Here is a 72,089-nt window from a genome sequence, read left to right as displayed (position 1 = left end):
AAACATGGTCAATTGTTATAATTTTAAGACATAACAAAAAGATAACAAACGTAGAAGAGTTTATCTTGATAAACGTAAAACTGATGTGGAACAGGAGACAAAACAAAACAAAAGAAAACAAAACAAAACAAACACTGATACAGACACTTAAAACATGTGTTGACAAATATAAAGCTAAACACATAATCTACAATCTAAATCTAAAACAAACATGGCACTAAGACAAATAACAACCCAAAACCAATGCGGATACCGTATCAAATAGTTATACCCGATACATAAACAAAATCAGATAGTGAACATGATCATAAGCAGATCTAGTAGTGATTGACAAAAGAAACGCCTTAATCAGATAGACACAAAGACGACAAACTAATGAGTAAGAAGATTGATTGAAAGTCGAAATCCTAACCCAACGTCTACCCATTAACTCACAGGTTGTTTTTAAGGTTTAACTTTTCTACAGGAAAGAGCCTTGGCTCTGATACCATAACTGTAACACCCCAACCCAGAACGGACTGGCATGTCACTATTACAGATATCAAAAACCAAAGAGTTTCAATGAACGATAGAAACCAAGAAACAAGAGTCTCGAATCCACCAGAAAACCTAAGTCTTATATTATTCAATTACTGAAATAAAAAGAAAACGAAAAACTTTAATAAGTTGAACTTCAAATTCCTCTCACTCATCCCTGTTTCCCCCGATTACCTGTAAACACATAAGACAAACACAAGAAAGAAAATACGGCTGAGCCAAAAAGTTGCCCAGTAACGGAGAAATCAACAGTAAAAGTAAGACAGACATGCGGACAGAAACATGAACGGTACTGACGTTAAACAAGTCTAGATTTAGGCACTGAATCAGATACTTATATAACTTGAATCCCAAAACTTATACTGAACAGATAACAGATACTGAACATAATCTGATGCATATAACATATCATAACATAACAGAGACAAGACATACGTGACAACATATAACAACATGTAATAATAAACAAGTCACGTAATATAGAAGCACCCACGAGCCTAAACAGAGGCATGCATGGCTATAGTCCATGCGCCGAGATGGTGCGTGTAGGCGCACACACATTATTCCATCTCAACAGGAGTCAGGAGTCAGGAGTCAGGAGTCAGAGCTAAGATCGATCTATTCGCCTCTAGGGGCCATGTGCTACACAAGCACAAACTAGAAACGCCGTGAACTTTAGTTACGCACCGTCACGATGAGTGCCATGTCGTTGACGCCCCAACGACAAGTAACTTATAATTGCTCGGGTGACAGAGTACAAAGCGTATCAGAAATAAAAGTATCTTGACATAAGTCTAAAAGGAACATGCAACAATGAGCACAAGGTCTAAGGTCTATTGCATGCTACAATATATACTAGTCTTATAACAATACGAAACAGAGACAAGTAGCGAAAACATCCGTACTACAAAGTAACGGACTTGAATAAAATACTATAATGAAAAGAAAACAGAATCCGTACCAACGGGTAACGAAAATATAAAAGTATACTACGATGAAAAGAAAACAGAATCCGTACCTTCTTAGCAAGCAAAGCAAAACCAATTAATCAAGTCAATCTCGAAAAATCAAGAACCTATAATCCCGTTACGTCGCAAATCAGTTTTATGAATATTTATTTACGTTAGATGATTCGTTCGCTAAGAGATTCCCGGCATAAAAAAAAACTTATTCGAATGTCAAAGATTAATATCTGTTCAAAATCTACAATACATGTATACTATCACCCAACCTTTATTAAATTTCTATCATGGATTTATATGTTTACCGAACAAAACTGTGTCGTCATCCAATTAAAATAATATGGTCTTAAATTTATAAAACATATTCATTAAATTTCTAAAATCAAGTTTGTAAAAATAATATATTAACATACCTAATTTATTAAGGTTCATATATATTTCCAAAGCCTTTAGTGACAAAGTATGACAACATAAAGAAACCCATGGATGTCATCTTTGAGGACCAGGCATGGTATGTAAAGCAAAATTCAAATTAAGAAAACCCATGCATGTCATCTTTGAAGGTCAAATACTGTAACCAAAATCAAACCCACTTCTTACCATTTTTTTTTTACAAAACTGAAACGTAAATATGTGCTTTTCTCTTGCAAATTCCTATATTATTCGGTTAAACCTTTGATTTGGAAGTTATAATTGCCGGAAAAATCAAAACGAAACTAAAACTCGTACGTATATATCTGAGTCCGAAGAGGGTCTGATTTAGTACCTTGATTGCCCAACGGAGATGAACGGAAGATGCGGTGCGGTTACAGAGATAACAAAGAAAACCCGACGAAACAGTTCAATGGCGGCTGAGTGGTAGAGTTAAACGGTGTGTCACGCTGGCTGTCAAAGTTACTGATCGCCGATTGGAGAACTTTGAGTGACCGAACTGGTAGTGTCGGACATATGAGTGGCGCGACAGAAACTCCAGCGAACAAAGGAGGCCATGGCAGAATGCGACGACGGACCGAATAGTCGTTGATGGTGATGGCGATTGCGATGCTTATCCCGGCTACCTGTGGTGGAGGTGTGGCGCAACGGAAAAACTCGAGACCCTCAATAGCGGTTTCAGTTAGGGGTTTGAAGGGTTTAAAAGGATTGATATGATCATTTAAACGAACGAGTGATCATCGGTTCGTTAGCGATAGATTTTTAAGATGCTAAAGTTTCGTTCAGGATTTATCAACTTGAACTAGATGAACAAGAAAGTCAAAACTTGTTTTATCAATTTCTTTTTTCTTTTCATCTATACCATGCACACATATATATAATTAAAAAGGTCAACACGTCATGTTAATTTATAAGTATATTTCAAAATAATTTAAGATAATTAAACATTATTTTTTTTTGTTATGATCGTATAAGAATTAAAAATGATAAAAACATATATACACACTTAATTATCAAAAGTTTTAGATAAATAATCTAAGAATTGATTATCAAATTCTATGTAGAATTTTAATTCGTTTTGTTATAAAAAAATAACTTTTATTTACGAATATTACAGTAAACCACAGGAAATTTATTTATGGTTTCATGAAAATTATGGGTGTTGTTCTTTTTGCATTAAAATGCATCGATAGTCCTTACTTTTGAAACTTGTTACACAAACAGTCCTTTATTTGTAGCTATATAATGACAATCCAAATAAAGGGCTGTTACTGTTACAAGTTTCAACAGTAAGTTGTTAAAGTAGAAAGGACGAACTCTGTAATTTTCATGAAACTAAAAGGACTATTCGGTATAATTTACCCTTTTGTTGATTGTTGTTATTTTTTATTTTGTGTGTATATTTCTAGTTTGTTTCTATAATCTGATTGCTTACCCTTTTTCGCTCAGGTTACTGCATTTATTCACAGGATGGTGGAGACTTTAGGATCATCCGTATTCCCTTATCTCCCAAAGGCTTTGGAACAGTTACTTGCTGAAAGTGAGGTATTAATATTTAATAATGTACCTGCCTTTAAAATTTTCATTCATGAACTATCAGTGTCAGAACTAGAAGGAAAGTTCAGGGGCATCCCTATTTTTTTACCTTACAGACATACAATGTGAATATATTTTTACCATACGTTCATACCATCAAATACACAGTAACAACTAACATTAGTAACTAAACCCTAACTACAATCCAGTTTCGTCCCTTTTGTGCTAGAATACATTTGCTGTGACGGAACTAGACTTTTTATGACTAGGGGGTCACAATGTAACCCTTATATAACACAAAATTATATTCATTTTTTTAAGATGTACTACAACCACTATAACCATATTAAGGTATTAAGTAGAAACTTTAATAAAGTAACTAAATAAGATAAAAACAATAACAAAACAAAATAAACTCATATGTTTTTAAGGTATTAAGTAGAAACTTTAATAAAGTAACTAAATAAGATAAAAACAATAACAAAACAAAATAAACTCATATGTTTTTTAAGAGGCCGGTTATTGTACAAACTGCCTTAACGTACGCTGCGTACGAGATGCAGTATCAACAGCGATTTTTTTTAAACATGCGATTTTGGTTTTTTCAGCAACGTGCGATCTTTGTTTTCTTTCAACATGCGAGATTTCCTTTCTGGGGTTATAACATGCGAACTTGCCATAGCGTACGCTTCGTACGATAAGGCATTTTGTACGATACACTTTTTCATGTTTTTAATACTAAATAAATCAGAGAAAATGCATATGTTCTAATACTAAATCAGAGAAAATTTATGCAATTTACACCTACAAAATGGATATTGATTACACCAACAAAATTGGATATGAATCCTCAAGTAAAGCTGACGGTGTTTCAACTTTTAAGTGCAGGCCCAAACACCATTTCAATAAATAGATATTATTTTATTATGGGCCACAAAATTAACTTTAAAAAGCCCGTATATTAACGAAATAGGGTGCACGGCTTGTTTTAAGTGTCATCATCTTCATCATTCGTCACTGCTGCTACGAAGCTGCCGTCACGCTCACAGTGTCACCCCATCAGAAGAAAATTATGGTCATCTACTCGCATTATCTTCTTCTCTCTTTGTAGTCTGGGGTATCCTAATGTTTGCTTAGGGGGTATCCAATACATAAAACGAAGATTTTTTTTTTTGCACTTCACCATGAAAGTTGAGGGGTATCCCGGGCAACCCCTGGGATACGCATAGATCCGCCCCTGTGAACTATTGTCCTTAATTTTTTATATTAACATATCCATTACGTGTATATCTTATATTGCAATGCTATTTTTTGTTCGTATTGTCACCCTTCATGTATGTTCAGTGTTGGGGATTTTGATTTCTAAAGATGATTTTTTTATGCAGCCAAAGGAACTGGTGGGATTTCTTGTACTATTAAATCAACTTATATGCAAATTCAATACTTCTGTCCAAGATATTTTGGAGAACGTATACCCTGTTATTGGCGGTAGGATATTTAGCATTCTACCAAGGGATACAATTCCATCTGGGCCTGGTAGCAACACCGAGGTATATAATATTCCAATGCGTACTTCCATTTAATCCCATGACACAACTTAATAAGGATTATACATTTGTTTTAGGAAATCCGTGAATTACAAGAGCTTCAACGAACATTCTATACTTTCCTTCATGTGATGGCAACACATGATTTGTCTTCAGTGTTTCTTTCTCCTAAAAGTCAAGGCTACTTGGATTCAATGATGCAGTTACTGCTCTTCACTTCTTGTAATCACAAGGATCTTGTTGTTAGAAAGGTAATCATTTTTATATATATTAGCAATAACCTTTTGTGGGGCGTGTATCCTTGGTTTAAAAAAGCGCGAGGCGCTCCGAAGCGTTTTGGTTCCAAAAGCTTTAAGCGAAGCTTCAAGCGCGAAGTGAGAGCTTCACGTATACGAAGCGCTCAAAATAAAAAAAAATATTGTCGAAATAGTCTTTAATCAATAATCATCATAATCAAGTAAAGATAGCGGCTGATTATTAGGGTAAAGAAGTAGGGCCTCATTTAAACCCTATTTAAAGACTATTGGGCCTAAAAAATGGCCCAAATGTGACCTGATTGGGCTGAAGCGTCGCCTCAAACCATGGTCGCTTCGCGCTTAAAGCTCGCCTCAAAACGCTTCACATGTTGTGACGCTTCAGACCAAAAAAAGCGCTATTCCAAACGCTTCATCGCTTCACGCTTAAAGCGCGCTTAAAGCTCGCTTTTTTAAGCCCAGCGTGTATCTCTCGTTTTGAACCTGACATTTGGATCTGATGAATTATTGTTCTGTGTTGTATGTAGGCTTGTGTACAAATATTTATTAGACTGATTAAAGATTGGTGCACTAGGCCAGAAAAGGTAATAATACATTATCTGTATTTGTTTTCGATGCTGGTGATTTATGGTTATATCATGTATCTAAGAATATCAAGCATATACAGGTGCCTGGGTTTCAAACTTTTGTCATCGAAGCCTTTGCGACAAACTGTTGTTTGTACAGTGTGCTTGACAAGTCCTTCGAGTTCCGTGATGCAAATACTGTAAGTTCTATTATTTTTTTTTTGGTTAATTTGTCTGGTTTGGTTGAATTTGTTTTTATTTTTTCTAATACTTTGCTGTGATTCGAGGAAAAAGGAAATTAGACTAAACTTGGTTAACCTTTGCTTCAGTACAATGAAAAAAAAACATGTTGGCCTCGATTGGTAATCAAACTAAAAATAGTATTGACAATACTTTGCACTTCAAAGAAATAGAATCAATACCAATATCCTTATATACGCCAATCCAAGAAGAGTATTACTTGTGTGAATTTTTAATTAATTAATTAATAATTAATATAACAAAAGAGGGTGTCTTAGAAATAGTAGCTAAGACACAACCTCCATTTTTTTGCCATATTTACAACAATGCCAGTCATGTTTTTTTTTTCTTTTTGTGTATTCAACCCTTCAACTTTTCGCGTTGCCATTTACACCCCTTGGGTTTCTAAAAACTTTGTAAAATGTTATTTTGACGCCCTTGAGTTTTACGTGCTTATTTATATGTATGTGGGTCAAATATAAAACGTTTTCGTGCTTATTTTTATGTACGTTTTTTATTGGTCTACGTTTTGTTCTTTTGTTGGTCTATGTTTTGTTCGGAAACGAGTCGGGTCAGATATAATACGTTTTCACTAGGCGGTATAAATTCGAGCTACTATACGTTTCGACTCCGCCGCAACGTGTGGTACCATTTGTTTAACGTATAAAAACACTTTTCTAACGTGCTTATTTTTACATATGTTTCGTTATAAATCCAAGTTGGTTTACGTATCGACGTAAATTTTCTCGATAATGAGTTGGGTCAAATATTTGACTGTATAAGTTTCGAGTTACTTTAAGTTTCGATGTCGCCAAGGGCACGGAATGTTATCACCGCGAACCACATGCAACAAAGCTAAATATCGATAACAGGACATTGCTGTATATGAAGTTTGGTTATCGGGGTTGCGTAAAATGCAAATCTCATGTAAACTAGCTCACCTTATTGGTGCCCAAGAAACATTGTAATTTTGTGAATGTTTGCAGGTTTCTTTGTTTGGAGAAATTGTGCTGGCTCAGAAGGTTATGTATGAGAAACTCGGAAATGATTTTCTCATTAATTTTGTATCAAAAGGTTTTCTTGCTGCACATTGCCCTCAAGAATTAGCAGAGGAATACTGTCAGAAACTGCAGGTACATCTAACATGTTCCTAGATTTGATTCTGAGGTTTAGGTTCTACTTATCTTACATTCCTTGATTGTTAATATGGTTTTGAATGTTGATTTTCAGGGAAACGATATGAAGTCACTGAAGTCATTCTACCAATCTCTTATCGAGAATTTAAGAACACAACAGAATGGTAGTCTTGTTTTCAGATAGCAGTACCTCCTCTGACATTTGAAATTGATTACCAATGCTTCATGTGTTTTTTCTATTTGTCGTGGTTTTGTTCTCAAGAGGTCGGTTTTCATATATTATTTTTATTTTTAAATTTTGTAAATACCCTTATCCATCAGACTGATGATTCCGTTGTTAATACTTGCAGCGTTTTGCCATGTACATAACAAATATCCGGCTCTTCCATTACAGCGAGGTAAGTATCAGGAGAACCATAAATTTGTTATTTATGCATATTCCATCTTATATAATAAAATGATAAATATCCAGCAAATTTAATAAACATGTTAGAACCATAAAATGTATATAATATGTATTAATTTTGGTTGACTAGGTGTAAATTTCCGAAGCAGTTTCTCCATCAACAAATCCGAGATCAGAAGTTTGTGCTATCAACGGTTACGGTGGTCATCTATATTTTCTAGATTAATCCGTTTTGTTAATTGCAAATTGTGTTATGTTCTCAAATCCTTTTTTATGGAGTTGAGGGTGATAAAAATTTTGGGAACAAAGCAATTTTTTTTACTGTTCTACCCCTCACCCATGTGCACAATGAGTAACTGTGCATAGGATCTTCTAGAATATTGTTTGTTGGTTATCAGATTCGGGTTTGCCAATGTGAATGTTTGGGTTATTTTTTCTTGGCATGAGCTTTCTTGTTGTATTCATGGGCCATGGGGAATAAGAACATATTCAAGGCTACTTTTTTAATGTTAAAAGTCACTATTTTTGGTCAAAAAACAATCTGTTCATAATGTGTGGTTTACTGTGTTAACATCATCAATAGTGGGACAAGGTTTACCATCACATCATCCTGTATTCGTGTGTAATGGCTGTCCATCTCTTTTCAAAATTCTTGGAACACCTTTTACATTCTCATATGTAGGCTAGAGAGAGAGAAAAGATTCATATTATCTAGTCTTAACTTGGAGGAGAAGAGATGGAGAGATTTCAATGTCTTAATTTGTTTTGGGTTTCACCGTTCCTTGTTGGTCTGTTTTCTATGTTCTTATATAGAAGTTTGCCGTTTGAAAAACTGAAAATAAAAAAACTCTAAAGAAACCGAAATACCGGACAAATCCTAGAAGTCGGTTCCATACCTGGCCTAGGAGTGGCATGGTTTTAATCTTGTTGACCATTCCGGAAACCGGGTTTGGCCCAATACCTGTTTTGTGCATCTCTAGATCAAGGCCTCTTTTTCTCATTTGCACTCTCACTCTTGACTTCATTGTCAGAGGTGCGGGAGTGCATACTTGTTTGAGTTATAATATACATTGAACAAGTTAGGAGGTGCGGGAGTGTACACTTGTTCGAGTTGTTATAAATCAAAGTGTTTGGGCAGGGGTTTCAAGGGGCAGTGCCTTTGGCAGCTGGGTCTAAGGGGTGGCAGCTATTGACGGGGTCTAAGGGGCAGAGCCTCTTGGCAGTTATAATTTTAAATAATTAAATGGCCTCCTAAATGCCTTTAATTTTTATCTAAAAAAGTATGACAATTTTTGGAAAAATAATTTTCTAAAGCAGTTACCAGGCCTTCATCCCCAAATTCGAAATTAGGGTTCTTGGTCACATTAACTAGTTCATATGAATTTTCAGACACACATACGATTGTTCAATTTCTTGAATTCATAGTTGTATCTGATTTAATTATTCGTGAGAACCATCAAAATAATTTGATCTGGGAGTAATTATCTGCGTTTACAAAATTCCCTAACATTTAAAAACCTTATATATGCACAGTCCTTGGCTTTAAAAAATCCCCCACTCATGAATCATATAAAACATCTGATAGAAACGTAAATTGGAGAAACATTTTATTTAACTCAGAAATACGTAGGAGGTTGTGTTTTGCACACAACCGTCCAAAGTTTTTTAGCATCAGACCATGCGTGTATTTAGAGTTGTAAACAAATTCAATGTATATAACAAACAACAAATTGTAAGAGTTGTATACGAATTCAATGTATATAACAAACAACAAATTATAAGAAAGAGGGTAAAGATAGTATGCGCACAAAATCTAATCATTAAAACATAAATACCGGGAGTTTATTTATTGTGGGAACATAAGCAGCCAAAATGTTGGGCGCCACACGACCGCGTCAACCACCGTGTTTGTTTGATTGAGAGGTATGCGTTGACCCCCTTTTGTTTTAATTAATCTCTCAATTTAATTATTAATTGTATTTCCTTATAACATTCATCAAGGTTTTTGTTTATCAGGATTCTAAACTACCTTTAATTAACCTTTATGAGATTGTATTTCCTTATAATATTCATCAAGGTTTTTGTTTATCTCAGGATTCTAAACTACCTTTAATAATTCATACTTTGGAACTCAATTATAATCTTGAATAGTATTCAAGATTTTAACACGATGAGAAGATGTATGTCTCTTTACGATCTTTATGTACGTTTCAATATCTGTTATTTAAAAATGCATTATCATAATTTTCGTTAACGACAAAAACATTTTTTTTGTAATTGTACTAATTTCTTTACTCGTGTGTCCACAAGTTAATTAAAAAAATGACGGAACACAGTTGACAATTTTATATAAAGATCAGTTAATTATTGTTTAGACATGAATTTAGTTCCTACTTATGAAAGTCGATTTGTATATTATTATGTAGGGTGGAGATATAATAGGAAGTTTGTTTGGCTAGGAAGGCTAGGAAGTGATCTTGACCATCCATTAAGTTCATCAACGGCTAAGATTAAATCAGGGAAATTGAAATGAATAAAAGAGGCACGTGAGTTTGTTCAAGGGCATTATAGTCAATCCAAGCCAATAGTTTCTCTCTCCTCCAATTCCCCTCCATTTTTTAAACGTTAATAACTCTTTCATACGGCATTATTTTTTTATAAAAGTTGCACCAAAAAACGAGCGTTTTTTTATCTTTAAAACGAGTATACTATTGCTATATTTTTAAAAAAATAAATTTAAACCCAGTTGTGTAAAACGCAATAGAAAAACCACCAGTTACGTAAAATGCAATGAAAAAAAAACCTAAAAAATGACATTTTTCTAAAACGCAATGAACAAAAAACACAAAGAAATGACTTATTTGTAAAACGCAATGGCCAGAAAACACAAAGAAATGTCTTATTTCTAAAACGCAATGGACTGAAAACACATAAAAAAGTGTTTTACCTAAAACGCAATGCACAAAAAACATAAAGAAATGTCTTATTTGTAAAACGCAATGGCCAGAAAACACAAAGAAATGTCTCATTTCTAAAACGCAATGACCTAAAAAAACAAAAGAAAGTGTTCTCTGTAAAACGCAATGGACTGAAAACACCTAAAAATGTGTTCTACCTAAAACGCAATGACTAAAAACACTTCAAAAATATGTTTTACCTAAAACGCAATGACTAAAGATACTTAAAAATGTGTTTTTTTCTAAAACGCAATAGCCAGAAAACACATAAAACTCTCTTATTTCTAAAACGCAATGGACACATAAAACTGTTTGTCAACTGTTTGTGAATTGTCTGAATTGTCTACGAATTAATGTCTTCGAAATGAGCCAATTTCTGGAAAATTAGTTTTTCTGATGCGTTTTTAGTACAGGGGCTCTGCCCCTTGGACCCTGCCAGGGGCTGCCGCCCCCGGACCCCCGCCAAGATCGTAAAACGCAATGACTAAATAAAAACCCAGATCGTGAAAATGAAATTAAAGAATTTCTTACATAGATCGAAGCCGGTTTCTTCATCAATTGACGAAATTTGAATGATAGAAACACTTATCAGCGATTGAATCGAACAAATCGAGTGATTATCTTCAAAATCACCAGAAAAAACGAGATTTTGAATGAAATTAAACTGGGTTTTCTTCGAAAAAAGCTGAAGAACACGTTGATCGGGTGGTTGAATCATTGATTGATGGCGAAAATCACACTATAATGTAGTGATTATTGAGATAGTAAGTGAAGAAAAGGTTGGAGATGGTGGGTTTTGAAAATGGTGGGTTTTGAAGTAACTAGGGAGAAGAAGGAAGAAAAAATGATGAGATTGACTATAATACCCTTTCTCTTTATTTTAAAATTTGCCATATGTCATAATCCTATAGATTCCTATCATTCCTAGCCAAAATTAACTTCCTATATTTGATCTTTTCCCTTATTATGTATGCTAAATGAACATTACAAAAAGCTATAAAGTAGAAGCACATAGCATTACATATATTAAACATTTGCAATTCAATGATTATGGAAGTGTGTGATATAAAACTTTGAGTGTAAAATGTCTGATGTAAGTTTTGTTATGTTATATAAAAAGCGTTTTTTATAGAGTTTGAGGCAATTTTTTATTACAATTATCATTAGGCATCATTACAAAGATAGTTTTAACCTATTATAAAGATGTGTCTTAACCCATTACACTAATGCAACCAACTTTCTAGTTTTGATTTGTTTTATTAAGAATTTTTATGTTTGGTGACTACAATTGCATATCCAATTTATTCCAACGGTGCACCCAAATTTCTAACGTTGATCCGTTGTTGTAATGAATTTTAAGTACGCAAGTATCATTCTCCCATTACAATGTCACGCCGAACCTATCACAATTTACAACGGTGCTCCAACTTGACGTATATTGCTAACAAAACGTGTGTAGATTATGGACACAATTGCCTTCCCCGCAAATTAACGCATAGTTTTTCTCAATTTTTAGAAAAACAATTTTTAAAGTATCCCCCTGTCAGTATATACATCTTTAGTTATTACTTTACCAAAAGTTCCAATTGAGATAAATCTTAAAATAGCGACTTTGCATATGAAAAATAAAGAACACAACCTAACCAGCACTCAATAATTTTAAATTTTGTATGAAAATTTTGCATTCTCACAAACTTGTTCTATACAAACAACATTTATTTTTGATAGGATAATGTGTTGTTGTAATTTGACTACCAATTATAGCAAGGAGTATCATGTAACGTAGTCTTAATATTTATTTATAAGTTGTCCTGAAAAGTAAACTCTAATTGTCTAAAGAGAGTAGAGATATGCAAAAATAGGATGTTGGTGGCTGCTATAACGCGTAGTATGACCTGAAGTGATCGATCGAGTTGTGAAAGGGAAACTTTGTCAATTCGTCATCAATAATAAAATCCAAATCCAAATCCCAAGAACAACGGCCAAAGGCCCAAGACTTGTATTATTCAAATAGTCTACACTCATAATTTAATGAGAAAAATGCCCGGATAGTCCCTGTGATTTCGCATTTTTTCACCTATAGTCCCCAACTTTCTAAAATTACCTAAATAGTCCCCAACTTTTCAGTTTTCGTTCCCGGGTAGTCCCTGTGCCTAACATCAGTTAGTTCTCTCAGTTAAAATGGTGTGAAATGACAAAAGTACCCTTTCCCTAAAAAGAGCATACCATAGGGACTATCCGGGCATTTAATAAATAAATAAAAAAACATAAAACCCCCACCACACCCACCCTTCTTCCCCACCTGTTGGATCTTCTCCATAGTTGTTTCATCTCCGGTGCCGGTGCCGACACCTTATCGGTATTCAGACGCCGTCTTTTCACCACCATCTTTTACCATTGTTCAGCGGGACACCAACACCATCTGTTTTTCAGTAGCACCTGCGACCCCCAACCACCCCTAGCATCCTCCCACCTTTATCCACCACAACCTCCATCCATCATCATCACCCATCTTCCCCGTCGAGTTGTAGGGGCTGGATTCAGTTCACCCATCTTCCCCAGTGTTTCTGTGGTGTGTGGGTGGTTATTCACTTATTCAATTGGATCTGAACCACCTTCGATTTCTAGAAAGTTGCAGGTCGGTATTTCGACTGAATGAGCAGAGAGATGTGGGTTTAGGACGGCGGTGGTTATTCGATTAGATCTGAATCACCGTCGCATCCCCTTCAAAACCTAGTGAAATAGACCATTATTTCTGCTCAACTTCTTAGAATGCTCATACAATGCCTCCACTTCCCTTACTGTATCTACAAAGACAAATAATTAAATGATGCGGTTGGTGGTCGCTGATGGAATTGGTCATATATTTAGAGTATAATTTATTATATTTGGCCTAAAAATTCATGTTCTTATACATAAAAAAAAAAGGATTGGGTGGTGATCGGAGGATGTTGAAGGTGGTGATACGGTGGCATGGGTTTGGGTGGAAGGAGGGGTTGGGTAATGGTGGGGGGTGGGGGTGGGGGTGGGGGTGGGGGTGGGGGTGGGGGTGAGACCCACTTAAATGATATACTTTAATTATATTTTTTTAATAAATGGTGGGAACTACTTGAATTTAATTGGGTAAGGGCAATTTAGTAATTTTACATCAATTTAGTCACTTTTAACTGAGAAAACTAACTGATGTTAGGCACAGGGACTATCCGGGAACGAAAACTGAAAAGTTAGGGACTATTTAGGTAGTTTTTGAAAGTTGGGGACTATAGGTGAAAAAAAGCGAAACCACAGGGACTATCCGGGCATTTTTCTCTAATTTAATATAACAATATAACAAAAAAAAAAAGAAAAAGACGCGCTTTATAAAAGTACCCAAGCACCTATAAACAATTAATATTATTATATATCCCTCAAGCAAGTATTTTTAATTATGCTTGTTTTTAAACTATATTCCACCAGTGGTATTTACATACGGTGGTTGTTTGTTTAATGGTGATGAAGTACAAAGGTGAGATGAGGTGAGGTGAGGGGACAAGGGATTGGTTTGAAACGATTTTCTGATTTTGAGTTATTATTATTATATAATATAAAGGAAACAATGATCAGTTCATATTAGTTTAACACTCATTACTAATGTTTGTTAGTGTTAAAAATCGAATACGTTGTTCGAAATTTCTTAAAAGTTGGGAGTACATCCCAAAAAAATCACAATCATATATGGACCGTTTGTGCAAATTTTTATGAAAAAATTCATTTGTAACTTTAAGGTAGCGTTCGTTTCATGGAATGGGATGGAATTGGGAAACTTTTCTTTGTAAAATTGATCTTGGTTTGGGGAGGGAGGAATTTGAAATCCAATAAATTTCTTTAATTAATGAAATTTGTGACTATTTCAACATTCCATTCCATTCCTTCATTAGAGTGAAAGATTTCTAAGAAATGTTGAAATAGTCACAAATTTCATTAGAGTGAAGGATTTCAAATTCCTCACTCTCCCAACCAAGATCAATTTTACAAAGAAAAACTTCCTAATTCCATTCCATTTCATGAAACGAACGCTACCTAAAAGATATACCTACATATAAGTTTAAGAATACAATTAAAACACGTTAGTTTTCAAATGGATGTCATGATGGTTAAACGATGTAATTTATAATTAAAATCCTATAGAGTGCAGAAATAAAAAAATCATCTTTTTGAAAGAATTATCAATGAACCTATTTCAAACAAAGAATTACCATAATAATATAATATTTATCTATTAAGTTGGGTGGTGTCGGATCGCTAGGTATCTGACACGTAAGCTGAGGGCTTTATCATTAACTTGCATGATGTGAAATAAAATCTCATTTTAACTATATTAAAAAAGGAAATAAAAAAAGCAAATCTAATTGGTTGTCCCCACCTCCTTCCTGTTTAACGCTCTCCATCAATATGGCTGAGCAAACGCGAGTCATTCAATTTGTACAAAATGACACATTGTTATCATTTACAACATTAAGAGTTGTCACATTTGTGACAATTGTCAGAAATCCAAGTATCCGTACAATTAATTAATCTTGATTAGTGCTTAATGACTGTGCAAAAATTTACAATTAATTGCATTCTGATTACTACCATATACAAATATGTGCATCATACATTGTTAAATGTCATACCAATATTGCCTTCATCTTGACGGAGTAGGGATGGTGTTGGGGGCACCACCCAGTTAAGGTGTCTGGAGCCGCTATACTTAAAAGATATCACACTGGGTGGTCTTAGTGATATCTCTCCCACTATATAAGTATTTGTTAGTTACATGTTATCCCCGTTGAAACCAATCTTGTCAATACTTAAAAGATGGAATATTTAAATGGTTTATTTTATTCGTATTTTATTTTAGGTTAAGATTTAGAAAATACTAGTTTTATTTTATTTGATTTCTATATATGAGTAAGTTACTTGTTCTCCAAGGTATAAATAGGGGTTATATGTTTAGACTTTATGTACCTTCAGTTTTAATCAAAATTTATTTTCTTGTTAAATCCGTTGTTTGATTAAGTTGAAGAAGAGCCGATTTCCAACAATTGGTATCAGAGCATTTTATCAATTTGAAAGGTTTTCACTAAAGGGAAGGAAAAAAGTTGGTTCGATCAAGAAGGCAAGTATAAGAGGGTTTATTGATCAAACGATACCAGTAGGTTGTAATGATCGAGGCAAGTACAAGACCGTAACAATCAGGAGCAGTGATTGAAGACTTGATCAAAGGAGAAAACCCAGTTATAGTGCAATGTTAGATCCGATCAACAACAAAATTCAAAAGTGGTGAAGTAGCAGGTTGGATCAAGGTGGAAGAGAAAAGATGTTGTCGTGTTTGTGCTTGATGGTTCAAGTGTTTGGACAAGTTATGGGTGTGATCCCAAAGGAGTCAGAAAACAGGGGTGCGGTGTTGTGTTAGCTGCAATAAAGGTGTTAATGCAAAGCGAAAACAAGAGATCGAGAATTAAGGTGGAAGAACTTCGGGTCTTACTTGGTATTCAAGACCTAGGAGGAACTTGACAAGATTTGGGAGAGTGATTATTGGAACTAGTATTGTCAATACTTAAAGATGGAGGATTTAAATGGTTTACTTTATTTGTATTTTATTTTAGGAGGAAGTTTTAAAAAAATACTAGTTTTATTTTATTTGTTTCTATATATGTAGATTTTTATTTAATGGGAAAAGATCAAATAGAAAGTTTAATTTCGCTAGGAAGGATAAGAAGCAATAAGAGGATGACATGTGGCAAAGATAAAAAACATAAGGAGGGGCATTTTAGTCAAAACTCACCACCTTAAAAAAAACCCAGCATCTGCAATTCATTTCTCTTCCCCGTATACTCAAATCCACCATTTTCAAAACTATAAACTACCACATCACAACCAACACCACCACCTCCTCCTCCTCCACCACCACCACCACCACCACTACCACCTACGATCGCCACCATCTTGCCGGAAACTAGATCTGAAACCACCACCACCTTCAACCACCTGTTGGGTTTTTCAGATCTGACACCATCATTCCACCATCCACCGCCACCAGTTTCCCCATGGTGTATCAGAGTTTTTTTTCCGCCCACCGTCGTTAATCAGAGTTCGTTTGTAAGTTGTGTTATTTTTTATTTTCATTGCGTTTTAGTTATGAAACCTCAATTGCGTTTTTCACTTCGTTATGTTTTAGTTAGAGTTCTTTTCATTTTTGTTCTTCTGGATGTTAAAGCAGAGACATGACCATGCTAAAATAGGAGCATGATTATGTTGGAACAAAAGGCATGACCACGTTAAAACTAATTGCGTTTTAGAACCTGCAGTGCAAAGAACATGATTATGCTTAGACAGAGGCATGATCATGTTGGAACTAAGGCATACCCATGTTAAAACTACACTGCTTTTTAGAACTTGAAGTGCAAAATATTGATTTTGGTTTTATTGCGTCTTACAACCTGGAGTGTAAAAAACATGATCATGCTAAAATAGAAGCATGGTCATGTTGGAACAAAAGCATGACCATTTTAAAACATAAACATGGCCATGTTAAAATTTCATTGCTTTTTAGAACCTGCAGTGCAAAATATTGATTTTTAGTTTTATTGCGTTTTACAAGCAAAGAACATGATCATGCTAAAATAGAAGCATGGTCATGTTGGAACAAAAGCATGGCCATGTTAAAACATAAACATGGCCATGTTAAAGCTCCTTTTCTTTTTAGAGCCTACAGTGCAAAATATTGATTTTTGCTTTCATTGCGTTTTACAACCTGGGGTGCAAAGAACATGATCATGCCAAAATAGAAGCATGGTCATGTTGGAACAAAAGCATGACCATGTTAAAACATAAACATGGCCATGTTAAAACTTCATTGTTTTTTAGAATCTGTAGTGCAAAATCTTGATTTTGGGTTTCATTGCGTTTTAGAACTGCAGTGTAAAAGAACATCAAAGAACATGATCATGTTAAAAGGGAAGCATGATCATGTTGGAGCAAAGACATGACCATGTTAAAACATAAGCATGAACATGTTAAAACATAAACATTACAATGTTAAAACCCATTGCGTTTTAGAACCTGGATGTTGGAACAGAGGCATGACCATGTTAAAACAAAGGCATGACCTTGTTAAACAAAGGCATGACCTTGTTAAAACAAAAACATGGCCATGTTAAAAGAGAAACATGACTATGTGAAACCCATTACGTTTTAGGTATGTTTTCTTCAGAATTTGAGTGCAGAGAACATGGTCATGTTAAAACATAAACATAATCATGTTAGAATAGAGGCATGGCCATATTAAAACATAATCACGGCCATATGAAACCCGGTTGCGTTTTAGAACCTGGGTTATAGTGTCATGTTCTATCCACTGCGTTTTACGCATCTGGGTTTTCGAATTTTTTTTTTCAAAAGTATAGCAATAGTGTGCTCGTTTTAAAGATAAAAAAACGCTCGTTTTTATGGTGCAGTTTTTATAAAAAATATTGTCGTATGAAAAAGTTATTAACGTTTTAAAAACGATGGGGAATTGGAGGAGAGAGAAACTATTGACTTGGATTGACTAGAATACCCCTAAACAAACTCACGCGCCTCTTTTCTTCCTTCAATTTCCCTGATTTAATCTTAGCCCTTGATTAACTAAATGGATGGTCAAGATCACTTCCTAGCTTTCTTAGCCAAATAAACTTCCTATTGTATCTCCACCCTTTATTTAATATAAACAAGGATTATATGTTTAGGATTTATGTATCTTCAATTCAATTTTAGTTAAAAAAAATTATTATTAAATCTATTGTTTACAACTATAAGACCACCCGTACTGGGGCGGTTTTTGGGCATTAGTTTCAAACCCCCCCCCCCCCCCCCCCCCCCGCAAATTACATAGGGCGTTTTGGGGGGTTATTTTTGAAAAAAAAAATTGTATTGGCGTGATTAAAAAAAGGCCTAAAATGGATTGTAGAAGGGTTGACTGGGTTTGACTGGCCAATGAGAAACTAGTTTGTTTTTTTTTTTTTTTGTTAATGATTGGAAGGGGCATTATTCCCACTACGTCACTTTTATAATAACGCCCCATGCTTACTGGACTGCCACGTGTTGAATAATGCCCCATAATAAGGGTATTATTTGGCTAAACCACTACCGTCTAATCCCTGATAAAAGGCCAAAAAGCCGAAGGACCACATGTGATGGCCACCAGTATCAGTGGCGGAACCACAGGAGGGTCAGGGGGGTCCATTGACCCTCCGGCCGGCGAAATCTCTAGTGTATAGGGTATATGAAGTGGTCGATTTTTTAAAGCTTAAACCCTCAAAGTCGTCGTTTTTTTAGAGCTTGCCCCTTTCCAAGTCATTTAAATGAAGTAGAAAAGTGAAGACAGGATGTTCAGATAATATTTCCGGCTGCCGGAGATGAAGATGCAAGGAGCTATAGTGCAGGTAACAAATGGTTGCTTTTTAGAAGAGGAAAGAAGAAGTACGGAAGTAAAATGCATTTTTTTTAATTGTTTTAGGCTATTTTAAAAGTTTGGCCCCACCAGGTAATTAGGTAATTGATTTAAGTAATATCTTCTACTTTTATATTTTATTACTTGTTTTTACTTTTTACCGGAGATTAAATGTGTGACAACTCATTCCTAAACACTGTGCAAGATGCCAGACATAATATAAGATTTGAGTTTTCATTTAGATTCTACTTATTAGTTTATTTTATTCATTTTGAAGTAAAAGTATCTGGATCTCTTATTATTGTTTTTTTACCATTTTATGTGTTTATTATTTGTTATCATTTCATTTTGTTTAAGTTTTATTATTTAACTTGATTTTTGGTTATACGTAAATATATATGAGTAGTTATTGTTTGGCTTTCTTTTTATTAATTTGTTTGATTCAATTTGAAAACATGCTTTTTTATTATTTTATTTGATTGTTATTTGTCTATCTAAAGTTTAGTACTTGATTTGATTTTTTGTTAAATATATGTAATTAAAGAACATTTTTATCATGTAGAATTGTGTATTTGTAAATATATGAGGAAAAAGTATTGACTCTTTGTTAATAATAATTTAAATTCTTAAGAAAATACTACTAAAAGGGTTTTGGTTTATATCACATTGATGATTGATAAAAAGGATTACAATCGCCACCAATATATGTTAGTTCTCCTACTTGTAGTACGACATTTGGTTAAATTAACTGTTATATGCTAATGAATTTAATGAGTCATACGACCCCCCGGTTGTAAATTTCTGGTTCCGCCACTGACCAGTATTGAAGCTCAAAACCCAAGAAATGGACAACTGTGTATTGCAGGAATATGCTATTCTTGATTTCTTGTCACAGAGAAACTATTATATCTAGTGCAAATGTTTGATTTTATTTTTGCTGGATTACTTATCTTACATCATGGCGTTCTAGAATACTTATTAAGTTATTTTTGCATGTTTAAATCTCCAAAATAGTTTGCATCATTCTACGTATTCTTTTTATATAATCAAAACCCTAAACTCTATGAATAGGATAGGATATCTTCGTAAACTTTGTTAAGTTAGAAGGTTCTCTAAGAAGAGACCTAGCTATTTCCAACATATTGGTATATCACTAGCCTGCCTAAAAGTCCGTTTGTAGATAATCACTAAACTACTAAAAACATGTCATATAACACACGATTCCTTTCTTCCTACATTTTTTTTTATCGAAAGTTTGTTTCAACTTTATTGAGTTGATTTAAAAGAATAGCTGAAAGCAGTTTTCATGTAGAGCTCAATTAGCTCATAAACAATTGACTCCAAATTTCTTAGCCCATTGTCATATTTGAGTGTGTATTAGGCTAGTAATCATCATCATACTTTTCAAAGCATCTATGTATAATGTGAGCACTTGTGTAGGTTTATTTAGAGCTAACTTAATAAAATATCATTTAATTAAGATATAAAAAAACTTGCCAAGTTACATCAAAACAGATGGTACACGGGCAACAAGCTGTTCCGTCACCCCTTTCTAAATTGCAAACCCTAACCTTCCAAAGACAAACCCCATCCCCCCGGGGCTGAATAATTGCTGTGGATGACCCGTTGGACCCTAGTCAAGAAGTTGATAGATTCTGACGCTAGGGAGCCAAATGTATCGAAGGCAAAAGGGACAAAGACATGCTGGTTCTCTGCGCAAGCTTTAGCGTGCTTATCCAGTTTCTTTGATTCTACTTTTCTTGTTGTTTATCCAGCTACAAACCCGTTTTCCCTTAAACTAACCAAAGGTGAAACCCCAGTGAGGTCCACACGACTTAAGGGAGGATAGATTTGCCTTATAAGAATTGGAAAAATGGAGTCTGAATGGAGTCTGAAAAAGGCAATGGGAAAGACTTAAGAGAGTTAGAGGGTCACGACTTTCTCCCTTTCATGAGACCATGACTATATGGTTACTTCTCCGTTGCTTCTTGCTTCTTGATTATTATTTTCCAAAAAATACTATTACGGATTTTCATTTCAAACTAAACTTTTTTTTATATATATTATTAAACTATTATGTTAGGACTATTATGTTCGCTTCCCATTGAAGTGTGTATGAGGGAACAAATCTTACATTTACCTTGAGAAATTTTAATAAAAAAGAAATGTATGTTTTTGTTAAAAACAATGGTATTGTGATGATTCAATAACAGAAACAACAAGAACAACACAAAATAGCGACAAAACAAAGTGACAAAATCTTATTTAACCCAAACCAAAAAAGTACCCCCCAAACCCTAGATCTTACAATCGTAAGATCAATACAAAGAGGAACGATACAACCAGACTTGATGATCATCCACTGATGATCATCTATACCAACAAGTACAGCAGATCTCTCCAACAGATGAGAGAAGACAAAGTACAACCGGAGATACAACCGGAGATAACAAACCCTAGATCTAAACAGAGAAACGTAACAATAATTGGGAGTGAATAATGATCAAATGAGAGAGAAAGTGACTTTTATACTCCTGCTGATCAACAGATTCACTTAGCACCATGAAGTATCAGATTGTCCAAAATACACCCCTGCAAGTTACAACGGACTACCTCCAAAATATCTGGCCCATGAATCTGTTATAACAACTTAAACAATAATAACGATCAGTAGACACAACCCACATATTAGGCCCAATAAATAAAACAGTATAACCCAAATTGAATGAACAGCCCAGTATCTTTTAACACTCCCCCTTCATTCAATTGGGTTTAAACAAATCCAATAATCCCAAACGATCACAAAAACCATTATGTTGAGTAATACTCAACCCTTTTGTAAAGATGTCTGCCAGTTGATCCTCGGATTCAACCTTTGTTGTAACAATGAAACCATTCGACACCTTCTCTCTTAAAAAATACAAATCAATCTCAAAATGTTTCGTACGCTCATGAAACACAGGATTTGCAGCTATTGACATAGCTGCACTACTATCACAAAATACTTGTATTGGAAGACTACATTTGACATTCAACTCATTTAAAACATTCACAATCCACACAAGTTCACAAGTAGCTGAGCACATGGCACGGTACTCAGCTTCACCAGTCGATCTTGAAACCGTGGATTGCTTTTTACTTTTCCACGAAACAAGATTTTGACCCAAAAATATACAGAAACCAGTGACAGACTTACGAGTATCCAAACATTTAGCCCAATCAGAATCTGCATAACAGGACAGATCAAAACTACCACTCTTTTTGAACATTAAACCTTTACCTGGACTAAGTTTTAGATACCGTAACAACCTTAAGGCAATTTTCAAATGAACAGTCAATGGCTTATGCATAAATTGGCTTAAGTACTGAACAGAATAACTAATATCAGGACGAGTTATAGACAAATAGATTAACTTACCAATCAATTTTTGATAATTGGTAATATCAATCAACTCAGTCCTATCACTTTCAGCCCTCTTATTCACAACATGACTCAACTCTATTGGAGTATTTACAGGTTTACACCCAAGATACCCAAATTCAGCTAACAACTCCAAACAATATTTACGCTGATTCAAACACAGCCCACTTTTATCATATACAACTTCCAAACCAAGAAAATACTTTAGTATTCCCAGGTCTTTAATTTGGAAATTATTACTAAGCAAAGTTTTCACTTTATTGATTTCCAAATCATTATTACCAGTTACAATTATGTCATCAACATACACAAGTAACACAACAAATACAGAGGGCTTGGATAAAACATACAACGAATGATCACAAGAACTTTGAACAAACCCTATACCAAGCAAAACATCAGTTAGCTTTTCATTCCACTTTCTAGGGGCCTGTTTCAGCCCATACAAAGACTTAACTAATTTACAAACCTTAGACTCATTTTTGCTATAATAACCTTCAGGAAGAGTCATATAAACATCTTCCGATATTGAGCCATATAAAAACGCATTATTTACATCTAATTGGTACAATGACCAATTATACTGAACAGCCAAGCTCAAGACACATCTTATAGTAACCATTTTGACTACCGGTGAAAAGGTTTCACCAAAGTCAATCCCTTCCCGTTGGTTATACCCTTTAGCAACTAACCTCGCTTTATAGCGCTCAATCTCACCATTAGACCGATACTTAATCTTGTAGACCCATTTACATCCAATGGGTTTCCTACCACTAGGTAAGTCAACAAGTTCCCAAGTGTTATTCCGCATTAAGGCTTCCATTTCAAGGTTCATTGCTTCGACCCACTTAGAATCCTTTGAAGCCTCATTATAACAACTGGGTTCAGTTGACTTACTTAGTTTACTAATAAAGCTCACATTTTCAGCAGATAAACATGCATAATTCACAACTTTATTAATATCATATTTCACATTACCACTTAACACAAAATCCTGGAATTTTTTAGGAAAAGATACATTTCTAGAAGACCGTCTAAGACCTTCTAAATTTCCCTCAGCTGGGCTGATCTCATCAGTCGACACAACAGTGTCCTCTGCCCTGCCAGACTCCCTACTACTACTACCTTCTACACTAGAACCTAAGTTATGACCTGAACTACTTAGACCAGGAGCGGCAGACGTAGAGGGACCTGGCTGCTGATCATCACTGACTGTGTCGTGAGAATCAGTAGTACCCTCTTCATCATTGGGAGTTAAAGAAAACTCAGGTGAATTTGTTTCATTTTTATCAAAAAAGTTTATCAAGTTTAAACTGTTATCAATATTAACTTCACCATTAATTTGTTTAGACTTAAAAGGATACACATGTTCATAAAACTTGACATCTCTAGAGAAAAAAACCTTTTTCTCATCTATACTCCAAAGTTTATAACCCTTTTTTACATTAGAGTACCCTATCAAAACACACTTATCAGCATGATAAGCAAATTTGTCAGGTTCATTCAAATTAGTACTGAAACAAAGACACCCAAAATTTCTAAAATAAGACAGAGAGGGTCTAAAACCAAACATTAGCTCATATGGACTCTTTCCACTTAACACAGAAGACGGCAACCTGTTAATGATATACACAGCAGTTAGCACACAGTCACTCCAAAATCTTAAAGGAAGGCCACTCTGAAACATTAAAGTTCTGGCTGTATTTAAAAGATGTCTGTGCTTACGTTCAACTACCCCATTCTGTTGTGGGGTATATGAACATGAAGTCTGATGCACAATACCTTTCTGTTTACAAAATGTACTCATTTGATTATTTATAAATTCTGTACCATTATCACTTCTAAACATCTTTACCTTCTTTTTAAACTGTGTTAATACAAGTTCATAAAAGTATTTCAAATTTTCAAACACTTCAACTTTACTTTTAAGCATATAACACCAAACAGTTCTAGTAAAGTCATCAACAACAGTTAGAAAATATTTATAACCTTCATAGCTAGACACCTTGTAAGGTCCCCACAAATCCAAATGTATTAGATCCCCTAATTCCTTTGACTTATGATCACTCAAAGGAAAAGGAACCCTAACCTGTTTGGACCTGTGACAAACCTCACAAGGATTATGTTCAACAATTTTAACATCCAAACTATCTTTTAACACAGCCAAAACTTGATCAGACGGATGACCTAACCTACTATGCCAAAGATCAGATTTAACAGAACTATTAAAGCACAAATTAGCAAAATTACCATTTCTACCAACAAAATACAACCCATTCTCTTGCCTACCAATCACCAGAATTTTCTTTGACCTCAAATCCTGTAACATACAGTTGTTCTCATTAAACAAGACAGCTATTTTATTGTCTTTTGCTAACTTGTGAACAGACAATAAATTGACACTATACCCAGGAACATAAAAAACATCTTTTATAATAACATTGTTAATCAATTTAAGATCACCAATTTTTAACACACTAACACTTGTTCCATTTGGGTGACCAACTTTTAACCCACACTCAGACACATCTATGCAATTAAACATGTCCTTATCACTTTTAATCATGTGCTGATTAGCACCTGAATCAACAACCCAATTATATTCATGACTAAAACACACACTGCTAGAACAACTCAAAAAACCAGACATACAAGCAGACATACCTCCCATATTGGACTTCTCCTGATCCCCATCAGGTTTTTCACCAACTAAACTCATTAGCTTTGCAATCTGTTCTGGAGTAAAAGTCAAAGCAGACACAGCAGAACTAGAAGGACCAGAAGACATACCAGACCTACTAGTATTATTACCATTATTTTTACCAAAAGACATATTACCCCTTTTTTTCATACCAGGTGGATAACCAATTATTTCAAAACACCTATCAACAGTATGACCTATCATATTACAATGAGTACACTTTAGATTTGAATTAGGTCCTCTAAAATTTCTTTTTGATGTGTTTTGATTAGATTGATTAGACCTAGCCACATAAGAGACACTTTGACTCTTAGAACCACTACTTGAGAGTCTATGTGACTCCTCTCTAGAAACAATAGAGAAAGCAACTTTAACTGATGGAAATGTTTCTCTTGTTAAAATATTAGTTCTCACAGGTTGATAGATATCATCAAGCCCCATGAGAAACTGCATTAACTTTATAAGAGCAGAGAAGTCATTATAGTCCTTAGCAGCTTGACAAGAACATGAAGGCAGTTGAAGCATTGCATCAAACTGCTTCCACATTGTTGTCAACTTATTATAGTATTCAGCAACAGTACTACCATTTTGAGCAATACAGTTTATTTTCTTATACAGATCATAGACAACAGAACCATCAATCTTATCAAAAGACTCTTTTAAATCAGTCCAAACTTCAGAAGCTAGTTTAGAAAAAACTTGACCAAGAAACAACTCTTCTGAAACAGAATTCAATAACCAAGTAAGTACAACAGAATTGCATCTATCCCACTGAGCAGCTAATATCTCATCATCCTTAGACTTTTCCACCTTACCATCTATAAACCCATACTTGTTTTTAGCTTCTAAAGCCAACTTCATAGCACTAGACCACACAGCATAATTCTCAGTACCTTTGAGTTTAACACTAACAATGGTTAAACTACTGGAGTCACTAGGGTGTAAGTACAATGGATCTCCTATATCCAATTTACCAATCAAAGTCTGAGAAGTACTAGGAGCAGGTTCAGGAGGCATAATGACAAACAATAATAAGACACCAGATATACAAACAAACACCAGCAGGTAAACACCAAATATACAAACAAACACCAGCAGGTAAACAACAGCAAACACACAGAACAAAAGACAAAACAGCCAAAAAAAAAAAAACACTATGGCGAAACTGAGTCAGGGACCAGATTCCAGGTTCATCACTCAATAGGTGCCTGGACAAGCCTTTACTCAGAAGCCAATCTACCCTAGACAATCAATAACAACCAATAACAAATATATGTGCCGGTCCTCACTACCCCGACTTCAACTACTCCAATCAACAGAAATAAAAAAGAGAGATAGAACCAGCTTACAGTGGGTGCAATAAAACCTTCAAAGATCACCAGATCTGTAGTTTTCAAGAACTACTGGATCTGATGCAAGAAACCACAAGATAACCCTTCTGGTCAGTTTGCCCTAGATCTTCTAAGGATCTAGAGACCAACACAGAAGTCTTGACAAGAAGAGGGTACAAAGATCCTTCAGATAGTGAACAGATCTAACCAGATCTGTTAACAACCAGCCAACCCTTAGCTAGGGTTTAGTCCAATCACCACCAAGAACAACCAGATCTAACCAGATCTGATATCAACACAAGTTTCCGAGCACAGAAACCCTAAACAACAATAACGAAACTAATCAGAAAACACAAGACCAAATGCAGCGGATATACAAACAGATCATCAACAGGAGCTCAAGGCTCTGATACCATGTTAAAAACAATGGTATTGTGATGATTCAATAACAGAAACAACAAGAACAACACAAAATAGCGACAAAACAAAGTGACAAAATCTTATTTAACCCAAACCAAAAAAGTACCCCCCAAACCCTAGATCTTACAATCGTAAGATCAATACAAAGAGGAACGATACAACCAGACTTGATGATCATCCACTGATGATCATCTATACCAACAAGTACAGCAGATCTCTCCAACAGATGAGAGAAGACAAAGTACAACCGGAGATACAACCGGAGATAACAAACCCTAGATCTAAACAGAGAAACGTAACAATAATTGGGAGTGAATAATGATCAAATGAGAGAGAAAGTGACTTTTATACTCCTGCTGATCAACAGATTCACTTAGCACCATGAAGTATCAGATTGTCCAAAATACACCCCTGCAAGTTACAACGGACTACCTCCAAAATATCTGGCCCATGAATCTGTTATAACAACTTAAACAATAATAACGATCAGTAGACACAACCCACATATTAGGCCCAATAAATAAAACAGTATAACCCAAATTGAATGAACAGCCCAGTATCTTTTAACAGTTTTAGCTGAGAGTAGAGTCGTTATGTCTTTTGATTAGAATATTTAAATTAACAATTTACAACAAAAATAATGAAATCTGAAGACGATTCTATATTATCTAATGCCATGTAATGATAAAAATTTACTAATATTTTAAACTGTAAAAAATTGAACCATACATGGTTGAAGTAAATTTTTGGATTGGCTAATTTTGAAATCACTTTTTGAATATAAATCACATAAATACATGAGATCACATTCCCCATCTCCTCTTAGGGAAGGCCTGAACTCGTATAAAGTGGGCCCCTAATTTTTTTCGACTATGTTCGATTTGCATTAGATTAGTCCTCTTCGGTTCTTAGAAGAGTTTTCTTTTCATTATATCAACTATAATCTTTGTGATCGTGTGCCTTTTAAAAATTGTATACGAAAAAATACGGGTATTATAGTCAGGGCCGGCCCAAGGGTAAGCTAAATGAGGCTTGGGCCTTGGGCCATCAAAACTATAGGGCCTCCACAATTTGATGAAACCACAGTCCATTTATAAAAGATTTAGAGTGTGGGTTATCAACAAATTGATGGTTGGTAGTTTAGTGGTTTTGTATGAATCCCTGGTTCACCATTTTTTTTCTTGTTTTTAAATTTTTACAATCTTTCAAATAATTACACTTGGGCCCTTCAAGTTTAACTTTCAATCACATATATTTTTTTGGGAAAAAGGCCACAAGATTTTACTTCGCCTTAGGCCACCAAAATAGTTGAGCCGGCCCTGATTATAGTCTCAGTTGTTAGGATCCTAAGCATTTATTTAAGTTTGCATACAAATCATCATTCCTCATTGGGGATCGATGATCCTAAAAACGGATTCAAAGATTCACTTTCTTATAAGTAAACTTGAAACACAATAAAAAACTCACGATTTAAATAGCTTATAGAAAACATTCACGTTAAAGGTTTATCTAAATACAACACCAACCCACTGTAAGACATATCAACTATTGAAATCATATAATTGACTATTGTATAATATCAAATTAGTGTCTCAATTCACATATTTGGACTCATTTGTTTTATTGCGGGTATGTGACAAGGAGGTTTGTGGTTAGCGATATTTGTTGACTTGGATATTTATACTCACAATTCAGGTCTAGAGATCTTTGGTTGCCCCGACACCAGTTTCATAAGTCAGGGACTTAGTGTACCATCCTTTCTCAACTTAGAGAACTCCTTGTCAAACCCTGGATTTCATATAGCAAGTTCTACATCACGTATGGTTTTTTTTACCATCCTTTTTTGCGAAACCTAGTTTCTTATGAAAACCAACATCACTCAAAATCCATAGAGCTTACACCTAGACTGATTATGAACAAAATTTATTGTTTTGTTAAAGATAATGTAATGCTTATAGACAGTTATTGTCCTATTAATTCTAGAAACAAGTAATTCTTTATTGTTTTGTTAAAGATAATGTAATGCTTATAGACAGTTATTGCCCTATCAATTCTAGAAACAAGTAATTCATTGGTAATTCATTGGCTTTGGAGTCCTTTTGATACTATAACATACAATGGACTTGGTGTATAATGTCAACATATCGAATATATTTTCAAACAAATAATTTCTTTATAGATTATAATTGCGAAACCAACAAAATAAGTTGCATAAATTTTCAATATTGGGGCAAAATTTGTTGACCATTATATTTTATTAGCTCTTGTTGTACATGTTGTCAAAGTCAAGTGAGGCCCACCACCAATTTATCTACACAAAAGTATTCTAAATCGAAATCATTAACTGATAAAAAGAAATTAAGGTTAACTCCTGGAAAAACGTCTCAATCTTTCTTTCATTTTATTTGTTTTGTAACACTTTAATCTCTTATATATAAAATTACCATTATTTTACATACATGTAACTCAAAATTGGTTGTGTATTAAACACCACATACGAACATAAATCTCTATTAAAAATACTTGATCGTCATCTGTTATTATCGTAAATGATAAATTTTATTGAAAGTGTAAAGCTATTGAGTGTATGTATGAATTGATTGCTTGTATATCTAATCTTACTTATAATAAACGATTCCAGTTAATATCACGAAGCATTCTCTCATTTAATTTATTAATAACTAGGTTAGAACCTCGTGTATTACACGGGTTGTATAAATGTAATTTTATATAATAAGTAATTAAAAAGATATATCTTTAAAAAAACTCAGATATTGCACGTGTTGAATAAAACATAGTGTCATATGTTAAGATAAATAGTCATCAAGATTTATCTTTTAAAAATGAACATTGATGTACTATTTACTTATCATAACATTTTACTTTGTTTTTTATTTTGCATAGTGTATTACACGGGTTGCATAAATGTAATTTTATATAATAAATAATTAAAAAGATATATCTTAAAAAAACTCGTATATTGCACGTGTTAAATAAAATATAGTGTCATATGTTAAGATAAATAGTCGTCAAGACTTATTTTTTAAAAATGAACATTGATGTACTATTTATTTATTATAACATTATACTTTGTTTTTTTATTTTGCATAAATGTAATTCCATATAATAAACAATAAAAAATATATATCTTTAAAAAAACTCGTATATTGCACATGTTGAATAAAATATAATGTCATATGTTAACACATACAGTCGTCAAGATTTATCTTCTAAAAATGAACTTTGATTTACTATTTACTTATTATAACATTTTACTTTGTTTTTTTGACGCGTAATACAATTTGATAGAAGCATATGTCGGACCAAGAATAATTATTTAATTCTAGTGAAAAAAAACAATAATACAATTATTAAGTATATATCAAACGGGAACCTTTAATTCCTAATTTACCATAATTTCAATCGTTTAAAAAATTGTTAGAATATATAATTTTTTGTTTAAAATTATTATTATTTATTATTATTTAATATGATCATAATAAAAACAAAAGTTTATCCTTATCTAAATATTTATTCTTATCTAATATTTTGTTTAAAATTATTATTATTTAACATGGGAGATAAATAGGAAAATAAGGTGAGAAAGCATCAGAGAGTGACACGTGTCCAAAAAAGATCTTTATTATAACATTTTACTTTGTTTTTTATTTTGCATAAATGTAATTCTATATAATAAATAATAAAAAATATATATCTTTAAAAAACTCGTATATTGCACATGTTGAATAAAATATAATGTCATATGTTAACACATACAGTCGTCAAGATTTATCTTCTAAAAATGAACTTTGATGTACTATTTACTTATTATAACGTTTTACTTTGTTTTTTTGACGCGTAAAAAACACTTACAATTTGATAGAAGCATCTGTCGGACCAAGAATAATTATTTAATTCTAGTGAAAAAAAACAATAATACAATTATTAAATATATATCAAACGGGAACCTTTAATTCCTAATTTACCATAATTTCAATTGTTTAAAAATTATTAGAATATATAATTTTTTGTTTAAAATTATTGTTATTTATTATTATTTAATATGATCATAATAAAAACAAAAGTTTATCCTTATCTAAATATTTATTCTTATCTAATATTTTGTTTAAAATTATTATTATTTAACATGGGAGATAAATAGGAAAATAAGGTGAGAAAACATGAGAGAGTGACACGTGTCCAAAAAAGATTTTCATTTATTAGTATAGGAAGATTAATATACTTTAGTCTTTATCTTCAATGTTTGGATAAGAACTTTTCGTATAATCTCTTGTTGATAAAGGTTGATAAAGTTTTGTAAATAAAAATTGAATATATTAAATGGATATATATTCGTATATCTCATAAATAATTATTTAATTTTAATGAACTAAAAAATAGATAGCTCCAATGAGTGACATGTGTCCTATAAATGGTTTCTTTTATTATATAGTATAGATTACTAAATATTTGATTAATATCTAATTTATTAATCTTCTAATATACTAATAAATGAAAATCTTTTTGTACACGTGTCACTCTCTAGCGTCTCCTCACTTTTAATAATAATATTACATATTAATTTTTTTATACACAAAATAAAATCTTTCTATAATATTTCTATAATAATAAATGAAAATCTTTTTTGAACACTTGTTACTTCCTGATAGTTTCTCACCTTATTTTCCTATTAATCTCTTATATTAAATAATAATAATAATAATTTTAAACGAAATATTATATAAGAATAAATAATTAGATAAGGATAAACGTTTGTTTTTATTATGATCATATTAAATAATAATAATAATTTTAAACAAAAACTTAGATAAGAATATAAACGTATGTTTTTATTATGATCATATTAAGGGAAAAGATCAAATAGAAAGTTAATTTTCGCTAGGAAGGATAGGAAGCCATAGGATTATGACATGTGGCAAATTTTAAAATAAAGAGAAAGGGTATTTTAGTCAATCCAACTCCTTCTTCTTCCTTTTTCAAAACCCAGTAAATTAAAAAACCCACCATTTTCAAAACCCACCATCTTCAACTATTTCTTCACTTTCTATCTCAATAATCACTACATTATAGTGCGATTTTCATCACCAATCAATGATTCAGAACCCGATCAACGTGTTCTTCAGCTTTTTTTTTTGAAGAAAACCCAGTTTAATTTCATAAAAAAATCTTGTTTTTCTGGTGATTTTGGAGATAATCACTCGATTCGTTCGATTCGAGCGTTGGTAAGTGTTTCTATCATTCAAATTTCGTGAATTGATGAAGAAATCGGCTTCAATCCATGTAAGAAATTCTTTAATTTCATTTTCATGATCTGGGTTTTTGATTTAGTCATTGCGTTTTACGATCTTTGCGGGGGTCCGGGGGCGGCAGCCCTCGGTAGCGGGGTCCCAGGGGCGGCAGCCCCTGGCGGGGTCCAAGGGGCAGAGCCCCTGGCTGGGGTTGAATGTAATTCGTAGACAATTCAGACAGTTCACAGTGACAGACAGTTTTATGTGTCCATTGCGTTTTAGAAATAAGAGAGTTTTATGTGGTTTCTGGCTGATGCGTTTTAGAAAAAAACACATTTTTAAGTGTTTTTAGTCATTGCGTTTTAGGTAAAACACATTTTTAGGTGTTTTCAGTCCATTGCGTTTTAGAATGAGTCATTTTTAAGTGTTTTCTGGCCATTGCGTTTTACATATAAGACATTTCTTTGTGTTTTTGGTGCATTGCGTTTTAGGTAAAACACTTTTTTATGTGTTTTCAGTCCATTGCGTTTTAGAAAACAGACATTTTAAGTGTATTCTGGCCATTGCGTTTTACAAATAAGTCATTTCTTTGTGTTTTTGGTGCATTGCGTTTTAGGTAAAACACTTTTTTATGTGTTTTTTGGCCATTGCGTTTTACAAATAAGACATTTCTATGTGTTTTCTGGCCATTGCGTTTTACAAATAAGTCATTTCTTTGTGTTTTTTGGTGCATTGCGTTTTAGAAAAATGTCATTTTTTAGGTTTTTTTTTTCATTGCGTTTTACGTGGTTTTCTATTGCGTTTTACGCAACTGGGTTTAATTTTTTTTTTAAAAAAAATATAGCAATAGTAAACTCGTTTTAAAGATAAAAAAACGCTCGTTTTTTTGGTGCAATTTTTATAAAAAAATAATGTCGTATGAAAGAGTTATTAACGTTTAAAAAATGGGGGGGAATTGGAGGAAAGAGAAACTATTGGCTTGGATTGACTAGAATGCCCTTGAATAAACTCACGCGCCTCTTTTCTTCCTTTTAATTTCCCTGATTTAATCTTAGCCCTTGATTAACTTAATGGATGGTCAAGATCACTTCCTATCCTTCCTAGCCAAATAAACTTCCTATTGTATCTCCACCCTCATATTAAATAATAATAATAATAATAATTTTAAGTAAAAAATTAGATAAGAACAAATAGTTGTTTTTCTATACATAATTGTAAACAAAAATTTAGATAAGCATAAACGTTTGTTTTTATTATGAGTCTATATATATATACTTTGGTGTTCGGTGATTGAAATTATGGTAAATTAGGAATCGAAGGTTCCGTTTGATATATACGTAATAATTGTATTATTATTTTTATTTCACTATAATTAAATCATTATTCTAGGTCGGGCATACGCTTCTATCAAACTGTAAGTGTTTTTAGACGCATCGCTATAAATGGTAAGTGTAATGTTATAATTGGTTTATACCCATCATTTATCGCAGATTGCATCAACATGTAGAAAGAACACAATTTTTAAATATAACAATTCTATACTCCATACAAAGAGAATTTAATTCTCGATTTTACGGTATAATTCATACAAATGATGAATAATATAAAAACGTGTGGATCGATCTCCACCTTTTTATACTGTAAACTCTGTTGGATACAAATTTAAGTCGAGTGTTTTATGAATGAAATAAACAAATAAGTATATGGGTGCATAAAAGTAACTAAAATAATTGTATCGCATAATTTGAATGTATCATAAAAACAAGACTCAACCCCATGTAATACATGTGTTTTTTTAACCTAATAATAAATACAAAAACAAACTAAAGCATATTGTTCATATGTAGCTTTCCATTTTAAATTATTTATAGTGTAAATTATAAGTTTTAACTTATATATTTAATGATAGCTAAGAACGATTATTAATTTGTGATATATTAGACTCTTAAATTGTGTAAATTTGTTTCAAAATTATTATATTTTTCGTTAAATTTAAAAGAAAAAAATTGACTTTTTCTTTATTATGGATGATTATAAGCAATTTTTGTATGGTATTTATTATCTTTCACATACGTGAGACATTTCCTTTATTCTATCCATGTAATACACGTGTGTATAACCTAGTCTATCTATTATATAATATATAAAAATAATGTTAAGAGTTAGTTATCTAAATTATTTTTCTAAATATTATTTATATTTATTATAACAAAGAAATTAAACCTATCTGTTTAAAGTGTTTATATCATTAAGAAATAACTAAACCCAAACCCCCCACTACAGGTGTAATTAAAACATGAGAAGTCCTATAAAAAAATTAATTGATGGTTGAGGGTTTTCAGTTTTCACACAGTATATAATATCATCTTAAAACTAAGAGTTAAATGCGATTTTACTCCCTGGTTTGGGTCATTTGATTAGTTTAGTCCAAAGGTTTTGTTTGAGTCTAAAAAGGTTTCACTGTTATCATTTTAATCCACTGGGTTAACTTCATCCTTTTTTTTGTTAACGAGAAGGGTAATTCGTTCATTTTATATGATTAAATTTATCTTCTAGTTAACAGAATTACATATAAAATGACCGAATTGCCCGTCTCGATAACAGAAAAAAATGAATGAAGTTAACCAAGTGAATTAAAATGGCAACGATGAAACCTTTTTAGACTCACAGACGAAAAATAAAAACTTTAGACTAAACTGGCAAAATAAAGTAAACCAAGCCAAACCAAACCAGGGACTAAAATTACATTTAACTCTAAAAATAAAATACATACCACTTTCATTTCTTCATCCTTCTAGAATGATAATACTTTTCCTTGATCAAAAAGTTCCAAAGCCCAAAGCAACTTATACTTTATTCTATAAGAGTTGTACCTTGCTCTGGTTTTTCTAATCTAAACTCTGGAAATATATAACCTCCTATGTGCATACATGATGATATACATATAATAATTAAATAATTTAACAATGTGTTAAGCCTGGAAAGATAATAAGTGGTTAGTTAGCCTTTAGACTTTTTTGGAATAAGAATCTTCCAAACCAAAACCCAAACCCCTGCTGCTGCCACCAACTTCTATCTTCTTCTTCTTTTTCAAATAATTTGGTTGGTTTAACCCCCCCTCATTTATATATACTCAAATCATCACCACCATATTTCACATTCTCTCCTCCTCCTATGGCTCCCAAAAAAACCACATCCTCATGGAAAAGCATTCTCTTTGGTTGTTTCACAAACAACACACCAACCTTTGACCCTCAAACTCTTGTTTCTAAATCCGGTTTGTCACAAAGGTTATCCATATCCGATGTCAGTTCATCGCTGTCTGTTATCAACGGTCTTTCGAATTCGGTTGTTGGGTGGAACCTTCAAGAGTTCACTTTTGCCGAGCTTACTATGATCACACATGATTTCGCTTCCAGTAACTACCTCGGTGAAGGTGGCTTTGGGACGGTTCATAAAGGCTTCATCGACGATAAGCTTAGGCCCGGGGTAGTAGAGGCGCAACCTGTTGCCGTTAAACTCTTGGATTTGGATGGTGGTCAAGGTCACAATGAATGGCTGGTAAGTGTATTTTCGTTAAATAACTTAATTTATAAGATTATTATTGTTTTCTGATTATAATAATAAGATTATTATATATCGTTTATAGGCTGAGGTGACCTTTTTGGGGCAATTGAGGCATCCACATCTAGTGAAGTTGATCGGTTATTGTTGTGAAGACAAGAACCGGCTTCTAGTATATGAATATATGGCAAGGGGCAATTTGGAGAGTCAACTATTTAGAAGTAATATTTTATTTCTTGCATTTATTTAATTTTGATTTGATTATAAAAAAAAACAAAATGATGCTGATCATGTTTTTTTTATGGATGGATTCAGGGTATTCGATTTCTTTGCCGTGGCTGACAAGGATTAAAATCGCACTTGGTGCCGCAAAGGGGCTAGCCTTTCTTCATGGGGAGGAAAAACCCGTTATTTATCGCGACTTCAAAACTTCAAATATTCTATTGGGATCGGTGAGTCTCTTTGTTTATCGATCTTTCAAGGGTCACACGGGTGGTTGTTTGGGTTGAAACGAGTCGTTCTTTGTATAGGCCGGGCAACCTAGAAACATACTTTGTCCATTTTGTAAATTTGTTATAACTAATTAACACGTTAATTACAATTGATAAAATGTTTAAGAGTTACTATTAAGTATGTTTACTTAATGTTATGGATTTGGTCTCAAAAACAGGATTATACGGCTAAACTTTCGGATTTTGGGTTAGCCAAAGATGGCCCTGAGGGAGACGAGACACATGTGAGTACACGAGTGATGGGAACACACGGCTATGCTGCACCTGAGTACGTCATGACAGGTCACCTGACAACCATGAGTGATGTTTATAGTTTTGGAGTCGTTTTACTAGAGCTACTAACAGGAAGAAGATCAATGGACAAAAAACGACCTAGTAGAGAACAATGCCTTGTGGAATGGGCTAGACCACTTTTGAAAGATTCAAACAATCTTGACCGGATCATGGACCCTAAACTAGACGGTCAGTATCCCACCTTAGGGGCTAAGAGAGCAGCGATTCTGGCTAGCCGATGCCTAAGCCATCACCCAAAATGCAGACCAACCATGAATGAAGTGGTTAAGATCTTGGAACATGTGATGGAGTTAGATGATTTCCCGGTTGGTTCATTTGTTTATATCGCTCCGAAAGAAGGACAAAACACCAAAGACAAGGATGAGGCAAAACAACATAATGACGAAAAGGGTAGCGGCGATGATGAGGCGGAGGAGGTCATGGTGGTGGTTGAGAAGAAAGAAAGTAGTCGAAAGCGGGACCATGAAAAGAAAGGTCACAGGCATAAACACAGGATTAGATCGATGAGGTCTCGAGCAGTATATTCGGATACAGCTTTATATAAAAACTTTAGAAAGGGTACCAATTCTCCATTGTTGCCCCATCCCAAATAAAATGGGATGTGAATTTGTTAAAATGTTGATTCTATTTAGGCTAGTTTTCTGTTTTGTTTACATGCTTTTTGAAACCCACAACAATGAGAGGTTTATTTTGTAATTCATCTTCAAAGGAAGATTTGTAACACGTCACATGTACGTAGTGTTTAAAATCTTAGTGTTAATATTCAATAAATCACAGAAAAAAATTCGAAGATATTGGGAAATTTTTAGGGGATGTTTGAAACAGGGGTGAGCAAAAGGAAAAACCCAACCCTACCCGACAATTACCCGACCCGACCCGAGAACCGATCAAACATAAAATACAGAACCGATTCACTACCCTAAATATAGGGTCGGTTCCGGTCCATAGGTCCAAGTCGGGTTTCACCATGAAAAGAACCTAGAACCGACCCGACCCGACCCGATTTTATATGAAAAATTGGAACCGATCTAAATACCTAGGTACTTGGGTTCGGGTTGGGTTAGGTATATTTTCGGTTCGGTTCTCGGTTATTTTCGGTCCGGATCTAAACCTGCTCACCCCTAGTTTGAAATTGTTTATATATGTATATATTTTCTTAAAAATAAACATACAAGCGTTTTATTGGTTTAAAACAAAGCACGAAGATAAATAGTTTAAATAAACAGTGTAGATCAAATACAAATAAGTCTTTAAAATAAAATATACCTTTAACGTAAGAAATGAAGTAGGGTTTTTTTTTTTTGAATTTTTTCCCAACTACTTAATAATGATGTTTAATCGCAAAATGTAAAAAAAAAAAATCGTGATTTTACAGTAGTAGAGTAACTATTGTAGGGTAATTATAATTACTCTCACAAAATTATATAATTACTCTGTTAGTGTAAAATCAAGATTTTTTTTTTTTTTTTTTGAATTCTAGGATTAAAATACGTGCTTAATAAAATGGAGGAAAATCAATAAAAAATCCTCTCCTTCACTTTTTATGTCAAAGGGTATTTTGTATGTTAAAATCCATTTATACGATAACTTAAGTCTAAATAAATAATACCAAGTCCATAAATAACCATAACATTTGAGAAATACGTTACATCAAAATTATTTGTTTCGGTCATGGTTTATTACGTTTTATCAAAATTATTTGTTTAGGTCAGGGTTTATTTTATTTGCATCCATCGAGAAGGCCTTTTAATACAAATTCTAAAGACCCATGGCATTATAGCCTAGTGGTATCTTGGTGGTGGGATAAGGCTTATGACCATTAGGTCATGGGTTCGATTCCCACAAAGGGGGTTTTTCCCAAATTTATTGGGTTTCCTCCTGAATTGGCATTATTGCCTAGTGGAGATGGATATGATCGGGTGGTTCTGCTGGTGGCACGATGATACTGATACTCCAGTGGTCCGTCAGTGATCCAAATTTGCCGTTCAAAAAAAAAAAAAAAAAAATACAAATTCTAAAGCATGGAAATAAGTAGTTTGAAATTAAGAGTAAGAGATTAAATGGTTTCATACAATTTGACTTTCCAAGTCAACCGTACCAACAACATATGTTAGACGCAAGTATTATTGATGTAAACTCAATCAATACACATACATTTTTTAAACTTTAAAACAAAATTTTAATTAAAAAGACAAGGCACTAGTGTTTGATTTAAAAAAAAGGAAAAACTTTCGTTTCATGGTGTTTGATCAAATAGGTTTGGGTTTAAAATACAGAAAGAAACCCATGAATGATTACGGTTTAGAAATCCATTCTCATTCTTAATTTAATACTCCACCTGGTCAAGAAAGAAGTTCGATTTTAAAAAGTAGAAAGAAATTGAATACAATTTTTCGGGTCAATTTACACATAAAAAAGTATAAACTACTTGATTACATTATCAACGGTTTAAAACATGGGTAACCGAAGAACACAAGTTTTATATTTATATAGATAAAGATTATCTCATCATCGTCATCATCTATAAACATATTTTTATACAGTTTAGTAGAGGTTATCTTAACACACAGATATCCCGTTCGTATTAAAATCACAAAGGATTAGTGGCGGACCCAGGAATTTTTCCATAGGGGTGCGGAACATTTTTAAAAATTTTAGGCCCCTAGGTATATAAGGGTGTAAGGAGTGGTTAAACACTTTGGAGTGGCAAACTAAAAAATCACCGATTCTTGTTGTTTGCCGCGTCGCCACAAGGTCGGCGCCGGTGTTTGCCGATCGGCAAACTGCTTTGCCGCACGTTGCCGAGTCCCACTCCGTATACCCTAAGTAAAAAAATCGGTTCGTATAGGGTCGGGTCATGTAAAAGCAACGAACATCAAACTAAATTTATACAATCATCAAAAACATGTCAAACCTTGTTACAAACATAATTAAAACGTCGACGCCCTACGGGTTTTCATTTTTTGAAATCTATCCAAAATATCATCTAAAACTAATTTCTTAAGCAATTCTTTCTCTATATAGCATAAGTTCATCGCTCCATAACATAATGTTTCAATTTTAATTTTCAACTATTCAAGCCCTAGAAATCATAACGTAAGTTGTAATCACCCTAAAAATATATAAACAACATAATCACCCTAAAAATATATAAACAACATAATCACCCTAAAAATATATAAACAACATAATCACCCTAAAAATCATCTAAACAACCATAAACAACGTCAAAACACATAAAATTTCAAACCTATTTAACAACTTTATTACCCTTTTTTCTCCTATAATATCAACCAAAATCATCAAAATAACAAAGAAACTTACCCGTGTTCGGATTCCGGTTAGATTTGGCGTCAAACGACAGTAATATGGTGGCTGATTACGGTGGTCGCCGGCTGCTGGACTGTTGTCGCTGAGTGATGTTGTTCGTTGGCAGTGCAGGGACGCAAGAGAGAGAGCGGGAGAGAATTTCTAAAGGTTTTGGGCTTTAATTATTTTATTATAGTTTGAAATATTGTTGGGTTTGGTTAACGGGCTAAGACTTAGTGGGCTAGCTAGTTAGGAATTATAAGTGGGTAAAGGTATGGGTATTTGGGTTTAGTTAGTTAGGTATTAAAAGTTATATAATTTAGGTAGTATTTTTTTTTTAAAAAATAAGAGTTTACTAAAAAAAATTTAAAATATAAATTGATAACACTTTTTACCTAAGGGTGCGGACGAAAAATTCCAAGGGGTGCGGACGAAAAATTCCAAGGGGTGCGGACGGGTTTTTCGACGGAATTTAGCACTAAATTTTTTTTTCCCCGGGGGTGCGCCCACCCACCTTGGGTTGGGCTTAGGTCCGCCCTTGCAAAGGATGTCTTAAATGTTTAAATGTAACACTTGCTATCCTTTACGTTTATTTTTTGTTGCAGGTTACGCCCTTCATTACAAACCCAATTAATATTTGGAGTTAACTAAATGAGTTTGTAATAAAGAACATAAACCTGCAACAAAAAGAAACAAACGTAGAGAACGAGTGTTACTTTTAAACATTAAGGAAATCCGATGTAGTTTTAAATAAACGTAAAGGACATTTTCTATAATTTTTTCAAGACATATATATGTTGTTACTATTTATATGTATCAAGATTAAAGTTGCTTGTTAAACAAGCCTAGACCAGACTCAAAAGGATAGTCAACATTTGAGGTCACCTGAGAACTGGGCTTAAAAGGTTGCATTAAAATAATATAATGAACAAATAACCATCAACTAAGAAACAATTATAATATTGACAAATAGGCTGATTGCTAGCAGATGAAGATAGAAGCAAAATACATGCAGTTTCAGATGTATTAAACAATTGGTACCGAAAAAACACAAGTATACTGTCATTATCATAAGTAGAAAAGGACAAACAGCAAGCCCAATCAAATATTGTAATGATCCACATGCAGACACCTAAAATTGGCACTAATGATAATCACAGTCTAACAACTCCAGTTGAAACTCTAAACAAATCCGGTTTAATAATAATGACAGACTAACCGCCTAACGCTTCTAGATTTTCTACGAAACTTGTGGACAAAGAAAAGGAAAAGATTAATAACAACTCCCATCAGTTTAGGTGATGATAAGATTACCTAAATTCCAACCTGCCCCATAAGATTTTATTTACCATTCGGCTGCTTAATAAGTCCTAATCAGTTACACTCACCACCACTATTTAAATCGGTTAAGAGGCGGCAAATATAGCCAATTTTTATATGGGTTGGGTTACTTCTTGTCCAAGATATGTTAAAACTTGTCATGAAAAATTCTTATTTGACCCATTTCTGATTTAGCTATAATTAACAAGAACTGATTTTACCCATTTGACCGAAGCACAAACTGAATTGACCCGTTAATAAGTAAATAGTCTAAATTGGGCATCTGTAATTCATATAGAAAGCACCACTAACAATAAGAAAAACTTGCTCAAATAGTTCTCCCTGAGAAAAAATGACAGGAAAATGGAAAATTCAATTTTCTACAACTACAATTTGGAAAGCATTTCAACATTGTTTTCCAGACTTCACTCATTATAGATTTGGTGCAAGTTTTTCAAACTTCTCCAGCCTGCCGCCCATCAATTACATAACAAATATATACATTTAAGATAAAAGTAACAAAATAATATATAGTGAAAGTGTAAAATACAATATTGCTTAACGTACGAGCGTACGCTGTGAAATTACGCACGTTGTAAAATTCAAAACCCTAATCACGCATGTTGAAAAACCGGCCTCATAATATATATTTAGATTTGGTTTTTCAACATGCGTGATTAGGGTTTTGATTTTTACAACATGCGTAATTTCATAGCGTACGTTAAGGAATATTGTACGTTAACCGGCCTCATAAATCATAATATATATTTAGTTATGTATATAAATTTGTATTTACAAATATGTATATATAGTGCATGAATAAACACAACAATTAACAACTTGATGGATAATAACTGAGCCGGGCTCAAGTTATAGACATAGAGCTCTAAACGAGCTGAGCTTGAGCTCTCGTACATTAAACAAGCCAAGCTCGGGATTAAGTAAGTTGGGCTCGGTTCATTTACACCCCTAATCATATGGAACAAGATATACATCTTTAAATGGTTCCCATGTGGAGCACAAAACTAATAACTAATATTGCTTTAAATGATGTTTTGTTGTGTAAAGAATCATGAAAATTGGCAAGTTCATCATGATGAGTCTTCAAGAGAAGAGAATACAAAAGAAAATAAAGATGAATGCCTTAACTAAAAATTAAGTTTATTTACAAATGTCGATTGCATAGTGAATAAAAGTTTTCAAAGAATAAGCCAACCATAAAAATCAATACAATCAGAATCCATTAACTCCTCCAAATATTAAACCTAAGGAATTTGGGGATTTTTCCTCCAAAAATTTAGTGGATTGTGAAGGAAATAAAAGCCTGATCTATAAAATGACCAAAATGCCGTTCATTGTTATGTGAAACATGCCATCATCCACAACATCAGTCGTCTTCAGATTAGACCTTATTATTCTTTTGTTCCTCTAATTGGTTTACGATTGAGAACCCAGACAACCCCAAAACTTGTACAACAACATTAATATCAAATAAGTATTAATTGAATCAGAGCGTTTCATATAACTCGCCACCAAATATTTCCTTCGCCTTTTGCTTTAACCACATGTTTTGAATAGCTCACCAAAGAGAAACAATACAACAAATCATTGGAAAAGACTTCAACTCAAATTTAGACAGAATAACTAACGCATGATTTTAAGATTTTCTATATTCTTTAAGTGAAAGTTTAAAATTTAAACTTAACTTCATCACCCTCTTTTTAAATATTAAAACTTTATTGTTTAAAGCATATAGTTTTTCCTTTGGGTTGTTTGAATTTCTCTTCTCTGAATCTTGCACATAGGTGGTCTTTTGGGGTTGGATCTACTGGCAATCTTATTTTTGATTTTCGATGGCAATCTTATTTTTGATTTTCGATCATGATGATTTTCAAAAAAAAAAAAAAAAAAAAAAAAAAAAACATTAAATGATGTACAATCGAAATATACCTATATTAACACAACATTCGTCACACTAGTCACTAGTGTTAAAAAAGTAAAAGTAAAAAAAAGTGTGGATTAGAAGCGCATAACTGCAAAGTTGATAGCTTTCCATCCTTTTCGCTCACGTCCCCTCCGAGAAAAACTCGAGAACAGTTGAACAAAACTGTCTTTGTCCAGTTGTCATGCCCGTGTTTGCCTACAATTTTCATCGGTCTGTTCATTCCCTAGTCCCCAACTGGTACAAATGTGCAACGTATTCGAATGGTACCCAAAGATGGTTCATATGTTACGGAAATCAGCACAAGGGAGAGTTGCAGCATAAGCATAACCCCCTCTAGAGTGCTTCAAAGCTTCCCACAAGCTCTATGCTTCGTCCTCAAGATTGAAAGTAGCCAACCTCGCTTCAAAACATCTTCACCTCTAAGTACCTCAAAGATTATCTCCACATGGAAGATCTAGTTACAGGCCTCAATGGGAGTAACTACAGTATTGAAAGATTAAGATTTATGCTTTGAAAGCGCTCAAGCCAAGTGTATATCCCAACGAGAGGTGGTATAGATGGTCAATTGTTTCCTCTAGTGTATTTCCTCTAAGTGGGGCGTTCTTTCCTCTAAGGGGCAGTTTGGTAACCTCTGCGCTAGTAAGTGTTGAGCCATTAAGAAGTCTCATTGGGTAACTAGTAAGAGGACTGACTTGGCTCGGCCTGATTGGTTATTAACTAGAACATAAACTTGTAATGTAGTTTTCACAAGCAAGCATTGGAAAAATAACAGTTTGATGGCAATCATGATTTGATCATCATAAACTAAAAAGACAGAGAATATAATTTCTAGTTGAAGAAGGAAAGTGAATTAAAGTATGTTAAGCCTGATGAGTGATGACTTAATTTTAAACAAACAATCATAAGTAAGTCTTAATAATATACTAACCTCCATAATCACTAAGAGAAAGATGAGAATCTGGCAAAACCCATCGCTGCAAGCAAGCAAAGGAAGGAGTGTGATCGATCAGCAAACGTAAGTTAATTTAGAATGTCTAATTTTGATTATTCTATGGATCACATTTCCGGCTAAACAGAGCACACTCATCTCTTGCCTTCTTTCTTTTTCACTCCAAATATCTCAACATTAATTAGTACCAAATTCAGCCCAATGCTAGGGTTTGTGTACAACTTGACGTTGGAGCGGGTAACCTATCGGAGTATCCAAAACCACAATACACCCACTGTCATCATATCCGGATCCAACTCCACGCCCCGAATTTCAGGAGGCGATTCACCAACGGCCACGGAACAGAGACTCAACTGGGTTGAACCTCCCTTTTCAAAAGTTAAAAAAAAATGTGGTTTGCAAATTTTGCACCTTTGCAAAATTTTGCCTTAAAACCCTCACTTCTCCACGCCTACCAAGCCACTTCGTGATCAGCGTTGTTAACGACGTTGTGTGTGGGACGAGGAAAATTCTACCAGCGTTGAGGGCAAACAGGTATACGATGTGGCACGATGGTGTTGGTGGGTTTAAACTAACCGTTAAATGGCTAGTTTGATTAAAAAAAAAAACGTGTATATAATCACATCTTTCACCCTATTTTTTTAAAAACCACACACTAAATCAATCCATTTCTCACTTCCCAATTACATATTCACTCCAATTTTTAACAAAATTTTTAAAAGATGGAAGGCTCAAATTCATCATGTTCATTTGGAGCGGGTTTGGTTAAACACATTTGGAGCGTCCCGTGAAACAACCTTGACGAAGACAAAGACAACAATCAAAGTTTATGTAGTTTTATTTCAAGTCTATTTAATTTTTTATTTTTAAGTTTATGTAATTTTAATGTTATGCAAATTTTTAAATTTATGTTGTTTATGCAATTAATATTAATGCTTTTATTTAAATTTAATAGATTTTATATAATTATTAAATATATAATATAATAATATAAAATGTGTGTCACGTGTCGAACAACGTCACTCTATCACACCACTTCCCACCCATCCCTTTTTTGCACCATGCCACTTCCCACCCTTACCTTTTTTTGCACCACGCCACTTTTCTTTTATGATGCGCACTTAGATAACGCCCCCTTTTCAAGGCCTTCCACACCAAATAGGTGGTGGCGGATGAGAAACATAATACCGCAGAATTATCTGATGGTATCTGCGGAGAACGAGAGGAGACGACGGGTAGTTTCATGAAGTGGGTGGCACAGGCGTAGATTGACCTGGAGGAGACAGCGGCTTGTTTCTTGAAGTGGGTGACGTCGGCGGAGACGGTGGGGAAGAGAGATTGGTGGTGGTTGTTTGTGAGGGTGGAGGTGGTGGATGAGGGAAGAAGTGTGAGGTAAATCAAGTTTAAATTAAAAAATGGGGCCCACTCAAAGTTTGTTAATAATATAATATACTTCTTATTTTTATCTTTAGTAAGGACAATCATAGTTACAATATTCATACACAAGAATCATCAAGTAATAACTTTACAATCATTAGAACCAATTGTATAATTATTAAACAATGAATATCGTGGTGTAAGATTGCAAAGCACAAGTACCAACAAAAGTTTAACTCGAGAAAATTCAAACTTATAGTTTTTTTTCTTTGTTGGTATTCATTTTGGATCACTACTTTTGTGTTTACATGTATTATAGATATTATGATATCGGAAATATTTATAGCTATGTTACCATTTTACTTTTGTTAAGGTGGAGGGGCACTCTCCATTATTTAATAAGATTATGTCACCTTATATAACTCAATGCAACCGAATTCAACCCAAAGAGTAAGGGACACTCTCTTAGCTCAAGTGCTCAACCCACTTCTCTAATCAACCCACTCCCCATTTCAATGGTCACACTCACACACAACTCTCTATTGTCTAATCCCATTACTCGCAATGGGTTGTAGTAATCGCTCTCACCCTACTCGATCCAACAACTCGGGTTGGTTGCGGCGGTGTTGCCACCCAACCTGCAACAACTCGTGGCTTTCTGAGTAATCCTCCCCTTCCACCTTTATATTGATTTTATTTTCAAGTTATTCCTATTGTTTTTCAATTTATATTTCAAACTTGGTATTGTCAAACTATGTTGATGTGCATATCAGCCATGTGATATCTTTATTGGATACATACACACCCAACAATGAACATATCATCTTCAAATTTTCCAACCAAACCAAAGGAGTAGTAAAACATTACCAACAAATATGATAATTAATAACTATAACATATGGCATTTGGAAGCTACCTCAGTTTTAGCCCAATGTCAGTAAGCAGAATACCAACAACAGAGACTACCTAACTATGAGTTCTGGATTGTATCCAACTAGTTGGGCTGCTCGTGCTATGCAGCGGGAACTCTGTCGTTTCGTTTTAGTTCGTTACAGTACCGATACTCGCTATAGGAACCGTATATTCGAAATTTTATAAAACTTTTATTTTAAAGTTATATTAGTAATCAAATAAATTAATTAGAAAGGGAAATTTATAGCCTATTGGTCTTGCACTATACTTTCCATTCTAAATTGTTATTGTTATAAAGTATAATATAATATAATATAATATTTGGAATCTTACTTGCCAAATGCCCAGATATGCATGCATATCATAGTAATTTACAATAATAAATCGAAGGTGTGACCACCTACACCAGATCTTGTGTAGGATATATAGCCAGCAAGATTGATATACTTTGAAAACTAACTATTTCTATATGCATAATGTCATCTGGATTCTGGAAATAAACATGAATCACACAACCCACAAATCTGCAACAGGAAATGAGATCAGCTTTAACGCTATCTTGGGCATAATACTCATTTGCAACAACATACATACATACAGAATAAAGGACTACTGTCTACTTCTTATAAGAAAGCTAAGCCACAAGTCACAACATAGTCGTCGTCTTCAAGATAAAATCCTATTACTCTAAGAGGCAACCTATATCAACTTTTTTGTCAAGTTATAAACAGGCTATCTATATTTATTTATTCATTTATCATTAACAACATACTAAGAGATTTTCATGTAGATTAACACAAGATGACACATGCTACATATCATGATGACAAGTACCAACAAGCTAGCTACTCATTTTACCATCACAATTTGGAGACCATTTTGTGTTTAAAACTCACACATACATATAGAGAGGTCATTGTCAAATTATGTCAACTCACACATACAATTTATCAGCATGTGGTATACTTTTATCAGCATGTTCAAAAGTCAAATTTTGCAACACTAACACTCACACATTCATTTTATCCGCGTGTTTAAAACTCACACATTCATTTTATCGACATGTTTAAAACTCACACGTACATTCCATACAATGTATGTGGTATACACTTTATCACCATGTTTAAAAACATTCAATACAGAGACGTCAAATTTTGTTCAACTCGGCCCTAAGTTTACACAAGAATTGTCGTTAAATTCATGCATATGTGATCTTTGCGTGTTCAACCCGTCTTTGATAAAGCGGTCAGAAGAGGTTCATCAATTTGAACTAGAATCCAACAACATGAAAGATTCTCACCCCTAACAGTAAGTATGGGTGACACTAGAGCCTGAACGCCTCTAGCCGGCCAAATTGCTCTTGTAGATTGACTAATATATATTGCAGTCACTAAATGTAGACATATAGTATGAACACAATACAAGCAGACCCTCTTAGCATTTTTTGACCTTCATATCATTTACCATTTATTCCATAACTTAAACTAGGATTTTACAGCTATATGCACCGTAATTGTGCATCTAAGAATCTTGATTTACATTACATATATGCAATCTACTTAACAACACTGTATTGACATATAACAAACACTACTTCACTTACATCTCTCCATTGGGTTAACCAAAAACGAGCCTAAATAATGCTCATTATTCATATAGACACACTATTCGGAACACCTCTACATGTTGCACCCGACTCTGAACTTGGTGCAAGAAGCTCATACGGCAAAACCCCAGCCCCGCACCTGTTCTTTAGACTCGGATCCCTGTTTCTTTTCTCAATTTCCTTTTCAATTCGTTGAATTTCAGCTGAAAACTTGTAAAACGCTTCCACAATCTCCGAATCCCCTGTCCAAGTGTCGGTTTGTTGTCTGTCCCCAATATACTCCTCATCAGGTGAATGTGTGGATAGCGTGTCCACCACCGCCATATATTTTGTTGATTGTAATAAACTGGGTAAAGCAGAAAGAAAATACTTTTGCGGGTCGTCATGGAAGCTCATGTATTCGGGGTCGTTCTCATCAGGGAGTAACCGCCGCATTAGTGGTGGTCGGTTTGGGATGTAGCCACCATACGGGTACTGACCAAAGTTAAGCGCTGCGTGTTGAGCCGATGCAAGCCAGATGATGGTGGTTAGGATGCCGGTGAGGTCATCTGCATCAGCTAAAGTCGGCCACCAGTCCTCGTGGCGGAGATCGGCATGGCCGACATTGATGGACTCCGCATACCATGCTTGGAGCTCCCGGTCATTGCATACATGGGCTGAGTCGGGGTAGTAATGGTTCACATAGGTTCGAACCCAGGTTTGGATGGCTTCCCAAATCATGAGCCCGTCTGATGCGTACGGGTAGTCTTCAATTAAAAGCTTCAAACCATGTGGCTTGCTTGGGTCCCGAACCGCTACACCTCTGTACAGATCATTGGAGATAAAAAAAAATTGTTAACTACATGTGAATATTAAAACTGTTAAATCATGTGATTTTGAATAATCGAAATATAGGTACCTTCTAATGAGATCAGCTGGAAGACCTTCTAAATCAAACCGCCAATTCTTATAAGCAGCAGCACTCATCTCCATACAATATCGACCAGGGGTAAAACATTGTTCAATAACCCCATCGGCGTTGATCAAATTCTGGCGAGCCAATGCATTGATTTCCAAAGTGTATCTCATGTGTGGGTCCAAAAGCTTATATATAGGGTGCATAGCACTCAATTGTCTATGAGCCGCTAATATAAATGGTTCCATAGATGCATGGGTCCGTAACCAGTGGTGCACCAGTTGGTGGACCCCAGCATCGTTTGAGCAGACGTGAGCTTTGGCTAGTTGCCACAACCAGGTGCTTGTGGCATCAGCTGGCGGTGTGACCACACGTTTTGACTCTGTTCCAGGTAAAGCTTGCGGTAGACTAAGCTCGATTGCAACGGGCATGAGAGTGCCAGATGGATTTAAGAAAAATATGGTTCGTGTTGCATACGCTTTACGCCCATCGAGTGCATTTATTCGGTCCAAAAATGGTAGGTATATGTCATGGTAGTCTATGATAAATAGCTTATTTTCCTCAAGTGCCTGTTTACATCACCAAAACAATCATCATTAATCTTTAGTAATTAATATACAGAGAAGGCAATATCTAAACATAAAATCCCCTAAATCCTTTTATTCAGAAACTTCAATTATTATTGAAAATATCATTTCTGTAATCATGTATATCACAAATTCTTTATAAAAAAAAATGAGATTTCAGATAAAAGTCATCGGGTAAATGAAATTAGGCACGTTACCTGTTGTACACTCATGCCATTGAGATGGCCAACAATGTGTTCTTCTCGAAGAGCAGACTCTTGCGAGCCGTATTTATCAGGATCAAGTCGACTCACTGGGGGGAAAACTTGAAGCCTCTCTATGCTAACTGGGTTCACCCCCGCAATTGTTTGGCGCGCAAATTCATCATCGCGAAACCAAGCAAATTTGTCCTCTACAAATTATAAGTTTTTATTAAAACCATGTGTATTTGAAATTAAATGAGAACTTCAAATCGATGTGTGAATAGTCCATCACTTACTGGAAAGAATCTTTGGGGTGTCGTATTTGAGAAGTCCACCACCCTGGCTAGATTCATGCAACCTAGTCACCAATTTGGGCAACGGAAGCTTCTTTACGAGATCATCTTGAAGCCCTAATTTTAAAACGACCCCTTTACTGTAAAGACTATCAAGTTGTGAGAACCCGTTGATATCATGTTTCTTAGAAATGCTGGCCACAATTGACGGCAATAGATTATGCAGCACCGCCTTTAGCCGCCCTGTTGAAAATGCATTTGCTTTTGATTCCTCAAATTGTTCGTCTCTAGGAACATACATCGGTAATGGCTTCTCCACCCGACTCTCAGCTAAAATATCTATAAATAAAACAAAGTACAAAATCATACAAGTGCACACGTAATAATATTAAATGATAAACACGAAATATATCGATAGATACCAGTATCACTAGGCGCACGTCCGGTTCGACATCTTCTTGGATAGGGCATTTTATCACCTCCAAGTGACGGCCTAATGAATTCATTTCCCCTATCGGGGTTACCCAAATCATTGTAGACATCGTAATCGTATATCCGATCTGATAATTTTCTAACGCCTTTACCATCACCCCTTATATCTTTAAGCTCTTGGTCTCTTAAGTATCTCAGCCCTGCTGGAGTCTCATGAGGTAGGTATGGCTGCAAGTAACGAAAAACGGTTGGTCAAACCGAATCTTGCTACAATAAACTAGAAAAAAAAAAGTTGGAAACTTGGAATACACATAATGTATGGCTGCAGCAATTTTAGGAACCAAGACCATGAATATTCAAACTACAACAAGTCATGAGACAGAATTTGCTATTTGACTTTCAAAGTTGTAATTTTGAACATTCTTGGTAAGAACTTTCAAGACATGATTGAAACCCATGTGGAAAAGTCTTTAACTTGAAACAATTAGTTACCTGATTAGAGAAGAAAACCCTAGGTTTAGAATAATCTTTATAAGACTGAACCCAAGAATTGCAAGGGAAATGAACAGGGCCACATGCAAATCCTTCAATGATAATACTTTCCAAAAAGAACTCCTTTTGGTGCTTATTAGTAATAGCAATTGCTCCTGGAATCCCAAATTCTGAATCCACCAAAATATCAGCAGTGTAATTAACCCTTTCAGTTTTAAAATTTGATTTCTTTGACCAGTCCTTTAACGCAGCTTCTTTGCTTTTCTTCGGAGCTCTCGTTTCTTCAACATCAAATTCAATTAAAAAAATAATTAGTACCAAGTTACCATATTAAAACAGAATTAAAAACTTTTTTTTTTCTCAGAGGCATTTCATCGAACAGTTGGCTTACTTGGATCAATATCGTTGCTGTGAAGCTCCAGAACAACATTCCTCCCGATCTGATCGGCAAAAGCATCCAACTTCCTAACAATTGTCTCCGTGAGATCCTCCTTAACCTTGTTCCGAACAGTCAACACAGCTCTCACCTTAAAAGAAACCGGCTTTTCAACTCTCACAAGTTTGACCAAATCTTCACTGATTGCCGCCACTACCACCGGAGTCGTTGTTCTCACACCCTTTCTCAATCTCCTCTTCCGATCAAGCGGAATCAGAACAGGGTTCACATACAACCGACCCAGATTCTGATTAATAATATTTGACCCAAAAAATGATGATTTATTATCCACCATAGAAGAAGCACTAATAATATCTTTAGCTAGTGAGGCCATGTGAATGTTGTTGAGAGTGAAATGAAAAGGGGGGAGTTGGGTTGGGTTGGGTTGGGTGGATATGAAAGAAGATGTCACGGAGCGAGTGCGTATTTATATACAGCAGAAGAAATAGAAAAGATGAAATCACCGGCCAGTAATGTTTATGTCAGTCCAAGTACAAACACTCCACGTTTAAAACTTTTTGAATATTGCGATCGCTTTCTTTCTTTCTCTCTCTCTGGCGATTGTTATTATTCATCGCCGTCGTTGAGTTCATATATACCTACAGGGGTCTGCGTGGTTCTTCCGAGTCAAACCGAGTTTCTGGTTTCTGAGTCAAAACGCGGCCGAGGAAGGTACCAAGGTGGGTGGGCAGCCAGGGGACTTTTTACGGTATATATATTTTTTTAGTTGGACTTGGACCCATTTGTGTCCTTGCTTTCATAACAATAGCAAATACAACTCCTGTTCCTCTTAAAGTCTTCTCCGTACTTGAAAATTATACAAATAACAAGTGGGATCGTCATGTGTAAACGAGCCAGGTTAACCTCGTCGTGTTTTTATAAAGCTCGAGCTCAAGCTCGGTTTGGTTCGAACCTACTTATTTTGTTTGAGCTCGTTTAGGCTCGCAAACCTAAATGTGCTTTGTATTTTAGGCTCAAGCTCGAGTTTTGGCTCGATAACTAAACGAGCTCTATATGTGAAAGCTTGGTTCGTTCGAGCTTTTAACCGAGCTGATCACGAGTAGCTCTCGAGCCTCTGAGCTTGTTTACACCCCTATACGTGATGTAGCGGGGATTTGGTTCAGTTTGTTATGTCATCGGCGTAGTATTGGTTTGTTTTACATTGATCGAGAACCATAAAAATGAATATCGGAACAGGTTACAATAATATTGATACCGATACAAGTGTTGGTATCAAATCGGTTAGTCACGGTACTAAGACCAGCAATCGTTATAACTTATGGGACCAAAAATATAGTAAAGTTTGAATACAATTCTGTTTTCAACAAAATTTATATCGGGACATGAAGAAAAAAATTACGTATTTGGTTTTTCTTAAAAAAGTTAATGAGCATGGGTTATTAGAGGAAATTTAAATTAAATCGGGAGATGAAGAAAAAAATTACGTATTTGGTTTTTCTTAAAAAAAGTTAATGAGCATGGGTTATTAGAGGAAATTTAAATTAAATGAAAAATGAATTTGTTAAAAATGGATATTATGTAAAATATGATAGTTGAAATTAAAATTTAAAAAATATTTTCACTATAGTCCATCGTTTTTAATACATATACAATAATGGGTATGTTTGGCAAAACTAGCTAGAAGCTGGTGGCTGGAAGCTGGTAGCTGTTAGCTGAAAGCTGGAAGCTGGTAGCTGTAGCTAGTAGCTGGAAGCTGTAAGCTGGTTAGATATTTAGGTGTTTGGCAGAGTAGTTGTAGCTTTTAATAAAAGGTATAAAATGACCAAAATGGGCATAACTAAAAAAACATAATACTAAACGTAATCTCTCTCTCTCTCTCTCACACACACACACACATATATATAATAGTTATTTCTCAAATGAATAAAACATGGTCATTTTCAATTAAATAAAACATAGTTTTTTTGACAGGTAAATAAAACATAGTTATTAACAAAAAGTCATAACATAATATAATACTATTAAATCATTAATGTCGTCCATTCCATATCAAAGTAACAATTTCGTTGCGAACATGTTTCATCTCATTCGACGTTCCTTCAAATACACCGCTAGTGCTTGTGTCATGGTTACGAACATCATGCAGTTTCGTTGCGAACATGTTTCATCTCTTCTCCCTTTCTCTTTTTAGAATCCATCTAGCAACCATGCATACATACACATGTACACAATTGCAAAATTAGAATTATGTCACAAAAAACTGCATTTTTTAACAGCATAATAAAATCCAGGCAATTCTGGGTTAACGGAGGTGGACTGTAATTGTTACAAAAGTGAAAGTACAGATACTGTTTTGGCAATTTTTAAACTAATGGACTATAATGGTTGTTTTCAACCAACCACGGGGACGGAAAACGTAATTAACTCTCATATTATATCTTAACATACAATTGACTATGTTTTCCTTACAGGTTGCAATGTGCAATTTTCCTACTATCAAAGATGTAGCTGATGTGGCAATAGCAGCAATGTTGTCTGGCATTCAGGTATGCATTTTTTAAATTATAACTTTGATGTTTTCTTTTGTTCTAGATTATGTTCAACTGACACTATAAAAAATGTGAATTTGTGACACAAAGTGGATAATGTTTTTGGTAGGTGTCAAGAGTTGAGCTGTTAGATGAGGTTCAAGTGAAAGCTATCAACCTTGCCAATGAAAAAGAATTGCCTGAATTTCTAACTTTAATGTTTGAATTAATTGGCACCAGTAATTTATTCTTGTTTGCATTACGGGTGTAAATGAGCTGTGCCGAGCCCGAGCTTGACCAGGCTCAGGCTCGAGCTCGATTAACTTATTCGAGCTCGGGCTCGATTAACTTGTGAGAGCTCGGGCTCGAGCTCGGCTCGATTCAAGCTTTGTTTTCTCAAGCTCGACCACATTTTCTAACAAAAATAAAATTATTACTACCGTAATCATATAAATCTTAGAATTAAGTGGTTGTATGACTCAACAATAGGGGTGCAAACGAGTCGTGCCGAGCCCGAGCTCGATTAACTTATGAGAGCTCAGCTCGATTCGAGCTTTGTTTTCTCAAGCTCGACCACATTTTCTAAGAAAAATCAAATTATTACTACGGTAATCATATAAATTAGTCATTAGCGCATCAGATAAGTCATCCTAAACATGTTTGCACCCCTGTATACACCTAATGATTCTATCCAGTTTCAGAACACAAGTCATTGAATGTTTAAAACAAGATCATGCCTTTTAGATTTTAATTTTTAAAAGTTAATTTAATTTTTTTTATATTGGAATATCCCCTCCTGTAACTATCAGTTAAAGCCCCCTAACTTTGCAAATATGATAATCGATAAAACCCCACCGATTAAACAAATACTCAAAGAGGGTGAATTGTGATATACCCTAATCATACCATTTGTTCTTCGATCACATGAAGAAAAACTAAAATCCAGAATCTGACGATTACACAACATGCTTTTGTTGACTCATTCACGTTCCAGTTTGAAATTGTAACAAAAGATGATAATCAATTCAATTAAATAAGAACATGCATACCTGGCTTTTGCTTGCGATCGATCCTTTCTTCAATTTGGGATGATGAGGGTTGTAGGTTATTTAAGTAATTTAAACCTTAAAAGCTTGTAGGTTTTTTAAACGCTACTTTAATCAGCGTTTCAAAAAAGAGCTTTTCAAGTAATCTAAAAGCCTGAAGCTTGTTTCAACCAAACAAGGCTTTTATTGGGCCTGAAGCTTTTTCTTTAAAGCCTGAAGCTTGAAGCTCCTAAAAGCTCCTAAAAGCTTGTTGCCAAACATACCCAATGTGGTGTCATTCGCTTTAACAGAATGCAAAATAGTAGTAATAAAAATATGAATATTAGCAATAAAAATATGAATATTAGCAATAAAAATAATATAATTATACTGATCATGAAGTGTAGTAGTAATAAAAATATGAATATTAGCAATAAAAGTAACATAGTTATACAGTATAATGAAGTGAAGTAATACCAAAACTTTACAATCAGATTTCAAAGTCTGCCGTAATTATATACGTACAAGATAGTATTTCTGTGGTCCAACTGGACATACCAAGGTTAGGCGTAGATCTAATTTGAAAAAAAAAAATCTAAAGAAAAAGACATTCCTCTAGATATCCAACTCGCATTCTATCACTTTAAATAACCTGAAATCTTTATCATTCACTTGTTAAGTTTATATTTTTTTCCCTAATTGTTGATCAATGGATCACGCAAATTAGAGATGTTCAAAGTTTGGTTTTGACGGTTTTTAGATCAAAATGTGAGTCAAACCATTAGTAAACGGTTGTTGATTATCGAAAACTAAAATTAAACCGTTATCAATAATTTGGTTCTGGTTTAATTTAACGATTTGGGTTATATTGGTCTTTTATTATACACATATAATATAAATGATAAATATGTTGTCGAAAAATAAATAAAACACAGTCCAAAAACAAAACTTAAAAATGCATAAAATGAGATGCAGAGGAAAAAGTTGGGAGTTATCCAAATAATCCCTTGTTTAACATTGACATCTTCTATTTTCATTTTATAACCTCATTATCGAATTGTGAACATCTCTAACGCAAATACATTCTTCTATAACTCGGAGACTAAACATACACACGCCAAAGGATACATGCGCAATGGGACGAGTAACATCTTTTTAAATTTAAAAAAAATGACAATACTACACTCATATTAAAGAGAATAAAATGTCCGTTTTTATGGTGTATTTTTTAAATATTAATGTATGAAAAAATTATGGCCGCTTAAATATCGTGCGAGTAGTTGGTTTAAAAGTCACTAACATGTTTTAAATAATTGTACTATATGTTTTAAAAGTTGTAATACTTAGGTGCTGTATGTTTTTGCAGACATAAATTGTCTGCAAGCTGATTTCATCTGTTTTTATGTCTGCAACTGAAGATGTGGTCTGAAAATCTGCAAGCTGAAAATATAAGACTGTTTGTTTTTATAAGTTGATACCGGTCTGAAGTGCATCAAACAATGACGAAACATTCACATTCCCCTTCGATCCAGCGGAGGAGAAGAGGGAGGTCGGAGAAGGAGTTGGTCACCGGAGGAGGAGGGAGGTCGCCGGAGAAGAAGGTAGGTCGCCGGAGGAGGAGGGACGTCGGAGAAGAGGTAGGTCGCCGGAGGAGGTAGGTCGCCGGAGGAGAAGAGGGAGGTCGGAGAAGGAGGAGGAGCAGCGGTGAGAGGGGCTGATGTTTGATGGAGGAGAAGAGAGAGGTGTGAAGATGTTTTAAGAAGGGAGTCCATAGCTTATTTTTTAAGATGAAAAAAGATCAGTTCAGATCTGTTTAAAAAAATAAAACAAACAGTCTTCAAGGGTAACGTCTGCGCGCCTGCAGACATCAGCCCCTTTGAAGATGTTTGAAGAAAAAACAAACACCCCCTTAAACTTTTAAAATTATGTAAAATTACTTTTTTGTCCTTCTTATATGTATTATAATATAGTATAAATATACATACATATATACACACAAATTTACATTTCTATGTATTTTTAGGTGAGAGTGATCGCCACCTCTAAAGATCACAATGAATAAAATACCTTATGCACTCACGAGGCCTTAACCATAACTTTTCCAACCAGTTTGTCACAATAAAAGTTTTGTGTCAGCTACTTCACGTATGACAATTTGAAAGGGTCAAGCTACGAGATAAAGTTAACGCTGTATACACCTATTAACAAAATTTAGGATGTTTATCTCCAAGTACTTCTCTGAATAAAAAAGAACATTTGACTAAATTAGGGAATAAAATCTCAATTCATAAAACAAGAAATGAAGTAATGAATAATGTTAAATCAAATGTAGATCAGTTAACTTATATATTTACTGGACATATTCGAGTTTTCTTTTCATAAATGGTGTTTTCACATAATCAATTTCGTATTTGGTATAAATTCCAGAACTTTTTCACGTTTGGTGTTTATGAGGTTTTGAATCCCAAATTGTTAGTTTTTTAAAAAAAAAACATACTAGATTTGCTGATGCTCCAATGATTGAGAACACAAATTGTGATCTCAAACCATGGGTTAGTGGAAAATTCATACAAACCATGGTCTTAAACCACAAATTTGCACCAATCCCACAAAAGAAACCGTGGTTCAAGAATCTAGTTTGTGCGGGATTGGTGTAAATCCGTGGTTTGAGAGCACAATGATGTTGGTGCCAAATGTTAGAACTTATGGCGAAGCTAGAATGTTTGCAAGAAACCACATAAACACCAAACTTGAAAAGATTTAAAACTACCAAAAAAGAAATCAACTCTTGGAAACACCACTCATGAAACAAATTCAAAATATTCCGTTTATAAACACATGTGTTTGTTAACATGGAGACCAATGACTAGGTTAGTTGGAGATGGAAGTTGGTAGTCACGTAAAATGCGCTCACACTTGGAATAAATAACATTAACTATTGTTACATAGCCTTACCTTAGGATATGAGTTATCACGCACATTAAAGCCGGAAAATAAAGGTTGAGTTTTGAAAATATAACTTCAAACAACTTGAGTCTAATTCAAGTAGTCTTAACTTACAAGTAGGGATGTTCACGAGTCGAATCGAACCGATCGGACCTTTGCTCGTGCTCGGTTCTTTTACAAACAAAACCGAATTGATCTGAGCGTTTTTTTCAACCGAGCCAAAGTCGAACGAGCGCATTTCGATCCGAGTATTTTTCGAATGACTGTCAAGCGAGTATCGAGCGTCGCATAACAAATAGAAAAGTGACGATGAGGTTGTTAGTTTTTAGAGTAAAGTGCAGTTTTCATCCCTAAGGTTTCGTCCAATTAGAACACAGGTATAAATTTACTAAGTAACAAGGAATAGAAAAAACACTCAACTGGTTCTACTGAGATCATCTAAGCAGAAAGATGAATCGTCGACCAGTTGAAGCAGACCTTTGATCTATGAGAATTTTAAAATCGAATGAACTGATTGAAGCAACCTTAAGGAGTTGGCGTCTTGGCGACAGAGAATTCGAATTATAATGGTTGATGCGGGGTTGTAACTAGGATTATATACTTCTAAATTGAATGGCGGGTTGACACTTGAGTATCGATCTACACTTCACATTTCGGTGTTTTGACATTTTGACTCAATTACTCAGGATTATTGGGCAATGGACTATTGATATTGACCTTCATTCTATAATTAAATGAGCTCTAGTTAGATCTTAGACCAAACATTATTAATGTGTGTCTCTACTTATTTTATTAATATAGAGTATATACATATATGTATATATATTAAAAATTATTCGAGCCAACCGAGTCAAACCGAACTGAGCAGATCTTTGCTCATGCTCGGTTCGTTTCAAACCGAAGCGATCCGAACCGAGCACCTTTTTCAGTCGAGTTGAATCGAACGAGTAAATTCCGAACATTTTTCGATCGAACATCGAACGAGTCTCAAGCAATTTGAACAATCCTACTTACAAGTTGTTTTAACTTAAACAAATGAAGATTTAAACTGGTATCCGCTTGTTTACATGTCAATAGTAAAAACTCGACATTTTTAAGTTTGCGAAAAAGCTTGGGAAACCCTTTATTCGATTTCGGATACGGAGACACGTTTTTAAATACTTCAAATTCTTCTGGCAGATGCAAATGAGTTTTAAAGATTTCTATTTTTTTTATTTAAATATTTTCATTAAAACAGACACGAATAAAGACTAATAGCAGGTAGACGGGCAATAAGCTGCGCCGCTACACTCCTTCTGAATAGCAAACTCTACCCTATTAAACACAAAATTCTGCCCCTTAACATGCGTGGTGTTACTGCTTACCACCTGCTGAACCCGCTTAAGGAACCGCACCGCGTTAGGGGCGAGAGCGCCAAAGGTATCGAAAACGAACGAGACGAACACGTGCTGATTCTCAATGCAAGCTTTTTCGTGCTTAGCTACTTTGACTGCCTCCGCCTTGTTTATCGTCTGGCCCACCACAAACCCATTGTCCCTTAGCCCAACGAGGGGGGACACACCTGTCAAATTGACGCGCACGTGTTTCCCCCCTTCCCATCGAAAAACAAGAATGTCAGCGGCACGTAGGATAAATCTCCCTTCGAATGGATCGGTCAAAAGGTTTAACGGGACTTCCTTTTTTATCGAGATCCTTGTCCGCTTAAGAACATTCCTGCCAGGACTTCTATTAAGAAATGGTTATTATAAAAATATGAAGCTATTATCAATGCCGTCCGTCGTGACTTTTCTTTTTCTCTATATATATTGTAGAATAACGTGTGCGCATGACTTGTGCACCCTATATTTAACCATAAGATATGAACATACTTGTTGGAATGAATGAATTAATAACTTCTAATATAATAATGCGACGTTGTTACTTGTTGGAATGAATGATAACTTTTTAAAATAATAATGCAAATAAAATATTAAATATTCATATATTATTGGAACTTATTATACCAAAAAATATTCACATACATCTAACATTGAAGAAACGGTGTTAACCAGGAGGTTAGTCTACGGGTTAAGTCTCGTTAGATAGGGTTAATCCCTTCTTTCTTTGATCGATGGCTGGATTGTCTCTAATCTGTCACATGCACAGTGAAACACACCGTGACTCGCAACAAGAAGAATGAGTGGGGGTTGCTCCTTGTTACCACCCTCCAGCGTGAGAATAAGTATTTGTTTTGGAAGCAAGATAAACGTTTAAGTAGTAAGTGTGAGTGAACAGATTAGCATTATCTCAAACCTGGTTTGAAATTGGTATTTATAGCCGAAGAGTGAAGAAGAGGAGCCAATGGACCGCTTGATTGGCCTTGGGCCTGACTGACAACTTGCAGCTTTCCATAGGCCCAGCTGGAGCGTAGGCTGCAGAAGTGTCAGGCGCACGGTGGAGGTGTCGGCACGCGTCCTGCTGTATCAGTCGCACGAAGGAACAACCGTCACATGGCTTACTGGGGTTGTCAGTCTGTTCATCAGCTTTATGCAAGTGGACTGAGTAGCCGCGTATTGGGCGGTCAGCTGACCGCTATTATCAGTGTCAAGGAATGTCGTTCACTGGTTGGCCACAGAAGTCAAAGTGATAGTTCCACTTGCATTATTATAAGATGTTTCCCTTGCGCGTGTGCCCTGCGGGCTTGCGCAAGCTCGTAACATGTGTTGGGTAAGTCGCACATGTGTAGAACAACAAATCTACTCATTACTCTGCACTTCCTTCGTGGTCCCTACGCGGTGTTGTAGGCTCAGAAGGTTGCATCATCCGATGTCATCCCCGCGCGGGTTTGTACATGGTGATGTGCGAAATGTAGTAACACGACAGTTGTAAAAGATGTGGATTCAGATGATAGTAACAACTATCATCTTTAGTAGCAATCACCGCATTCTGTGCGTGCTGCCTTAAACGGTCATTTTCATACACGAGGTGAGAATCTCATCTTTGTCCGAGTGGGAAATCAAACCGGGTTCGCGCTTGCCCGCACGAACTGAGGCATGTTCTTTGTCGAGTGGGACAGTAAGCCACGTGATGGTCACTTACGCCCAAGCCTGTTGCAAGATCTGGGACCATACCCCTTCAAACATCTAAAGATTCTCATATTCATATACATCTAACGTATAGGATTCTCTAAGACTAATGAACGTGTAATACCTTAATTATTTATTGGTATACAAACATGATAAGAAATATATACAAGTCGTCGTCGTCGCCATCATCATCATCATTATTATCATCATCATCATCATTATTGGTGGTGGTAGTGGTCGTCGTCGTCGTGGTAGTGGTAGTGGTCACCGTGGTCGTCGTCGTAGTATGTTGCCTGATACTTCTGGATCAGGTATGTTGCCTCATTAAAAACCTTACTAAGAAAACTCATTGGGATAAAACTTAGTTAAAGGAAAAAGATTGCAACTTGAATAAATCTCCCCTTCATTATAATATGTATCCTTTAAGTAAAGTGTGTCCATCATCCTCAAAAGTTGCTCAAAACTTTTGTAGAATGATTTTTCGTTTGATTCCTTGAAGTGCAATCCTTTATATTGAGTAATGTTGTAAAATCTTCTTGTGAGACTTCTAGTGCTTCCTCTTGCGAACAAATACCATAAGATCCAAGACTATTTGTGTTACATTCTTTATATCTACAAGACTAACAGAACTAGCTTTCATGGGTTAGTAAAATATAGACACATATCATTCTTACCTTTAAGGTATCCACATATCTGCTTTACCATTCAAATGTCTCCTCATTGGACATGTGCTATATCATGTTGACAAATTCAAATAAAAAATATATATTATCATGCATAGCTAGAAAGTTAAGTTAATGTACAATTGCACTTTAGCCATGGTACTTTTGAAATGAGAATCTCCACTTTGGTAGGAGATGATAATAATCATTTATTATAAAAAGTGTCTGAACAACTTTTAACATATTATAAGGTCGAGCTCTCTACATACTAAAATGTCCCACCAACATCTTCTAGATGTAGTTTGATAGATGAATAAAAGTATGATTACAAATATACTCGAACTGCAAGTCGAGTAATAATTAGACTATGCTAGGGTCATTAAAAAATTCCCCTTCTAAAAGCTCGCCAGTTTCTCTTGATGATGCTCATACATCATCACTGTAAATTGCGATTATAGTGAACTTTTAAGAAAAAAACATTTGATAAAGATGGATAATATTATCAAAATTATATTGCTCTTTATCAGAATATCTCATGAGTTACAACACTCAACTTGACTATTTTAGTTCATACTATCTTTAACTTTATAAAGATACATTCTTGAGGACTTGAAATCAATGCTTCAGGCATTTGCAATCATATACATACTTCTTTCAACTTTGAAAAACAATGTATGTGCATTCACTCTTAAAGAGTCTATTTGTCACACCCCAACCGATGGCGGAATCATCGGGGCGCGGCACTGAGCGAAACAGATTGTTCAGAAGTTTCCACAACAACTATCATACAATTCAGTTATATAACACGTCCCATACCGTGTCCCAAATAATAACAAGTTATCATAGAAATCTACTAAACAATATGGGAACTGTTCCGACAACTCAAATTCTTAATTATTACAAACCGAAATTAAATATTGTTTTAAGACTTCTAGACGGCTAACTGTGGATCTTACTGACTACAGGTGCCAGTACAAGATCTACAGATAATTATGACCCTGGAGCAGGTATATGGACACTGTCCTAAGGTCACTGGCTCCTAGAAGCTTATTATTGCCTCGCTTCCCTAGCACGCTAGTAGCTTAAACACCTGTCACATACGTTAAAATACAAGTCAATACATATAATGTAAAGGTGAGTACACAAGTTTGATATAGCATATAGAGTTCGAATAGTTTACGCATAACCAAGCACGTACACAAGGGCAAACGATGCATGTAAATTATCAACATGGGACCATCGATACCAACGACTTCGAGTTGACTGTCCGAGACAGTTCGCGATACATGATTACCACTGTAATCCATGCAAGTAATTGTCCTTAGCAACCCCCGTGTGAACGGGTGCTGAGTCCAAACTATAGTACTACGTTGCTAAAGCAGGTAGATAGCACTCCACGTGTAAACATAATAAACAGCAATCATTTAGACAAGTAATACATGCAAGTAGGTTAGCGTTCAAATAGTTTGTGTTGTTTGTGAATTTGATAAATTACGTATGTAACACCCAAAAGTGCTGAAAGCAAAAAGGGATCGAGTATACTCACAGTGGTTGGTTGTGGATTGAGAGGAGCACTGAGAGTAGGTTAGCCTGAATAGTTCGATAACACAACGATGAGTAACGCGAAAAACGTAAACAATGTACTTGGATCGAGTAGGCTATTCGATCGGACAGCAGTTCGATCGAGTGGGCTGTTCGATTGGTTTGAAAGTCCGTTCGAACATCCATTCGATCGGCTGGCTGGCTCGATCGGCTGGTTCCTTCAAGTGGATTGTTTCTTCCTTTGATGAGAAGGATGTGTTTGTGTATGATGGTTTGTACTACCTTTCAAGTTGGCCGATCGAACAGCTGCTCGATCGGTTAGCCCAACCGATCGGCTAGCACTTCATTGTTTTCAAATATGTCACTCGATCGGTTGGCATGTTCGATCGGGTGACATTCCAATGTTTCGAAAAGTCTAAGTGTTTTTGAAGTATAGTATCTCATGATTCGAGCAGTAATGATTACAATCGAGTGGCGTAGTCGATCGAACAGTACCTCGTCAATACTACACCTTGTGAGTTTGGGGAACTAAGTGCTAGTCGATCGGTTAGCCTAGTCGATCGGCTGGCATAGTCGTTCGGTTGGGCTGTTCGATCGAACAGCCTAGCCGTTCGGCCAGCTTCTCGATTCGGTTAACCTTTCACTTAACACTTGGTTATTCCCGTTAATTGTTGATGTTTTAGAGATATTTTGACTACGAGTTGAACCACAAAGCTGAAGTCCCTACTTAGTCTACTGACTCGAGCAGGAATCACCCAAGCTCGGCCAGAGGCGGTTTGGAACTTAAGTTTAACGTTCTACCCGAAATCGGTATATCTCCCGGTAGAACCCGAATCTTGAACCATGTGTTTGTTTAGATTGATTTGTAAATCGGTTCAAGTCTCGTTTTCACCTTTTTGAGCGTAAAAGAGTTGAAAGATAGATGAAAACCCATCTTCCAATCCTTTTCCACCGTGAAATGTTAAGATCTTTGGAAGATTTTAGGTTATTTATGTGGAAATCGGTTAGATCTAAGCTATTCATGGTGGAATGATGTCAAAACTTAGTGTTCTTGAAGAACACATGATGACATCACCCAAGAACACCTAGATCTTGGTGATTTCATGGATGAAATCCAAGTTTTGAAAGATAGAAAGATGGAGAATCGATTAATGAACAAAAACGTACAAGGATTGGAGTGAAATACTTACCGGTTTGAGAGAAATCTGAGATTTAGTGAGAAGAAGAGGCTGGTCGGTCAGAGCTTTTCCAAAAGTGGAAAGTTTGACAAGGACAGCCCTATTTATAGGCTTCCAAAAGAGGAAAGGGTCAGCTGATCGAACAGCATCCCTGATCGAGCAGCTGTCCGATCGAACAGCCTGTTCGATCGGCTAGCCTGTTCGATCAGGTTGCCCTGTTCGATCGGCTTGCCTGGTTTTTGAGTGTTTCGCGACGATTTTTGATATTTCGACTTAGAACGATGATTTGAGAATGATAGAATTCCTAATCAAATTACTTTTAGTCTCAACTACTATATCTAACATACGAGCATCCTTACAACCATTTCGGGTTCGATTTCCATTGAGTTTGATTCACCTTCGATTCTTGATTGATTTTGATTGATTCACCACACACTTTAACATAAAGTAAACATGCACAAGTAACACGTAAGGCACACACACACGTATAAAAAGTACTAAAATCCCCACACTTGAGTTCGATGATTGATTCGATTAGCTTGATTATTGATTGACTAGCTTTATTGCATTGTTACTTCCTATCATTCACAGTCGGTCGTTGATTCACAGTTCGATTATCGGTCGATTAGTTTGATTATACAACACTTACTCCAAATAATATGAAAATCAAAATGAAACTAAAATGAAATTAATCTTTATTAATATTTAATTCCAATAACAGTCAACCCTTGACTTTGACTTTGACTTTTGGAAAACACGGGGTGTTACAGTCTCCCCTCCTTTAGGGAATTTCGTCCCGAAATTAGGCCGAGAACCGTACATCGCCGCGTGATTTTACCAATTTGATGCTTCAGATCTATCTGAACAACTGCGGGTACTTGGCCTTCATGTCACTTTCGAGTTCCCAAGTGAACTCCGCGCCTCGTTTGCCTTCCCATCGTACCTTTACAATAGGAATGCGAGAGCGTCTGAGTTGCTTGGTCTGTCGGTCCATGATTTCGACAGGCCTTTCCACGAAGTGTAGCGTCTCATTGACCTGAAGATCGTCGAGTGGTATTATTGCGTCGTGGTCGGCTACGCATTTTCGAAGGTTTGAAATATGGAAAGTCGGGTGGACATTGCTGAGTTCCTCCGGTAATTCGAGTTTGTAGGCAACTTTACCGATCCTTTCCAGAATCTTAAAAGGTCCAACAAATCGAGGCGCAAGTTTCCCTCTTTTGCCGAATCGGACTACTCCCTTCCAAGGTGATACATTTAGGAGCACGTAGTCGCCAACTGCAAATTCGCGGGGCCTGCGTCGCTTATCGGCGTACATCTTTTGTCTGTCCCGGGCCTTTACCAAATTTTCCCTTATCTGGTGGATCTTGTCAGTCGTTTCTTGCAGAATCTCGGGCCCAGTCAATTGTGAATGACCGACCTCGTGCCATACAATAGGCGAGCGACATCTCCTACCATACAAGGCTTCGAAAGGTGCCATTTCGATGCTGGAGTGATAGCTATTATTGTACGAAAATTCGACCAACGGTAGGTGTTTGCTCCAACTACCACCAAAATCGATAACACACGCGCGGAGCATGTCTTCAATAGTACGTATCGTTCTTTCAGTCTGCCCGTCGGTTTGCGGGTGGAATGCGGTACTCAAATTCAGCGTCGTACCAAGAGCTGCTTGAAAAGTTTCCCACAATCTCGATGTAAACCGAGCATCGCGATCAGAAATGATGTCTCGAGGCGTACCATGATTCTTAATGATCTCGTCGGTGTAGATTTGGGCTAGCTTGGCCACCTTATAGTCTTCCCGTATTGGCAAAAAGTGGGCTGATTTGGTTAGACGGTCGACTATAACCCAAATACTGTCGTGACCTGATGGCGTGGTCGGAAGCTTAGTTATGAAATCCATAGCTATGCTTTCCCACTTCCATACGGGTATCGGCGGTTGTTCGAGTAAGCCTGAAGGTCTTTGGTGTTCAGCCTTGACTCTTGCACAAGTTAAACAGCTACCAACATATAGGGCAATATCCCTTTTCATCCCAGGCCACCAGTACTTGTAGCGAAGGTCCTGGTACATTTTGTCCGCACCGGGATGAATGGAATATCGGGATTTGTGGGCTTCGTTCATGATGATTTTTCGCAAATCTGTCCTCCTCGGAATCCAGATTCGGTCCAGATAATAGAATATCCCGTTGGCTTTGCTCACGAGCTGAGTTCCATCGTGATAGATTCGTTCTTTCTTCAACGTACGCTCGTTAAAGCAAGCGTGTTGTGCTTCGCGGATGAGAGCTTCGAGGTTATACTGAGCCTGGGTGTTTCGAACACCTATCACGTAATTCTTTCTGCTGAGGGCGTCTGCAACTACATTCGCCTTGCCTGGGTGATAACGGATCTCACAGTCGTAATCGTTGAGAAGTTCTACCCATCGGCGTTGACGCATATTGAGTTCTCTCTGGTTAAAGATATGTTGTAGGCTCTTGTGATCGGTGAAGATCGTACACCTTGTACCATACAGGTAGTGTCGCCAAATCTTTAAGGCAAAGACAACTGCGCCTAGCTCGAGGTCATGGGTTGTATAGTTCTTCTCGTGGATTTTGAGCTGTCGAGATGCGTAAGCTATAACCTTATCTCGTTGCATGAGAACACAGCCAAGTCCAAGGTTTGAAGCATCACAATAGACAACGAAGTCATCGCTTCCGTCCGGCAGTGTAAGAACTGGTGCATGGCACAGCATGTGTTTGAGGGTTTGGAAGGCAGTCTCCTGCGCGGTTCCCCACACAAAAGGCTTGTCTTTATGGGTAAGGGAGGTAAGCGGTACAGCAATCTTTGAGAATCCTTCGATGAATCGTCGGTAGTAACCTGCTAATCCGAGAAAAGAGCGAACTTCTGACGGATTCTTAGGCGTAACCCATCCCTTGACTGCCTCAATCTTTGCAGGATCAACGTGTATACCCCGACTATTCACAATGTGACCCAGAAATTGAACCTCCTCCAACCAGAACTCACACTTGGAGAACTTGGCGTAGAGTTGGTTTCCCTGAAGCAACTCGAGAACCAATCGCAAATGCTGCGCATGTTCGGCCCTCGATCTGGAATAGATCAGGACATCGTCGATGAATACAATGACGAAACGGTCTAAGAACGGTTTACACACGCGATTCATCAGATCCATAAAGACCGCGGGTGCGTTGGTCAAACCAAAAGGCATGACAACAAATTCGTAGTGGCCGTATCGGGTTCGAAAAGCGGTTTTGGGTGTGTCTTCCTCTTGAATCCGCAACTGATGGTAGCCTGAACGTAGATCAATCTTGGAGAAACACTGAGCACCTTGTAATTGGTCAAACAGATCATCGATTCTTGGTAAGGGGTATCGGTTCTTGATGGTCAGCTTGTTCAATTCCCGGTAATCGATGCACATTCGGAACGACCCGTCCTTCTTTTTGACGAAAAGGACTGGTGCGCCCCATGGAGAAGTGCTCGGGCGAATGAAGCCTTTTTCAAGTAACTCTTGAAGTTGGTTTGAGAGTTCTCGCATCTCAGATGGAGCGAGTCGATACGGAGCTTTGGCCACTGGGTTGGCTCCTGGAATAAGGTCGATTCGAAAGTCGATATCACGACTTGGAGGTAATCCAGGAAGATCATCAGGGAACACCTGAGGAAATTCTCGGACAACAGGAACATCCTTGACTTCAACTTTCCTTTTCTTGTCCGTCTCTGCTACAACAATGTTGGCCAAGAAGGCTCGATATTCCTTGCGGAGATATTTGCGAGCTTGAAGACAGGACATGAGCTTGAGGTCTTTTGCAGTAGTTTCACCATAAACACATAGAATATCACCACTAGCTAGCACAAAACGAATCATCTTATCGGAACACACAACTTCAGCATGGTTTTCACGAAGAAAGTCCATGCCTACTATGACATCGAAACTTCCGAGCTGCATTGGAATGAGATTAATCGGGAATATATGATTGTTGAGCTTGAGAGTACAATCACGGAGCACGGAATTGACAGCAATGGTTCTTCCGGTAGCGACTTCTACTTCGAAAGGTGACGGAAGATAAGAGCGCTTACGTCTAAGAAGTTTCTCAAACTCAAATGACACAAAGCAGTTATCGGCTCCAGTATCAAACAAACATGATGCATAAATACCATTCACAAGGAACGTACCATTGACCACGTTGTTATCAGCTTGAGCCTGGCGTGCGTTGATGTTGAAAGTTCTGGCGTGAGCGGCTTGTTGTTGAGGTTGCTGTTGTTGTTGCTGGGGTTGTTGAGCTTCTTGTTTCACCACCCTGTTCGGGCACCGGTTTGCGAAGTGGTTAGGGTCACCACATGCAAAGCAGGTCCGAGCATTGTTTGCCGGGGCCTGTGCAGCTTGAGGAGCTTGAGGAGCAGGTAGCAGGGCTTGGTTAACAGCGGCTTGAGCTTGCGTTTGACGAGGACCATAGCGGCAATTCGCAGTGAAATGCCCGTAAACGTTGCAGTGGGCACAGTAACGGCAGGCCACACCCACCGGGTGATGATAAGAACATGTAGCACAGAGTGGGTGGGGGCCGGTGTACGCACGCTTCGCCGGCGGCGCATTGATCACTGGCGCAGTGCGCTGTGGTTGTTGCTGTTGTGGCGGTACTGACTGAAGAGGAGCAGCATTGGTTGCGGCGGCGCAATTCTTGTTCTTCTTTCTTCTTCTCGAGGACTTGGAGGCTTGAGCAGTAGGGTTGTCGGTTGATGCGGTAGTAACTTGATGCAACGATTTGGATGGCTTATCCCAGACACCAGCCTTAACTCGCTTGTCGTTAATCTCGGCAGCGAGTAGGTAGGTTTCCTCGATTGATGCGGGTTTGGCGGCGAACACATAATCTGCAACACAATCCGGAAGAGCACGGATGTATTTCTTGATGGTCATCTCGGGAGTCTTGACCTGGTCTGGACAGATAATGCTCAGTTGTTTGAAACGGGCGGTGAGACCAGCGTTGTCGCCCTCCTTCTGCTTGATGGTCCAGAACTCATCCTCCAACTTTTGGCGTTCGTGGGGAGGACAGAACTCGTCCAGCATGATAGCCTTCAGTTCCTCCCACGTCAGCTCGTAGGCAGCGTCGTTCCCGCGCTTGTTCCTTTCGGCTGTCCACCAGTCCAATGCCCGCGACTGGAAGACACCGGTAGCATTGAGAGTTCGAAGATGATCCGGGCATCCGCTTTGACGAAGGGTAACTTCCACTGAGTCAAACCAGTGAAATAAGCCTGTAGGGCCCTCTTCACCGGTGAACTCCTTCGGTCCACACGCCTTGAATTGCTTGAAACTGAACGAAGCTTTGCTGGGTTCAGTGAGGGTTCGGGATTCTTCTGATGACTTGCTAGTGTTTTCGTACACCTCACTGACAGCTTTTGCTACAGACCTCGAGATGAGCTTGGCGAGACGTCGGTCTCTCTTTTCCTGACGGGAAAGGTTTTGGCGAATTCTTGATGATGACGACATGGTCTGCAATAGACATCGCCATAGGGCTCAACACAACAAATTCGAATCTCGCACGTCTTAGTTTACTAAAGCTTAGAATCACGTCGCATCTCACGTCACGTAACACATATAATCACATAAGCACATAATCATCGAGGCACATAAGCACAGAAGCAATTAGGGCACATAAGCAATTAAGCAAATAGAGCACTTAATTTCCTAAACACGTACGCATTTTTATCACAGAGACTGTCAGAAAACAGAAACCTATAACCACAAGTCGAGTGTCGTTCGTTTTGCATATCGGATAGCATCACACTGTATCGTCTAACTTAGTCGTATAGCGTAGCATAGCACACTGGTTTTGTTTAGATCACATCAACAGGGATTTGAATCGTAGTAGGATAACGACAAAGGTCACGCAGATTGATAACAAATGGAGTAACCAACGAATCTTAAAACACGTAAACAGGTAAATCACATAAAATCAACGAAGCAACACTCAAAATCGGAAAATGGATTGTCTGCGGCTACTAGACTTTGACTAACCACGGCAATTTAACTATTCGCAGTTGACTTGTCGTCACTTTCGACTCTAGGGGACATGTTTCTGCCTTGATTCTTGGGCATTATGCATGCGCATTCTAGGCCATACTCGTGAGTTCAGGTCGTTGGAGTCCGTCAATTGCCTTGGCGAGATGAAATATAGTCGGAATAACTGTCAAGGTTAGGGTTTCACCCCTAGCTCAGCAATTTCTTCCTTGTTTTAAGAAAATTTAGAGGAAAGTTTTCATCAAATTATGGGTTTCAGCCCTGATTTGGTATAATTCTCCCCCGTTTGTTGATACAAATAGTTGGCAAAAATTCGTAATTTAGGCAGGAATTTGCGGGTTTCACTCCTAATCCCGTCCAAATTACAAAATTTGGCTCGGAGTTCGGATGTAATGATAGAATAGAAGGAATCAACATAAAATAAGCACATAAACTTAGTCTCTTGGTTCCTAACTATAGTCTAGGTCTCTAAGACAGCGATCCGGACTAGATCGTGTCTAACCTAATTCCCTATAGTTATGGCTCTGATACCAATCTGTCACACCCCAACCGATGGCGGAATCATCGGGGCGCGGCACTGAGCGAAACAGATTGTTCAGAAGTTTCCACAACAACTATCATACAATTCAGTTATATAACACGTCCCATACCATGTCCCAAATAATAACAAGTTATCATAGAAATCTACTAAACAATATGGGAACTGTTCCGACAACTCAAATTCTTAATTATTACAAACCGAAATTAAATATTGTTTTAAGACTTCTAGACGGCTAACTGTGGATCTTACTGACTACAGGTGCCAGTACAAGATCTACAGATAATTATGACCCTGGAGCAGGTATATGGACACTGTCCTAAGGTCACTGGCTCCTAGAAGCTTATTATTGCCTCGCTTCCCTAGCACGCTAGTAGCTTAAACACCTGTCACATACGTTAAAATACAAGTCAATACATATAATGTAAAGGTGAGTACACAAGTTTGATATAGCATATAGAGTTCGAATAGTTTACGCATAACCAAGCACGTACACAAGGGCAAACGATGCATGTAAATTATCAACATGGGACCATCGATACCAACGACTTCGAGTTGACTGTCCGAGACAGTTCGCGATACATGATTACCACTGTAATCCATGCAAGTAATTGTCCTTAGCAACCCCCGTGTGAACGGGTGCTGAGTCCAAACTATAGTACTACGTTGCTAAAGCAGGTAGATAGCACTCCACGTGTAAACATAATAAACAGCAATCATTTAGACAAGTAATACATGCAAGTAGGTTAGCGTTCAAATAGTTTGTGTTGTTTGTGAATTTGATAGATTACGTATGTAACACCCAAAAGTGCTGAAAGCAAAAAGGGATCGAGTATACTCACAGTGGTTGGTTGTGGATTGAGAGGAGCACTGAGAGTAGGTTAGCCTGAATAGTTCGATAACACAACGATGAGTAACGCGAAAAACGTAAACAATGTACTTGGATCGAGTAGGCCATTCGATCGGACAGCAGTTCGATCGAGTGGGCTGTTCGATTGGTTTGAAAGTCCGTTCGAACATCCATTCGATCGGCTGGCTGGCTCGATCAGCTGGTTCCTTCAAGTGGATTGTTTCTTCCTTTGATGAGAAGGATGTGTTTGTGTATGATGGTTTGTACTACCTTTCAAGTTGGCCGATCGAACAGCTGCTCGATCGGTTAGCCCAACCGATCGGCTAGCACTTCATTGTTTTCAAATATGTCACTCGATCGGTTGGCATGTTCGATCGGGTGACATTCCAATGTTTCGAAAAGTCTAAGTGTTTTTGAAGTATAGTATCTCATGATTCGAGCAGTAATGATTACAATCGAGTGGCGTAGTCGATCGAACAGTACCTCGTCAATACTACACCTTGTGAGTTTGGGGAACTAAGTGCTAGTCGATCGGTTAGCC

The 72,089-nt window shown here is 36.0% G+C and overlaps 3 protein-coding genes and 2 long non-coding RNA genes across 7 annotated transcripts in view; 2 read left to right on the top strand and 3 right to left on the bottom strand.

Moving 5' to 3' along the window:
- The window catches only part of LOC110880268 (exportin-T), a 14,665-nt gene extending 6,608 nt beyond the window's left edge, over positions 1-8,057 (top strand). The window contains exons 7-15 of the mRNA XM_022128850.2: positions 3,381-3,476; positions 4,853-5,017; positions 5,092-5,265; positions 5,796-5,852; positions 5,936-6,034; positions 7,061-7,207; positions 7,305-7,474; positions 7,561-7,608; positions 7,747-8,057. Coding sequence (XP_021984542.1) covers positions 3,381-3,476; positions 4,853-5,017; positions 5,092-5,265; positions 5,796-5,852; positions 5,936-6,034; positions 7,061-7,207; positions 7,305-7,394 — 828 coding nt within the window. The 3' untranslated portion in view covers positions 7,395-7,474; positions 7,561-7,608; positions 7,747-8,057. The remainder of the gene's footprint in view (positions 1-3,380; positions 3,477-4,852; positions 5,018-5,091; positions 5,266-5,795; positions 5,853-5,935; positions 6,035-7,060; positions 7,208-7,304; positions 7,475-7,560; positions 7,609-7,746) is intronic.
- A 27,143-nt stretch (positions 8,058-35,200) lies between these two features.
- On the top strand, positions 35,201-37,314 carry LOC110880267 (probable serine/threonine-protein kinase PBL12). The gene is made up of 4 exons (XM_022128849.2): positions 35,201-35,711; positions 35,800-35,935; positions 36,030-36,166; positions 36,385-37,314. Exons 1-4 carry the CDS (start codon positions 35,325-35,327, stop codon positions 37,111-37,113), a joined length of 1,389 nt encoding a protein of 462 aa, XP_021984541.1. The 5' UTR covers positions 35,201-35,324; the 3' UTR covers positions 37,114-37,314.
- Positions 37,315-43,078: 5,764 nt separating this feature from the next.
- On the bottom strand, positions 43,079-44,599 carry LOC110880266. The gene is made up of 2 exons (XR_002559308.2): positions 44,023-44,599; positions 43,079-43,725 (listed from the first exon to the last, which is right to left on the bottom strand). It is a non-coding gene; the product is annotated as an uncharacterized LOC110880266 (long non-coding RNA).
- Positions 44,600-47,758: 3,159 nt separating this feature from the next.
- LOC110880264 (lipoxygenase 1, chloroplastic) lies at positions 47,759-52,017 on the bottom strand. 3 transcript variants are annotated; one of them, XM_022128848.2, is made up of 8 exons: positions 51,211-52,017; positions 50,820-51,100; positions 50,318-50,555; positions 49,899-50,234; positions 49,618-49,811; positions 48,837-49,402; positions 47,944-48,740; positions 47,759-47,904 (listed from the first exon to the last, which is right to left on the bottom strand). In XM_022128848.2, exons 1-7 carry the CDS (start codon positions 51,587-51,589, stop codon positions 47,984-47,986), a joined length of 2,751 nt encoding a protein of 916 aa, XP_021984540.1. In that variant the 5' UTR covers positions 51,590-52,017; the 3' UTR covers positions 47,759-47,904; positions 47,944-47,983. The 3 variants fall into 3 exon arrangements, with proteins under 3 accessions (XP_021984540.1, XP_035833946.1, XP_035833945.1); XM_035978053.1 differs by having other exon boundaries at positions 47,759-47,908; positions 47,948-48,740; XM_035978052.1 differs by having other exon boundaries at positions 47,767-48,740.
- Positions 52,018-53,136: 1,119 nt separating this feature from the next.
- Positions 53,137-55,021, bottom strand: LOC110875147. The gene is made up of 2 exons (XR_002556552.2): positions 54,794-55,021; positions 53,137-53,414 (listed from the first exon to the last, which is right to left on the bottom strand). It is a non-coding gene; the product is annotated as an uncharacterized LOC110875147 (long non-coding RNA).
- Positions 55,022-72,089: the final 17,068 nt, after the last annotated feature.

This window comes from Helianthus annuus, chromosome 9 (assembly GCF_002127325.2).
Source record: "Helianthus annuus cultivar XRQ/B chromosome 9, HanXRQr2.0-SUNRISE, whole genome shotgun sequence".
Lineage (NCBI taxonomy): Eukaryota > Viridiplantae > Streptophyta > Magnoliopsida > Asterales > Asteraceae > Helianthus > Helianthus annuus.
This window is presented reverse-complemented; position numbering and strand designations above follow the sequence as displayed.

Excerpts from the sequence above, each read along its gene's own strand:
- LOC110880267 (XM_022128849.2), top strand. The coding sequence starts at position 35,325 with ATGGCTCCCAAAAAAACCACATCCTCATGGAAAAGCATTCTCTTTGGT. Across the intron at positions 35,712-35,799 it reads AAGGTCACAATGAATGGCTG|GCTGAGGTGACCTTTTTGGG; the intron begins GTAAGTGTATTT and ends TATCGTTTATAG. Across the intron at positions 36,167-36,384 it reads CAAATATTCTATTGGGATCG|GATTATACGGCTAAACTTTC; the intron begins GTGAGTCTCTTT and ends TCTCAAAAACAG.
- LOC110880264 (XM_022128848.2), bottom strand. The coding sequence starts at position 51,589 with ATGGCCTCACTAGCTAAAGATATTATTAGTGCTTCTTCTATGGTGGAT. Across the intron at positions 51,101-51,210 it reads CAGCAACGATATTGATCCAA|AAACGAGAGCTCCGAAGAAA; the intron begins GTAAGCCAACTG and ends TTGATGTTGAAG. Across the intron at positions 49,812-49,898 it reads CACCCCAAAGATTCTTTCCA|AGGACAAATTTGCTTGGTTT; the intron begins GTAAGTGATGGA and ends TATAATTTGTAG.